Source organism: Ruditapes philippinarum, unplaced genomic scaffold (genome assembly GCF_026571515.1).
Source record: "Ruditapes philippinarum isolate M1 unplaced genomic scaffold, ASM2657151v2 ctg6163_1_1_1_1, whole genome shotgun sequence".
In the NCBI taxonomy this organism is placed as follows: Eukaryota; Metazoa; Mollusca; class Bivalvia; order Venerida; family Veneridae; genus Ruditapes; species Ruditapes philippinarum.
The window spans coordinates 32,457-104,545 of NW_026860810.1; the positions used below are offsets into that span (position 1 = coordinate 32,457).

A 72,089-nucleotide genomic window follows, 5' to 3' on the forward strand; every position below is an offset into this window, starting at 1 on the left:
TTACTACATGTATTTTAATATATCAAGTGGCATACAACTTCTTTACATACAATAACAATTAAGTATACGTTTGCTTTTAATTTTTTTAACTGAACAGTTTACATCAACAACTCATTCGTATAAAAGCAATGCTCAATATCTAAGAGTTTCAGTCAAATATTAATTCTATTTTACTTCAACAAACGTTTGATGAAACAAATATGACAATTTAAAAATCCCTAATGTTTTATATGGTCTTAAGACTTTGTAACATTTTTTCACAAAATCATTTTTTCTTCGTTTCAATCGAATGACAATTTTTTAACTAAGCATATTTTTTTTTCTTTTTAAAAATAGTTTTGGTAATGGATAATTTTCAGTTCAAAGGTTCAAATCACTTGATAATTAATTACAGGTAGTATTACCTTACGAGTTGGAAGTAGATGTACAAGAATTATTTTTAACGTAGAAACTTAGATTAATTTTGCTTTGCATGTTCCAATTACATAAGAAATTTTAGCATACGATTGAAAATGATTATGTTGACAAAAAGGTATAGACTGACACCCTGTTGATTTATGCAAAATAGCTGAGTATGTCAACAGGGTAGGCATTCTGTTTAATAAGTATTTGTTGTACAAATGACGTCTCTTATTCAACGCTAAATGGTGCATCTGAGACAACTCGGTCTCAGCTTTTAAACTTTTGTTATAGGGATATTATCAACTTTAACCCACCATATAGGCTTATACGTTTGGACGTACTGTTTTAAGAACACAAACGAGTGATGTAGGACTGAACACTTCTGCCATTTTAAAAGTGTTTTGTCTTTCTTTCTATATGACAGTTGGTATTGTTAACCACTCTGGACTGCATAATGCCGTGGACAGCAAAACCTTTGATATTTTTGTGATCGTTAAATGAAAGTGCAGAATTTTGAAATTATGAAAATTATGAAATTATGAATTATGAAATAAACATGATTAACCTAATTTAACATCAGTTATGAGTGGTAAAGTTATATGTGTAAATTTTATTCGAATCACTTAGCACCAGTACGGTAATTTGTCTGATATAGTTAAAGAAACACATTGTACAAAATGTAACAATGGCAGTAGTATGTTTCTATTTGATGAGTTGTGTTTGTAAGTTAAAAGTATAAACAATCTTATGCAAAACCTGATTGTCCGTATTTAATGGTAACATTGATCAATCAATCATATAATCAATCACATATCAAGTTATTAACAGCTGATACTTGTGAATATTGAAAGTTTGTATCAATTTATCCGATTTCCATGCTATCCGAATTTCATAACACAGCATGGTGCTTTGAATTTAGCTCAAGGGTTAAGAGTAGTTATTATTTCTTTTTAAGGTTTGAAACAGTTCAATAAAATATTAATCTATAGATAATTAGATAACATCTAAAGCAAAACACTTACATGTTATCGAGATATATAAAACGTAAAATGTCATTCCTGATACCTTGAAAAATCTGCCATTTTGTCGAAACAGCATCACGTGACTAGAATCTTAACAAACTATTGGTTCAGAAGTTACGATATTATGGACTGTATTTTTATCACAATTTTTGGACTTACAGCACTCTGACCCATTCAATATATTGTTACAGGCAAGAACCAGAGTGATGTTTTTCTTACCATTAGATAGAGAAAAAAATTACGAACATTTTGATACCAAACACTCATTTTTTTCAAAATTGGAGTTACGACACTCTGGAATTAGGGCGACGATTATTATTTCGTTTTCTAGGTGTTCTTTTCTTGTGAGGCATTTTGAAAATGAGCATGCAAGAGGTTGTGGACGGATATAATAGGTCCGTATCGATCCGTGGCAATTCGATCTTCTCCTCATCAATTCGTTCTTCTCCGTATCAGACCGTACTTATTCGTACTAACCCGTGCTTATACCGTAGCAGACATTTATTAAGCTTTAACTTCATCATCATGATATATTGTTACTGTGTGTATACCGTATGTATGTAGTTAATGCTTAATGAGGGTCCATCCGCCCTTTCGGGCACAAAATGCAGCTTTCGCTGTCGATTACGGACCCCGGACATGTCACAAGTCATGCCCTTAAAGTGTTAATTTTGAGGCACAAAGTGGTGATAATTTACCTCGGAGTATTAGCCAAAGATATGAATTTTGAGCCAAAAGTAGGTCACTGTACGGCGGTCACTGAGAACCTTAATGTACAGTAACCTGTGACAATAGGAAAGGTTAGCCCTGAAAAGGGCTGTTGGCGCCAGCAAAAGGCCTGCCTTACAAGCCGTCTATCTGTACTAGGGGCTCACGCACCCTAGCACACCGTCCTCGTCGTCTCAGCCTACTTTGTAGGGCCACTCCCCTCGGCATTTGTCAGGACACCGGCAGCTAACTTCATGCAGTCTATCTAGGTCGTGCGGCCTTAAACGTACCCCGAGTAGAAGAAAACATGCGAACTTGCCGTCTTAAACGTACACAATCATTCAATCATCTGCCGGTGCCCTGTGCCTTCTCAGCGACGTGCACGCTCCGAGGGGAAGTGAGAAGATCACAAAACATACAGGATCTTTAATGTATCACACAACTCATGAAATACCTTCTTTAAATCTGTTTCAGTAATAGAAATATAATTTGATATAGCTTACTTTTTAATGCCCGTGCTACTTGTAACAGGCATGTATTTGAAACTGAAGTAACATTATTATTTTACAAATCAATTTGGACGTTATTTAAAGAAACAGTTTTATTTTCATTTGTCACGCAATTCAGGGTCAGCAGGGTTTTTTGCATAGATTAACGGGTGCTCATAAGGAAATAGAAATATTTAGATAACCCTCGTAGTAAGATCTCTAATATTTCTCTTATCTTTTATTGTTTATTTTAAAGATTTATATGTATAGCACACTCTCATTTCAATTAATGTAAAGTATAAAAGTAAAAAGATGAAATTAAATTTTCAAATGCGCTCAAAAACAACACTATTCATTAACATTATTTTTATAAACATAGGTCGTAATTGTCATAAATTACATGTATTCAAATAGATAAATAACTCATTACTGCGGCTAAAGATACGTATCCGTTTTGTGGTGGGTTAAACAACAAACTATCAATTATATCATTAATTAAAAATCGGATAGAATTTTTTATTTCACTATGACATCATTTGAGGAATTACAACATGTTAAAATAAAACAATACATATAAAACACACAATGTAACTGCTGAAAGAAAAAAAAGTTATTTGCTAAAAATACACAATTCTTAAAACCGCTGCCTATGGCAATACATGAATTTCATAATCTTTATACTGCAACTTTTTATATAATGTTTACTTAATTTAGAATACCGTTTTGTTTTCATTTGTGAACGGTGCTTTCACAAAAAATGATCATATATATATTTTCACAAGCGTAGTAAAAGTAAGCTTATAGAAATATACTTCTTGACTTACATTCCTTGAACGTAAAACATGATAAGAAGTAAGAGGGACTCAGGACTACAATTTTTTAGAAGAAGCCAGAAAAAGGCTCATCAACATCACCTGTATCAAAGATGTTATAATTTCGATCATTGAGGATCGTCTGGGACGACATTGTTGTTGTATGTGCATGTTAATGGTGTTCTTTGTTAATATCTATTTTTTTCTTGTCGAGTGGCTCCAATATTCCTACTTCAATACTGTTGAATCACCGGCAAATATTATATATAATTTGGCTTTTTTTTCACTAGTGCACGAAACAATTATTTGATAAAATGTACTTCTGGTTTTATTAACCTTGAAAATGTAAACACAATGCGCATTAGGTTGTCCTTGATCTGGGACAGCATTTAATAAAGCTTCAACGTTCCGTTAATTTACCAATATGACCTGTGATAAGAATATACACATAATTGTGAAGAACGTACATTTACCATGATGGATCTTAATTCCCCGCCCAATTTTTAATCTGAATATGCTATTGTCATAAACGATTGACTTGGAATTTGATGGTAATGCGTCTTAATCAGTAAAACATATTAAAATATTTAATAAGTTAATTTCTTTTTATAATTACAGATTGCCGAAATTTCCAATCTTTTTGTTTTTGTTTTCTATGTTCACAAAGTTTAATTAAGGTGTCTGTGAAAAATTAAAGACATCAAAAGGGTTGGTCAAGACCATAAGTTATTGTTCTAAGCTTGAACTAAGTATATGGATATCGCCATGATATGCTAATGTTATCGGAGTTCATCTAGGTCTCTTTAAATATTTAATGACATTTTAAGACTTTGATAACCTAATGTTAATAAATAGCTACGTTACTGAGCACATCTGAAATTTGTATTATACTCGTATAATATATATACATATAATCTTCATTTAATTTGAGTTACAGTTAGTATACACTTAACACTTTACTTGTTAAGATGAGACTGTATTTCATTCTAGGTATAAGTTTGATTAACTTCGGCTACTTATCAGGTATGTCTATTTTTCTATATTTTTGATCATATCTTATAAAGAAACGTATATTCTGCGGCTAAAAGAACCTTTGAAGCCTTGTTATATGCTGAAAAACACTAACAGTTTCACTTGTTAAAATAGAACGTCCCAGTGAGCATTGTCGTTATAAGTTATAGACAAAAGATGTTTTGAGACAAATTTGATTTCCTTCGAGCTAAAACGGGAAACATCGGTTTTCTATTTTTCGTTTTTAATTAAATTTTTGTAATATTGTAAAATTGTAATATTTTTGTTGGAGTGGGGGAATCACAGGACTTTATTCGTTCGTTTAATTTGCAAGGCTTCGAAAAATATTTTATTTTTGTCACAATTTACTACCATGCTTAGATAAAAGATTCATTCTAAAATTAAATTGTATCGACTGTACTTATAATTGCATTTTTTATAAGTTTTATGCTATTTAAAATGTTGTCTTTTTAAACAGGCATTGAAATACGGTTATGGCCAGTAAATGCACGAGGAAATGAAGGTTTTGTCGAAGTATATCACGATAACACGTGGGGACTTATTGGCAGCCCTTCTTACAGATTTACAGACGTCACGTCTGCGTTACTTTGCAAGACTTTGGGGTTAAGGTATTTTACGAGAATGATAAATACTTACCTGGAATTAAGCTATAATTCAATATCTTTTATTAACACAATATTGTCGCCAGCAAAATAGCAATGTGCATACGGCACAGACTGAACGTTTTCGCAACGTCATAAACGGTGATAAAAAACATACCAAAATCTTCCAAAGTATTCGCCGCTGTACGCAATATTAGATTGATGTCTTATAACACGTGTCCATATTTTTAAAACGCTTTAATGACGCCGTTTTCGAAAAAAAGAAGAAAGAGAACAAGGCAAAAAAAAAACCTGTTACATTGAAGTATCGTAAGTTTAAATGACTTGAAATTAAGTATCAGGTTTTTCGATTTTTACACCAAGCTCCGGAAAATCTTTGATGAAATCCAATTTTCTTTAAAGCGTTTTGCTTTACCGCTCAGTCGCATTTTTGAGGTGCACCACTGTAGCGTTTTGGCGCCCTAAGAAACATCAAACTGTTCGAAGGTATAAATTAATCAATAAATGATTAAATTTATCAGAATTATATACAAATTCCGGGTAATACTTGATCATCCCTAGTATATTTTACCGCAGATGTGGACAGTATTTTATTTTTTCGTTATGTCTGGACGAAATATTTGATATGTGCTTTAGTTTGGTCGCAGGAAGAAATATATAGTATGTGCGAGATTGAATTTAAACAGAAAAGGCCTTATCAGTAATTACAGAAGGTAAAATAAATAGTTGAGGCACCTGATTCAGTATTTTTTAGGTTTTATGGAGAACCAACATAATATAGGTCACATGGCGCTGAAACAGGAAGGATGATTGTGGCTAGCCTCGGGTGTTACAAACTTAAAGCAACACTATGGGTCAAAACCACCTCATCTGCTGAAGCTAAGACATGCATATACTCCAGTAATTCGAACCCATTTAGTCGCATCTAAAAGGCAACACCTCAGTTACAAGAGGTGTACCTGATTCAGTTATGCAAGCTTAACATATAGTTTGTATCATAGTTTGGGAACCTTCTGTTGAAAATGTGTCACAGTTAAATCGTATACATATACATGCACAGTCCGTTAACTGGAGTGCAGGTATAAGTTACCCATACTCCAGAGCATGTCCATTGATTTGCTCATTTTTGCTGAGGTTAAAATATTGAGACGGCAGAGAAAGGGAAAGCGACAGAAATATCATATTCAGATGTTCTTTCATTGGTTGCCGGGGTTTCATATTGTGACAACAGGGACCATGTTTTTATGTTTGACTATGATACAAAAGAGAAAGAACATCAAAACACTCGGCAATATGATTAATACTCGGGGGCTACACCCCCTCGTACAAATCAGATAGCCTCGTGTTTCGGTGCTCTTTCTATTACTTAACATATGACTAATGTGCTATTACTTTTGATATGATCCTAAGCCAGAAAAAGTATATGAAATGCATGCAATTTTACAGCGACTTTGGATATAGCTCCGGATGGACTCCCATAGACAACTATGATGGGGTTGTATGGACAAACAATCTAGTGTGTGATGGTCACGAGTCTGTGATAGATCAATGCCATTTTCCTTACAAATGGAAACAAGACTACTACACTAACAAAACTGACTGGGCCTATAGACACGGTACAAGGTTGTTTTGCGTAGGTTAGTACATAATTACATATATATATATCTCATCATATCAATGTCCAACAACAAAGTTTGTCGTCACTAAAGTTTGTCGACAAAAGATAACCTTGTATTAAAATTACTTGCATTATCAAATTTTCAAACTATTGTGTACATTTGACTTACATATTAATTATTTGAATTTTTTATCGTAAGATCTTACGTAAGGCATATTTGAAGAACACAGTTAGAGAACAAACAAATCGTAGAATAGTCCAAGGATTTAGTTTCTTATCAATTATATTCAATTTGTTTATATTGGACAAATCAATTGTTGTCTAGAAGGTTCATTTTTGTTTTGTAGCATTTCAGTTCATTTATGAAGTTAAATATAAACCTAATGTTATAGAAAGAAAATAAAACATTAAAATATGTTACATTTTAATCAGATGCCCAGATAACTGGTGGTCCAACACAAAACAGTGGGCTTATAGAAGCATCGTTAGATGGTAACACGTACTCCCTGTGTTATGACAGCTTAGACATGAATGCTGCAAATGTTGTGTGTAACCACTTAGGATACGAGTAAGAACTTAAACCCTCTCACCTTCATCATTTTCCCCCACTCGGGATGATTCCCGAAACGCAGCGCTCCGTTTGGTATCGATAAAGATTCCTTTATTTGAAAAAATACCCGAACAATACTCGGTACATCAAAGCAGTCGGCATGCTTGGCTGTACAAAGTACATGCACATATATAAATAGGTATATTATACTATTTCAGTGATGCAATAAGTATATTATACTAATCCAATGATGCAATAAGTATATTATACTACTTAAGTGATACAATAAGTATATTATACTATTTTAGTGATGCAATAAGTATATTATACTAATCCAATGATGCAATAAGTATATTATACTATTTTAGTGATGCAATAAGTATATTATACTATTTTAGTGATGCAATAAGTATATTATACTATTTTAGTGATGCAATAAGTATATTATACTATTTTAGTGATGCAATAAGTATTTTATACTATTTCAATGATGTAATAAACAAATGTTACTATTTCAGGGATGCAATAAGTATATTATACTATTTCAATGATGCAATTAGTGTATTATACTATTTAAGTGATGCCATAAGTGTAAATTACTTTTTCAGTTGTGTATTATGTATTTCATAATATTTCAGTGGTGCAATAAGTATAGACAAAAGTGAGGCAGGTGTTAATCCTATATACAGTAAACAATTGTCGTGTACTGGCTGTGAATATTCGTTGTCCGAGTGTGACCGGTCTCAAAATTTGACCTCTAAGTGTCTGTTTGCAGCTTCTGTCACTTGCAAAGGTAATCTGACTTTACTATCTGTAAATCAAAAACAAACCACCAACGACAGAAACATCAAAAGAAAATAGTGTTTGACACCCAATTTTCTACAATTAAACCTAAGTGATTTAATTATATAACTTGCTTGGTGATGATAAATTATCGCTGATATCAGTGGTTTAGTAAGGTGGTCATTGACCGCTGTAATCACCACTTTGTGCTTCAAACTTAACTCTTTTAGTTCATGACTGGTGACACGTCCATGATCAGCAAAAACTGTGTTAGGTGCTTGACCTTCATTAAGTACAGGCCACATACATTTCTGGCGCCACACATCACTTTGTATCACTGCAAGTGTTTCTACCCTAAATATACCATTGAAAACTATGAAAATAAAAGAGGAAGAAAACCAACTGCCGACAAGCAACTGCCGACTTGATTCGACTGATCAGTTTAATAACATTTTCTTTTAATTTAGCTATTCGAATGGCAAAAATGAATCGGTATAAAGACGAAGGCCCCGTCGAAGTATTTCACGACGGATCTTGGGGAATGGTTGGAGATCCAGGATTCACTTTTGACGACAAAACATCCTCCTTTCTATGTGACAGATTTAATCTCGGGTAATTAGTATTATCATTGTGCAGATCTGAGGACAAAATGTTATACAGCAAAAGCTAGAAATATATGATGTCATTGTCAAAAAGTGTGAAATGCAGCAATTTTGCATCGATTCTGAGAAAATAAATTATTGTTATTATTTTATTTCTTCAATAATTTAAACGAATTATGACTTAACAGTTCACTGTTATAATTCTTTTGTAGTATGTTATGTATGTCGTCACATCCTGTCAATTTTAAACTGTTAAAGGCCGCGTTCTTTTCGCAAAAGTTAACATTATTTGACTGACCAACTAGTAGTTTTCCGTTCTTCCCTCCGGTTACGTCACACTTTGCTGTGTTGACTGACTTTTGTAGGACGCCGCTTCGAGGAGTTTAATTATGACTATAATATAATCATATTCCATTAAAACTGATGAACTGAAAAGACAATTTCAAAAAAGCACTTGGTTCAATTCACCTTCAACCGGAAATTCCTGCTTTATTTTATGGGTTACCATTTGTTGTTGTCATTTGCAGTTATTTTCAAAATTTTATGACAATAAATGCAGATACCTGATTTGTGTATACTTTGGTTGCATTTTTAGCAAAGCTGGATTCAGTACTACGGGGAACTCGTTGCAAACGTATGCGAGGAAGGCGTGGCTAGGTCTCATTTCTTGTGAAGGTGACGAGAAAGACGTAATGCAATGTAAGCATTCTAGTTTCTCAGCAGTGCCACCGTTACTACATACATACAGGCGAGGAACGTGGTTGTACTGCTTTGGTGGGTTTGTAAATGACACAAATTATAGATATAAATATTGCCGAACCTGTATAAAACGATCATCTGTATATAAACAGGTTGTCTAAATTGACATTCTTCCATTTTATGGCAACTCGGCATCATTTTTTTTTAGTAAAAGAGAATAAAGTATTCGTAACAGTTTTCTTAATCTACATCAATATATTACATGTATAAATATTGTAAAATCGCCGGGAAACATATCCCCAAAACGTTATGGATGAGCACGTATATAATCCATTGTATGTACAATTTTCATCACTTTCTACCAAACATTCTTCGATTGTTAACAAAACGTTGCTATCATTGCATAACGGGCACACTTTAGAAAGACTCGCCACCTCAATCAGTACTTTGATGTCCATCTAAAATACTTATTTCTGCTTTTTAGAGAAGTATTAGAAATAGAATATTGTGTATTATTCTAGGATTTAAACATTTTGAATTTAAACGTTTTCCTATAAAATACAAAGTCTAGAATAAAAGGAACTTTTAAGCAAATGACAATATATCTTTTGTACGATCCTTAATGTACTGGTGGCGACAACAAGGGGGCAAGGACGGTAACTTGCACTTTCCAGTACCTTCAATGAACAGGCTCAATCAAACCGAGTCTGCAACATTTTCAATTATGTTGTTTTGGGAGTTCTTTAGGGATGCGACCGTGTCGTCTAATCATGGACTGGACTGATCGCTACATATTTTGAAAATTCCCTTAAATGGTAAATGGTTTGGTTAAAATGATATAAGATGTACATATTACAGTTATCACGATTTTATATTTTAATTACTTTTTTGCCATGGTTGTAAATATATTCATTTTGACAGGATTCAATGTGACTCAGATGCGGCTGACTGGGGGTATAGACCAACATGAAGGGGGTGTCGAGCTCCTTATCAACGGCAGATGGGGTTACATAGCAACGCAAGGGATGACCCATAATGATACAGATAATGCTGCTAAGGTTATCTGTAAAGAGATGGGATTCAGGTACGAAAATTAGATAAAAAAATTGTAGCTATAGATGTAACGTTTTTATTGAGATGCATGGAGCACATTAAGTAACGCTATAAAATTATGCGGAGTATAATCGTAGAAAGAAGTAAAACATGGCAAAACTGAAAATGTCACAGGGACGGTTTGATTGAGTCAATTGATGTTCATGACGGACAGTAGAGGTGAATGTAAGCTACTGGCTACCCACCAACCCTCAACGCATATGAAAGATAATTGATGCACAAAATGTTTTAATATGTAAAGTTTAAAGTAGTTTAAGATGAAATGTACATAAGAATACGATGGTTTGTTATAACAAATTGACTAAATTGTACATTTAACGAGTCGACTTCATATTTACTTATTACACGTACATTCCCTACTTTCCCGCTCTTGTGTCTGTTTTCAGTTCTGATTCTTCTGTTTGCCCTGTTGCTATGGCTGGATTGTGTAGGGAGCTGCGTTCTATGAACGCCGCCTTGTCATGCTGATCTTTATCCTCATTTTCTTCACTCACGATTCAAACATCCATTAGATCATGTTATCCAGACCATGCCTAAAATTAGAAAGCCATTTTGAATGTACCCGAGTCGAGATATATCAGTACATATACAAAGAAACTAAATCCTTAAAAAAGACTCAAAGTTATTTAATTCATAGTTTAGTTCTTTCATTGTAGTGGCCATGGTGCAGTGCTTTCCGGTGGTAACTATGGGCGACATCATGATCTGTTTTGGATGTCTTTATTAAAATGCACAGGCAATGAAAGCAGTATACTGCAGTGCCACTATAACAAAGGGGCGACATATGCTGTGTATGATGTCCCCTTCTATCTTAGAGTGCGATGCAGTGGTAAGATTTTATATAATTAATCCAAGAGATCTGCTGAGAATTTATTTGAAAGTGCTGGACCCTGGGTCCAGTTGGTTCTGAAAATGATGGGCCATTTTGTACAAAGTATGGGACAATCATGTTACAACTGGACTTGTCAGTCTTTGACAATCCTGTCTTTTTCATTGTAAAAGGTTTGATATCAAAGTCCTTAAAGTTAAAAACCAGCTGTAGAGAGGAAGTAAGATTGCAAAATGATTAATTTCAATGTCTCAAAAACAACCGAAATACTCTTTAATTAATGTCAAAACATAATTAAATATATTTTTATTGTGATCAACCTAACAGAATCAAGTGCTAGCATTTCGTCATCTAATCAAATCTTACAATCAAACACTGAACCAACAATGAACAAACAAAATGAAAAAGAAAAGGTTTAATTTACACCTAAATCTTATTATTTTGATAAAAAGCGTTTAATAAAAGAAAAAAACATGTTTAAAGTTTGCTTTTTTGCCTTTAAGTTTTAAGATTTCTGCAGAATTGTAAGAACAGACATTTTGGATATGATGTCATGTTCTTTTTTTAACACATTTTACTACAAATACTAGCTAGATACATATGCTCAAGGAAGTGACAGATTAAGATTTCATGCTTTTATGATGAATAAACGATTTTTTTATTATTTGTCATCAGGTGGAAGTGGAAGCGGACTGGGTTCCCCGATTATAGGTCAGTACACAACTTAATTAACTATTATTTATTTATTTTCTCTAATGTTGAACAGATATTTGCTAATATTCATTTAAAGATGTTGAAAATGTAATCAATACATGTATTTGTTTTTAGAAAATGTAAATGTTAGTGTACGAAACTGGTACTAACCATTACTTTTATTTTTTGGCGTCAAATAGAAAATGTACTTTTATATGTTAGGACATGATCCAGATAGTTATTTTAAAAAGAAAATAGTCATTAATTCATTTATATTTTTAGGTTGATGTATAGCTGGCATAGCAAAGAGTGCTAAACAAAAGAGACACTTTACGCTTTTAAAAGAATTTTAATCGTTGTAGTTAATTTTTAACGTTAAAAATAAACCTGATATAATAAAATGTCTTTGCTTGTGGTTACTTGGTCCTTCCGGAAAAAAGTGAGATATTTCAAATGCGGTTCAAATAATTTTGTTGAACGAATATCACGGACAGGATATTACTGAGTCTATCAGTTAAAGACATAAAACGGGTCCACGATTGCCATCTCAAGATGGAGCCGTCCTGTGAGCTCAATACGTGTGTGAATCGGGCGACCCGGGCTTTGTCCCTTTCGTTGAGTTTGATCATGAAATCCTTTCTACAATCATTGGCACTGACTGTACCTCTGCTCTGGCATGAAAAGAAGGTATCAGTTCGTTGAGAAAATGAAGGCAACTAGTACTAGTGAACTGCTTGACAGCCTGCGGTTGCTGAACTGAGCTCCGGTAAATTCAATGTGGTTTACTGCCGTGATCCTGAGTGAAAACTATTAACACCACAACCAAGCTGTGTTTACCTATCAACGGTACACTACACACGTTTGTTTTAGCTATGGTTTATTCAAAAGGGCCTATTAAGCCTCGGAAATGCTATTACTGCGGTGGCTGAACTTGTCTCAAGTCCTTTATCAAGTACATTACTATCTATAGCAAATGACCCTCTACTTATGCTCAAATATATGAAAATATATAAAAAAACATAGATCAAACAAGGAAGGGTGACATTTATTGAAAGTGTCCAAAAGGGACAGTTGACCACCGGTCAAAAAACAAGAAAACATTTTACAAAAAGTATGAAACATTAAAATATGCCCCGAAATCAGCAAAATTTGGCTCTGAATTAGCATCTTTAAATTTTAACCCCATTGTTTCAGAAAAAGTTACCATAGAGTTAGATCTGTACACAATGTTTCGTTATGTTTCATCTCCTTTTTAGCGCGGTAGCCTTTAAAAACAAAAAAAGCAAAAGAAAGCTAGAACGACTTCTGCCCTTTAATCATAGCACAGAAGTACAGACCGGCGGACTATCTGTCACTATTTTTACACACCTCAGTACGACTATTTCAATGTCTTTAGACAAATATAACAGACTTCACAGAATGTGAAAACTATTGTGAAGAATGGCATCAGTAGGTACATGTATTTAAATGACCTATATGATACCTTCGTTTTCAGTTTAAACAATACATATACTAACATAAACTTCCTTGTCTTTGTAACTTTCGGAAAAAGAAATATGTGCACACCATAAAAGTAATTGTTGGCTGAATGGCATTTTTTATTATAAATAATTATTTAAGTATGTAATTACGGAAGGTTTTCTTACTGGAAAGCATAAGGTAAAATAATATCAACAAAACGTTTTGGGTACAAAAAAATGAAACAAAATAATCGACACAAGTAATGTATATATTTAATTTTATTAAAATTTAATGTATTCTAAAACAGTTAATATATTTCATAGACAGCTGACATTTTAATCATTAGTTGATCAATTTGTTTTGTATAATGTAACTAATGTATGTTGGCGCACTAAAATAAATAAATCTACAAATACTAGATAACTAAATCATTCCTTTAAAGCAATGGAAACCTCAATATTATATGAATATTGTATAATATGCTTAATTGAGTCTGTTTATAAGATTTAAGCTTCATTTTAGCGTTGTAGTCTTCTTCAAAAACAAATACAGCAACAATGAATTTAAACATCGAACTCAGACACCTAGTTTTTACTTTGATGCAAGAATGATTTCTGCACAAAACACAGAATAATATAAAGGTACACGTAGATTAGTTTGGCTGCAAGACCGACTGATATTTAACGACTGATATTACATAGATGTCTGTCTTTACGAAGAGCGGCCGTCGCATATAACAAAAAGCCCTAGCCCTACACAATTAAAAGCACCAATGAGCCTGAAAAAAAACTGAAAGTGTACATTTTTCGTAATTCAGGAGCTGTTGCGTGTTCACCATCAGTAACTGCGTCAATGAAATTTTATTTTCTTCCTCTGAGAGTAAATCCTGAAAGAATTCATTATCTCCTCCTGTTCGAATAAAATTTAATACGTCCGCAATGACCGGCCGAGGTTTCTTATGTACACCTTGTGACCCGAAAAGTATACATGTTAAGCTTTTCAGCCTGTTCAGTCTAATGTAATCGTCCGTTAGTGTATTTGCAGGTATTAGCCAATAGTCACACGTTTACATGGTCGACCTAAATTTTAATGACTGCCAACATCGTGTTTTGGGCATGGCGCATACGAAACGGATCGACAAAAATTGGCGGAGTGAACTATAAACCGGTTAACGCTCCATTACGCTTAATTTGTACATAATTCTTATATAAGAACTATAACCTTTACATAAATAATTAAATTTTAATACCGTTGTTTTTCGCATGAAGTCAATTCGTGCGTTATTTGTAAAATTCCTGCGTTACTGAATACACATGGTGCAAATCATGGAAACAAATATTTTTAATTGCTCCACTTAACAGTCATTAGCAAGGTGTACGTGGCACACAGATAAAATATTTCTTCACAGTGAATGTCCATACCGGTACCCTGTTTGCGAAATCTACGTCACTCTCTGCCGACAGAGACAATCCATTGAATGGTCATTCGAATTTTAAAAGAAGATATGTTTTGTGGTCTAAAATAAATGGATTGGTGTCTGTCTTTCGATTTGCTCTCGGCAGAGAGTGACGTAGATTTCGTAAAGAGGGTACCGATATAGAGAGTGACCTGTGCACGGGCAAAGAGGGTACAGATTTAGTAGATTTCGTAAAGAAGGTGCCGATATGGATATGCACAGTTTTTGGTTTGTAGATAAAAACAAACGCTGAGAAAAAAAGTTCTCTATACAAATTTGAAAAGTGTTTTTTTTTTTGGCTTTTGGTCACTCCACTCACCCGAGATACATTGCATGACAGCTTGTGGGTCGAAAGTTTGAAATTAGCGTGACATTTGTCGTGTGAAAACTTCTATTTGCCACCTTTGAAATATACCGCGAAAAGTAATTAGTACATGCTTAATGTTCAGTTTTCGCATGTTCGTTATGGCGAAAAGTTTAAATCTGTAGTATACTGCAATATTATGTAACATAGTTGACTCTTCACATTTGTAAACGATATCCTTGCAAAATATGAACTTTACTTAAAGCTGCACCGGTTCAAGGTAAGAAAATTCACGGGTAATTGTTATTATGTAATTTGAATTTGACATTTTATCCACAAGCGTACGAAACAATTATTTGATGAAATGTATTTCTGGACTTTAGAGAGTAGTTTTATGAACTTTGTCAATGTAGAGAAGTATAAACGGGGACTCGGGTCAGGTGGCTGAAATGGGTAATTCACTACTGTACTACTTGCTACTTTTTATTCTTGTAGACCTTTTACACATTTTGTATAAGTAGCAAAGGTGTGTGATGCACATCTTTTGACAGAATATGTACAAGCTTTAAAAACCTGAACCTACCCAAACAATGAACGCATTCAAGTTGTTTATGATCCACATACGCAACTCTTCAAATATCTTCATCCAAATCTAGAGCGGCATTTTTAAAATTCCGACGTTCAGTATTTATGTCAATGCGTCTTGTGACAAGATTATACACAACAGATATATTTACAAGGGTTTCTTTAATGTTGGCATATTAGTAATATGAAAATCCCAATCTAATGTCATAACAACTGACATTTACATTGATAATCAGTGTTCTTCAAAGACAAGATACAACAGTTAATCATAATAAAATTACTTAAGATAATTTCTTTTATTATTACAATATTACAGATTTGCCTGCCGAGTGAGAAAAAAATGCCCGTTTTCTGAGTTCATGAAATATTAGTCAAGAGGTATATTTCATCAAGCGTTTGTTAAAAGCGTCTGTTAAGAGACCAAGAAAGCAATAGGTTTGATAAGCATCGTAGGTTATTTCTGACCTTGAATGCTAAGCTAAAATATTTACCACCTATTCTTATCAGTAGTCAATCTAGATCTAATGAGAAACCTTGTATTGAATGACTTTTTAAGTCTTCTTTGATAAGATAATGTTAATAAATAGCTGGTCACTGAGCACAGTTGACAGTTATATTTGTCCTCATTACACTTGAGTTAAAGTCGATATAAAATTACATTTGTTAAAATGGTACTGTGTTATATTATATATATCATTTTGGTTAATTTTGCCTACATATCAGGTATGTTCTATTTTTTATGATTTATCATTTTTGATATATGTAAAGAATCGTTTATTTACTATTTTTGTTGTGCCAATTGTACGATCTTAACATACAGATAAAATGACTTTGTTGAAAGAAATAAGTGAGAATAGGTGATACAGAAGGTTTTTGTATGTTCGCGGGAAAACGGAATACAAAGTTTTTTTCTTATTTCGATTTTCATATCTGAAGAAATTGTTTTGAAATTTGGAATATGCAAGCAATGGGTTTTGGGGTCTTTCACAGGATTTAAATTGTAATTTTGATATTTTAGAAAATCTCGCGGATATATTTTTTACTGTTTTTTTTACACTAAATAGGCTACAAAATGCTTAATATATATTTAAGTCTCGCATCATTAGAATTCATTTGGTCAACCGTACTCATAATTCCACAATTACTGTATGTTTGTATTACTCTTTATTTGCAACAGGTCTTGAAGTACGATTATGGCCTGTTAATGCACGAGGAAATGAAGGTTTTGTAGAAGTATATCACGAGAACACGTGGGGACTTATTGGCAGTCCTGCTTACAGATTTTCAGACGAGACGTCTGCTTTGCTGTGCAAGACATTAGGTTTAAGGTAGTTTACATTAAAGCAAACATATGAATTATATTATGTTTCTTTGTTTAGTCTCATTAAATATAAATAAAATCTATTCTGCAGTTTGGCAATTAGAACATATATAACAAACATAAATTGACACCTCGAATTCAGTGCATGTCTAAAATAGAACAAAAAACATTTAGTTGGATTTATCGTCTTACGTAATTCAATAATGAAATGATCATTATGTCAATTGATTCAGCTACACAATGTTCAACACATGACCAATATACCACCGTGTATATGCCGTAATGCAGGGTCGAGAACATAACAAAAGTATTGTGCTAAAGTAACACCGAAAGTAACGTAAATTTATTACCGAAACGAAAGTAAATTGATCAAATTATTTCATAGTAAATCGAATTCAAAAGAAATTATTTAAATCATACGACCGTTAAAGCAACAAGTCTGTTTAATAACACAAATAATACTAATTGATTATTATAAATTACTGTTATTGCTATTTGGCAGGCCTGATATATTTACTTCCGTGTCATATTGCCTTGAAATTAGCGCATAGCAGATAAAGTGTGTCACGTTCTATGAGATAAAAGCCGAATCTCGAACTAAAGCACCAAGGTAACGCTGCTTACTTTGTAAAATATGTCTGGGTCACACAATTGGTCAAGTTCGTTTCAATATTTTATGACAGAAAATTTATCAGATATACAGAAAAGCAAAACTAATAATATTTTATATGTGCGTTATCATCGACTAACCTTAGACGTCTATAACCAATTCTTCGTTTTTGAGCAAGAAATTTCCTGTGAAAATGTTTAGTGAGGGCTAGAATGTTTCTTTTTGTGCTCTTATTCAATTCGTTTAATATTATTAAAAACGAAGTATATTGGACCACCTTTTACTAAGTGTCGAGCTCGTTTAGGAAATAAATTTGCATAAGGCTGCGCATCTGGTGCAGTATTTGCCATTTAGTTCATCAAGCACCAACTTATGAAATGTACTCAATTTCCACAGCGATTTTGGATACAGTTCCGGATGGACTTCTATTGACAACTATGGTGGAGTGGTATGGACATACGGTTTAGAGTGTCACGGTCAAGAAACTGTTTTAGATCAATGTCATTTTCCTAACAAATGGAAACTAGACTACTACAGCAACAAAACGGACTGGGCCTATAGACACGGTACACGGTTGTTTTGTGTAGGTTAGTACATTATTAACATATATGTTTTAACATATCAATGTCCAACATGTAAATGATATAACTTTTTATTTTAGCAACTTACGCTAGTAAATATGCAAACCAATGTTTACACCTGATTAACATAGTATTTTTATATTAGCTAAAATCCCGGTAAAGTTTTATTTTAAAAACAGTCATGGAAACAAATAAATGACGGAATAGTCCAAGGATTGGCTTTCTAAATATAATTAATTTGTATAATTTTGCACAAAGCTATTTAGTCTAGCAGGTTTATTTTTGAAGCATTTCAGTTCATTTTAAGAAGGTTAAATTGAAGCTGATACAGATAAAGAAAGAAGAACTCAGACAAATGATTTCTTTTTTCTCATTAGATGCCCAGATAACTGGTGGTCCGACGAATAATAGTGGGCTTATTGAGGCATCGTTAGATGGTAACAAGTATTCACTGTGTTATGACGGTGTAGACATGAATGCTGCAAATGTTGTGTGTAATCATTTAGGATACGAGTAAGAAAATAAATCCCATACCTTTCCTCCTCACCATTCCGCTGCCGAGTTGATTTTACGTAAAGTTCTAGCCCTGTTTTTAAATTTACATTATAATTGGATCAATTTAACAAAAATACTCCCGGGCCGTCATTGCATTAAGCTGGGTTTTTTTTAATCATGAATATCAAAAAATGTGCTCGCGAAAATGTGTCACGAGAATTTATTTGTTAAAGCACGTTTTTCTTATACGTTAATGTATACCTTCTTGCACAGTTTTTATGCAAGAATATGTGTAGTATAATACTTTAGTGGTGCAATAAGAATATTATACTATTACAGTGTTGTAATATGTATATTATAATATTTCAGTGGTGCAATAAGTATAGACAAAAGTGAGGCAGGTGTTTATCCTATATACAATAAGCAATTGTCGTGTACTGGTTGTGAATATTCGCTATCCGAGTGTGACCGGTCTCAAAATTTGACCTCTCAATGTATTTTTGCGGCATCTGTTACGTGCAAAGGTAACTTCACATTTGTATGATTAACCTTAAAAGTAGAGAAAAACAGGGGGCTCTAAATAAAGCTCAAACACGGCAAAATTGAAAATGTTGCAGGCTTAAGTCGAAAAGGAAACGACATAAACAACAACAAAAAACAACTTTGTTTTATACCTCATTTTCTACTCTTATTTTCAGTGATTGAATTGATATAATTTGCTCGGTGATGTGAAATACACACTGATACAAAATTGGGAGAGAGTAACACATCGTTGTAAAATCTTCTATCTTCTACTTCTACTTATCGTATTATACGATTGAAATGAATGAAAATAAGAGAGAAAAAGAATTGACGACTTGACTTGATTGAGCATTACAATTCTAAAACATTCTTTTAATTTAGCTATTCGACTGGCAAGAATGAATCAGTATAAAGACGAGGGCCCCGTCGAAGTTTTTTACCACGGATCTTGGGGAATGGTTGGAAATCCAGGATTTGTTTTTGACGACAAAACGTCCTCCTATCTGTGTGACAGATTTAATCTCGGGTAATAATTATGATCATTGTCTTGATCTGAGGACAAAATGTTTTAAACTAAAGGCAAGAAATGAATGATGTGATTTGAAACGTGTCAAATGCAAACATTTGTATATTATATTTCGTCATCAAACTAAATGGAATATCACTACTGTTGACCATTTCCTTTTCGCAGGTTGTGTTGGTTATATTTAGAATCTTGTAAAATATACACTGAAACTCCATAAGTCGCGCCCAGTAAACAACTTTTAAGATTCATTACATTGGTTAAGAAATAATTAAACTGTGACAGGTCTATAGGTAGCGAACAGTATGTCGTTAAGCATCAAATACGAAAAACAAGGTCAACAAAGAAATGTGGCAATTCGCACACGGTTACGTCTCTACTGAGCAAGGGAAGTAAACGCTTTAGCAAATACTGTGTGTTTAAAATTTAAAATCGAGGCGGTTGTGCTTTCCATTTAGCTACTTTCGGAACTTCTTTGCTAAATTTAACGTGTTTTACTCGAAAAATATTTGTTGTTGTTGTCATTTTCAGTTATTTTCAAAATGTTTAATTCATTTAATGGGTTAAATTCTTTATGACTTAAACAGCATTTGTACCTGCTATGAATGTACACTTTTTACGGAACATAGGGCAGACAACCAATACAAAACCCGGACCAGATTTTATTCTCTGTCTTCCATCAATTTTATAGGATGAGGAACCCATACATATATAAAATGTTCACTAGGAACACAGCATTATGTTTTCGTAAACTGAAACCCCATGAATATATGATTATTCAATCTCGCGGTTTTACTTTTCGTAAAAATACTGATTATTTACCTAAAACAGTCTATGTATGTGTCACTCTCTAGAATATGACGCTGATGAAATATTAAGAAAAAATATGGAAGAAAATAACATCTGGACCGTTTTTTGTATTTTTTGTTTTTGTTGCTTTTTTGCCCAACACAGATAGACAAATGTCACTTAGTTTAGGCATCTTTCATTTGCTGCATTTTTAGCAAAGTTGGATTCAGCACTACGGGCAACTCGTTACAAACGTACGGGAGAAAAGCGTGGTTAGGCCGCCTTGCTTGTGATGGCACCGAGAAAGACATTATGCAATGCAGTCATGGCCCTTTTGGGGAAGTGCCACCGTTACAGCATACATACCGGAAAGGAACATGGCTGTACTGCTTCGGTAAGTTTGTAAATGTAACAATTATTCCGAAGTTGTTTATAATGACCATCTGTATATACAAACTGTTTGTCTTTAAAGACATTTTTTTTTCTTTCTCAATGTTTATTCTCAGTCCCATAACTTTTCAAGTAAAAAAGAGTGAAATATGAATTACAGGTTATGAAACTGTAAGTTATATTTGTTTGATTGTCGCTGGGAAACATATCTACAAGGGCATGGAGAAGAACCATTAGGAACATCGATGTTCTTATCCGAAGTTTGACGGAAGGACCGAAAGGATGCGATTCGGAGAAGAACAGTATTAGTGATATAATTCACATTATACTCCGAATGTTTACGAACGTTGTTGGCTAGGGCTTCCGCAATATCAATGAGCTATATTAAAATGGAGCGGAAGCTATGGCATCATACACCTCAAATATGTATAAGGGATTAATTATCCCACAAGTTCACATTTTCGTGAGATTTCCCGAAACCATATTCCGCCTACTTGAATTTTCAAAGAAATTATCTCCTTTTTTTCTTTTAAATACGACTATAATTAAAGAATTTGCAAATATGCTATAATAAGATGGAATAATAATAAAATGAAGAATGATCGAGACAAAAAAGCTTTTGGTTACGTAAAAAAAGATGGCGGAAATCGACAAACTTCAAGGGCCAATGAATCTCGTACAAGGGATTGTGGGTCTGGACGGTAAAATGTTCTCTTTTAAGTCTGGCGATATAAAAATGTCCTTTCTATGTAATTCTAGGCCTGAAATTATTATTTTTGCAAAAAGCACTGTAATAATAATGTTCAGAAAAAAGGTATTTGAGTAAATGATTGTACAGGTTTTGGATTTTTTCCTAATCTCAAATCGTAAATCTTTTTATCAAAATAATAAATTGGTTTGTTAATATAGAAAAATGGACACGTAACATTTATAGATCTTTCCATTTTAATTGTTTACTTACATAGTTGTTTGTTCATTATTTTAACAGGATTCAATGTGACTCAAATGCGGCTGACAGGGGGTGTAGGCCAAACTGATGGGCGTGTTGAACTCCTTATCAACGGCAGATGGGGTTACATAGCAACGCAAGGCATGACCTATAATGAGACAGATAATGCTGCCAAGGTTGTCTGTAGAGAGATGGGATTCAGGTACGAAAATTAGATAAACATATACTGTTTAAAGATTAAACATGTTAACAAAATATTCAGTCACATTATACGATTTAAAATAAGATTATGCATTTTGAAAACATGATATGCAAAAACAAAAGGTCACTGAACATTGCTTAACTGAAAATGTTGCAGAGTCGGTTTGATTAAGCCAGTTCATTTTAATGGACGGTAGTTATAAACGGGAGCTACCGTCTATACCTCCCATTTACAACCTTACGAAGATGCAAGGTACAAAGAAAAGATGCTTGATACATCTTGGTGAGAAGGAGTAAAAATGGAAGTAAGGCAAAAAAGGAAGTGAATAAATTTATTCACAACATATTGTAAAGTGAACAGATAAGTAAAGTACTAACAGATGAAATGAAAACAAGAAAACAATTTGGTTGTTACAAAAAAATGATTAAAATATGCAGTCAATGAGTCCATTTCACTCATGACTTAAACATCCAAACTAAGACTTACAAAGATGTTTTGCGTAAGGCAGCTTTTTCAAGTGCATTAATATCTCTCGTGCCCAAGTCGACGTATATCAGTAATAAACTAAGGATATAAATTTCAAAATACTTACAGTGACTGAATTCATTGTATAGTTTGCTCGTGTGTATTTTTTCTTCATTGTAGTGGACATGGTACAGTGCTTACCGATGGTAACTATGGACGACACCACGATCCGTTCTGGATGTCTTTAGTAAAATGTACAGGTAATGAAAGCAGTATACAACAATGCCATTTCAAGAAAGGATCGTGGTATGCCGAATATGATCATCCTTACCATCTAAGAGTACGATGCGGCGGTAAGATTATTTCGATTAACATTTGCTGTGTTTTATTTTTGTAATTGGCCGTACTTTCCTTGATTTTTGAATATCTCACTTTTATCATAAACGATTTCGATATCAAAGTCATAAATTTTGTGTCAATTGTATGAAGTGAGTAATACTACAAAGTAATGTATGTATATATATACAATAAAACTAATAAGATTAAGCCGTCTCTGTACATCCGGCCAAGAAGTAAACTATCTTTTATTTTAATCGTGAACCAATGAAAACTAAACATAATCAACTACCTTATCATTACCCAATACCAGTAACATTTTATGTATAAAAATCTGACCATCAAATTATGGTAAAAAGACCACATGTAAGTAAAAGAATGTTAAACTTTTTGCACACCTAAAATCTTATCAGTCGATTTTAACAAAATTATTGTATTAGAATGCGTTAAAATGAAAAACAAAACTTGTTAAAAATTGCTACACTGCTAAGGTTACAAGATGTCTGCAATGTTAATAAAAGCACCCTTTCAAAAATGATATGCAATATAGCTGTTAGGCTTTTTATAAGTTCCTCAGACACTGAACATGTTGAAAAAAGGTTTCAACTCTAAAGTTACACTTAAGAATTTCTTACTTTTCTAGAATAAATAAATGCACTCTTTTTATTCGTTTTGTATCAGGTGGAAGTGGTAGCGGCTCCGTGATTGTAGGTCAGTACAGAACGCGAGTTACTTTGATTGACTTATCTTATAAAAACGGGCAAAAAGAAAAGGCTGATATTTATGTTAAAGAAGTAATAAATGTAATAAACTGTTTATATTTAGAAAATAACAATGTTAGTTTACAAAACCACAAGACTTTATAAAGTTTTTGTGTTGTCTTTCTCAGTCACACCTACGTCTTATTAACGTCAAAAGGTCAATTTAAATATATATTATGTATTGTTTGGACATGCTCTAGATGACATTATTAATTCTTTTAAAATAAAATAGGTACAGTAAAAACCCTCAATTAAGACCACCATCGGGACTGGACCAAAGTGATCTTAATTGCGGGGTGGTCTTAATTGTGAGTATTCTTATTGCTTACACACTTTACGACCATGTTCTATTTTAGTCATTTTGTGTAAATAAACAATATGTATCTTAACCTGCAAATATTCAAGTATGTTATAATGTTACATCTGATGGGAAGAAAACATTTCTGAAGCAATTTAATATCAAATTCTATTTGACCTGATTTCAATATTAATTATTATATGATGTACATAATACACCAATCAAATAAGAAATAAATTCATAGCAAAATCAATGTGCTTAAAGCAACATTAAACCACTCTAAAATCTACTTTCTCACCTTATTTCATACAATATCCCAATAATAAAAGGTGTTTTTGACACCTAGTGAAATGAAGTGTCATGCCTAAGAGCATTTAAGCAGAAAATAACAACATTACAATTCAGTTCTTATAAAAATGGTCTTAATAGCGGCGTGGTCTTAATTCCGGGGTGGTCTTAAGGAAGGATTCTACTGTATTGTATTTGTTGATATTTTCAGGCTGATGTAGAGGTGGCGTAGCAAAGAGTGCTGAAGAAAAGAGACACTTTATGATTGTAACAGAATATAAACCACTGTAGTTAATTTTAAATGTTAAAAATAAACCTGATTTCTCAAAATGTCTTCGCTTATTATTACTGTTTTAAACTCTTTTCCCAATGGATCGAGGTAACAATTTCAAATCTGTGAAATATAGGAACATCTCATCGCAGTAATAAATGCGATTTAATATCGCTTTAAAGAAATAAATGTCAATAATAGGTAATGTACTTTTTCATTTTTTTCTTTAATTATTTAAACACAAGAGTAATCATTGTATTATTGAAAGAAAGTACATTTCAATAATATAAAGTTAAAATTGATTAATCCTTAACATACTGAATATTTTAAATGGGCTTGTCCCACTTCACTTTTTGGGACTGTCTATTATTAATTTTAGGAATATCAATTTTAATATTAAAAATTTGTTAGCCAACAGTATAGAGCCTGGTCAGACTGCACGGATGTGCAGGCTGGCCTGGCTCTATACTAGTGGCAAAGGCTTAAAGCTGTCAGTTCCAGCACTTTAAGGGTTTACTATACTAAACTCAGATCAAGCCTAGTGATACTGGGCACATTGACAACAGTGTATCACTACTTATGCGGGATTGCAAGTTTAACGATCCCGTCACCGCTTCCAAAACGTTAACTACCACTTCGTATAAAACTTCAAAAACAGAGGTCTAGTGTACTAGTTCTTTTTTCTGAGCACGTTAAAAAGTAGCTGTTCCCTCTTAAATCAGAGATTGTCGATGCCAATATAATCCAACAGAATAAAGTTAAACGATAAAAATGTCGCCCACTTTGTTTTGTTTCTAATCCAGTCATAATAATAGCAGCGAGATATGTTGCAATATTTTTACTTTACTATCATCACTGGAAAAAAAACACATTAATTTTTGGTCTTTGTGTTATCCCAAGTAAAATCTGATTGACCGCAACATACAGTTTGTTTTAGACTATGCGTACACTATCTCTTTTTGCCGTTCGGTTGGGTCCAATCATGCCGAATATCTTAGGTTCTTTCATGTGCATACCGAACAGAACATACAGCTACATTAAGCTTTATGTTCATTAGTCAAGAACTCAAACGTTCAACGAATTTAAATTCTGGAAATGCTTACTAAAGAACGCATACCGAATTAGTGATTGAGATTATTTTTTACATGTATATACTTCCGATCTACTAGATCGATTAATAGGAGCTGATTTATCAAAGTAAACGTGATTCGGTAAATTTTAGAATAATGCAAAAATAATGTTTCACTAAATTAACAGATAAACACTAAATAAAGATTTGTATATTATACATCATCTTTAACATAATGATATAAACAATATATATATAACGGTGGGTAAAAAATCGTATAGAGATACCCGTGGTGTCCTTTTCATGAGATACGTGCATTTTATCATGCTTCCTCGATGTTTACCCCGTCTTATACGCTCGTCTGGGCGTAAATATCCGTTTATTTTAAAGCGTTCATTGATCGCAAACTTCTCACTCGAATGCTCGTGTAACCTTGATATTCTACTAAATACTTGTATTATCAGCCCTACTAGGAAGTCAAATTACTATATAAAGTAAGTCTTCATACATATATAACCGGATTTAAAAACAAGTATTGTTAAACACGTACGCGTCTCTTAGGGTATATATTCATCATTATTATAATATAAAGTTTGCAGTGACGGATATCTAATACAGCTCGCGTAATAAAGAAAACAGCTTATAAGTCTTTAAAGAGTTTAAAAGACAATATGTCTGTTAAACAGAGGATTGTGATAATTGGCTATATATGCACGCATTTATTTTACGTACTTGTTTCCCTGTTTGTGTACGGCGCGTATTTCACAGGTGATGTCTCTTTGTATAATGTTTACAAAGACAGCCGTGAGGAAAATGGAACTCTGTTGGTAAAGGAGGAAGTCACGGGATATATAAATAGAGCAGAGACCTTGAGATGTGTTGCAAATGCAAACAACAGTGCAATAAGTAACTGTTCATTACAAAAGAAAGGTCAGTAGTTTCAACTTTTTAAATATACTCAAAGTTTCATGTTATTGATGTTTTAACCCAGGTCTTAGACCCATGTTACAAAATATATTTGAATGAAAATATAGCAATAAGCATCCCAAATACAAGTATCAAATTATTCATCAATTGGTTTGTTAAACAATGTAATCACAATGGAAATGTTTTATTCAAGATGCACTTTGGTGGTTTAGAATAAAGAAAAATCCTGCGATACATTGAAGTAATTTCATTTGCATGCCCCCCAACATACCCCTGCCACCGACTCCCCCAACACACACCTTCTAAGCGTAAATCTACCATCAAAACAAACATTAGGGACATGTAGTTTTGATTTGGATTTAATAACGTATTAAAATATAGTTAAGCATGACAGATTTTGATCAAAAAAGCAATTTTACAACATACAGTTGCTTGGTTTCTTCAACCTTTATTAAACTCTTTATTCCGAGTTTACAGCGACAATAAACTATACGTATGTAAAATTAATACCACAAAAACATACCAATGTTGCATTGGGTCAACAACATTTTTTTTCTTTTTACAAGCATTTTTAAGCATTGTCTGCGTGTTTTGTTAGGTTGTTTTCCAGACTTTGAAAAGTAGTTTTTTTTGCAATGCAGAAAAATTTATCAATTGAACAATCATAAATTAAACAGTTGAACATCAGCCTGTCTTAAATAATTATATGATCAACGAGATATTGGACAGACATACGTACTTAGTAGTTTAACATAAAATATTAACACACCAAAATGTAATTTATTTATGATCATTAAGCATGACTTTATATGATGTACACATTGATTGGTTAACTATACTTCATGTTACAAAAAGAGATTGAACAAAATTGCAAAAAGATCTTATCCGTGTTAAAATTGGGGTTTACTGAGGGGAAAATGATAAAATATAAATAGAAGATATTTGTCTGTTTTGACTGAATATGATATGTAATTTTAAAGCTCACTGAGAAATGAGATAAATGCACGTGGAAAATGACATCAGAGGTGACACTAACAAAAATAGAGCATAATTCAAGATAAAAAATCTTGAAAAACTGTGATCCCTCCGAAGAATCAATCACATCAAAATTACATGAAACTTGAAGACTCGGTTTAATTGAGTTTGTACAAAGTTCAGAGTCATAATTGCAGTGTAACACATGGAATTAAAAGAACTATAAAGAACTTAAAACAAGGAATGTTTTAATGTTACACAATCATACAAATAAATTCCCACACCATTAAAAAGTTCGGCTAAGTTATGTAAGTCACAGTGTGGGGATAATCTATTGAGTGATATGGATTATATTTTTACCAATCAAATATAGTATTTCATCGGTGAGCATAAATTGAAAAGGTGTGTTTTGAATTAGCTAAAGTTAAACGTTATACCCATAGTTATGTTATATCATTCATCCAGAATGTTGCGGGTAAAACAGCTATGCGCCATTTTGACAGCAATAACTTACATGAATGAAAAAACTTTCCAAAGTACAAATCTTGTAAAAAAAAATAGTCCTGCAACCATTTGTTGCACTCGCAACCGTTGAACGGGGGTTCAAGTGTGTAGGAAATGACATGAGTGGTAACTTTTATGAAACGTGTTCATGAAAATGTAATTAAGCGACCCTTTGGTGGTGAGCTTTCTGACGAGTTTCATAGAATAGACGTTTTTAATATCAGCTGACAACAAATGTCGGGTCCTTTCTTTATCACATGTCTATTTACTCAAAACAATTCATTTCAACTTGTTTATTTCATTTATAACAGACGATTAACATAGAACAACAGTGCTGTTACATTACACGCGTGTAATATAAAGAAATACGCATTGGTTTTATAACACTAGAAAAAGGGGATTCAATATGCATATGGTTTCAACTTAAATACCTTTTTATTGATAATTTCCCATATATTTCATTATTCCAGTATAATGAAAAAAGTCTCTTTTTCAATACATGTGGCAAATCAGTAATTTGGGAAATCATCGATTTAAAGGCAAATGCGTTTAAACAAGTGTATTTGGGAGGTGTTAAGTCGCGTGATAAAAATACTTTTTACGCGTGTAATACCTACATGGTTTTCTGTTATTATTACTTACTAACATTTCAGCAAATCCCTCTGAGATGAAGTATATAGTTGTGACGTTGGTCCTGCTGTTTAGCTTTTATATATCAAGTATGGTTGGAATGGCGTATATACTTTGTCGGTCAACCAGACGACGGAAGTTACTTTTCAAGGCTGTATTTACATTTATAGTGACAATATGTTAGTTGTTTTTATTATTGTCATTTTTTATTTATTCATTTATTTTTTTATTATTTTCATTTTATTATTTTTTTTTTTTGGTGTGCGATTTATTTAATAAACAACCAAAATATTTCGCTAATGAAAATAATTCATAATAATCATATAACTGTGCTATTCTCGTTTGAAACTTTTTGTAAAAGCATTGCTTTGAATACATTAAATTTTGACAGTGTATTAGGCACAATATCTGGTTTGTATATCAGGCAACATCGTTTCGGTTGCTATACCAGGTACATTTATCTGATTGGTATACCAGCCATTATCGTCCAGTTAGTGTGCCATTTTCGATCGTTGGGTTGAAATACCAGGTACCATCATCAAGTTGATATACTAGGTTATATCATCATATTGATATACCAGGTACCATCATCAGGTTGATATACCAGGTACCATCATCAGGTTGATATACCAAGTACCATCATCAGGTTGATAACCAGGTACCATCATTAAGTTGATAACCAGGTACCATCATTAAGTTGATATACCAGGTACAATCATCAGGTTGATATATCAGGTGCCATCATTAAGTTGATATACCAGGTACAATCATCAGGTTGATATACCAGGTACCATCATCAAGTTGATATATCAGGTACCATCATCAGGTTGATATATCAGGTACCATCATCAGGTTGATATATCAGGTACCATCATCAAGTTGATATATCAGGTACCATCATCAGGTTGATATACCAGGTACCATCATCAGGTTGATATACCAGGTACCATCATCAGGTTGATATACCAGGTACCATCATCAGGTTGATAAACCAGGTACTATCATCAAGTTGATATACCAGGTACCATCATCAGGTTGATATATCAGGTACCATCATCAGGTTGAAGTATATCAGGTACCATCATCAAGTTGATACAACCAGGTACCATCATCAGGTTGGTATATCAGATCTTATATCTATCCATCATCAGGGATCATATACCAGGTACCATCATCAGGTTTGATATACCAGGTACCATCATCAGGTTGATATACCAAGGTATCATCATCAAGGCTTGATAAACCAGGTACTATCATCAAGTTGATATACCAGGTACCATCATCAGGTTGACCGTTATATCAGGTACCATCATCAGGGTTGATATACCAGGTATCATGATCAGGGTTGATATATCAGGTACCATCATCAGGTTGATATACCAAGTTACATCATTCAGGTTGATATACCAAGGTACCACTCATCAGGTTGATACACCAGGTACCATCATCAGGTTGATAACCAGGTATCATCATCAGGTTGATATACCGGGTACCATCATCAGGTTGAATTACCAGGTACCATCATCAGGTTGATATATCAGGTACCATGTTCAGGTTGATATACCAAGTACCATCATCAGGTTGATATATCAGGTACCATTATCAGGTTGATATACCAGGTATCATCATCAGGTTGATATATTAGGTACCATCATCAGGTTGGTATACTAGGTACCATCATCAGGTACCAACATTAGGTTGATATACCATTTAACATCATCAGGTTGATATTCCTGGTACCATCATCAGGTTGATATACCAGGTACCATCATCAGGTTGATATACCAGGTACCATCATCAGGTTGATATACCAGGTACCATCATCAGGTTGATATACCAGGTACCATCATCAGGTTGATATACCAGGTACCATCATCAGGTTGATATACCAGGTACCATCATCAGGTTGATATACCAGGTACCATCATCAGGTTGATATACCAGGTACCATCATCAGGTTGATATACCAGGAACAGCATCAGATTGATATACCGGGTACCATCATCAGATTGATATACCAGGTATCATCATCAGATTGATATACTAGATACTATCATCAGGTTGATGTACCAGGTACCATCATCAGGGTGATATACCAGGTACTATCATCAGGCTGATATACCAGGTACCATCATCAGGTTGATATACCAGGTACCATCATCAGGTTGATAACCAGGTACCATCATCAGGTTGATATACAGGTACCATCATCAGGTTGAATATACCAAGGTACCATCATCAGGTTGATATACAGGTAACATCATCAGGTTGATATACCAGGTACATCATCAGGTTGATAATACCAGGTACAATCATCATCAGGTTGATATACCAGGTACCATCATCAGGTTGATATACCAGGTACCATCATCAGGTTGATATACCAGGTACCGTCATCAGGTTGATATACCAGGTACCATCATCAGGTTGATATACCAGGTACCATCATCAGGTTGATATACCAGGTACCATCATCAGGTTGATATACCAAGGTACCATCATCAGGTTGATATACCAGGTACCATCATCAGGTTGATATACCAGGTACCATCAATCAGGTTGATATACCAGGTAACATCACCAGGTTGATATACCAGGTACCATCATCAGGTTGATATACCAGGTACCATCATCAGGTTGATATATCAGGTACCATCACCAGGTTGATATACCAGGTACCATCATCAGGTTGATATACCAGGTACCATCATCAGGTTGATATACCAGGTACCATCATCAGGTTGATATACCAGGTACCGTCATCAGGTTGATATACCAGGTACCATCACCAGGTTGATATACCAGGTACCATCATCAGGTTGATATACCAGGTACCATCATCAGGTTGATATACCAGGTAACATCACCAGGTTGATATACCAGGTACCATCATCAGGTTGATATACCAGGTACCATCATCAGGTTGATATACCAGGTACCATCATCAGGTTGATATACCAGGTAACATCATCTGGTTAGTATACAAGGTTCCATTGTCAGGTTAATAAACCAGATCATCAGGTTGATTTACGGCGTATCACCATTAGATAGATAACTTCAGGTTGATAAACAGGCATACCATCATCAAATTGGTTGAGTATGATCTCCAGGTCAGTATAAAAAACCATGAACACGTTGATATACTAGGCACTTTATTGTGTGATATAACGTTCAGATTTTGATTTGTAGTGTAATGGACATCAACCAATCAATGCTTTTCATTTCAGACATCCTTTTCGTCATTGCTCACGTGCTATATGCAGAACTTGCGGGAAAAGCTGACGGCTTCAGCTGGCATGACCTGTCACCGATTTTCTTCATAGGATTTGCCAATGTTCTGGTCACGCCATTCGTTTCAATTGTGTTCATTTTACTAGCTCACGAACGAGGTTGTTTTATAATTATTATATTATATCATTGAATTATCATCATCATGATGATGGCCCGCTCGTCAAATATCACAACACTGCATCATTCTCAACCAGTAGTTGAATGATGTTTCATAGATCATCATCTTTTAACTATCAAAAATCAAACTATAAAATATCAACATCAACTTATTATTTTAACCCTATGGGTTCAAATCCTGCCAAGGACTTTGGATTCTTTCATGTGAGGAAGTTATCCAGTCAGCTTACATGATTCTACTCAGGTGCCCGCTCGTGGCTGAAATATTGCACGAAGGGGCACCTGAGATCTTTCTCGACCAGTAAGTTAGGAAAGCTTTCATATGATTATGACAATGTCGGTTTAACTGAAAAACCTAACAAAAACAAACTATAAAATATAAGACGGGTATTAGCAACTGCTACGATATTTGTGTAAATAATACACCTTGAATGTTTTATATGACAAAAAATAAATATATCAAGACACGTTTTATTTATTTGCAATCTTGAAAGCTGTAATATGATCATGTCATGCCATAAACATGTTTCGACCAGGTATCTAAGTAAATAAAGCTATATATTTGGTGTCTGTGGTTTGAAAGTTTTCTGTTTATATATTGTGAAAATGATTACATAATACCAGGAATGAAAACGAACTATTTGTCAGTATAGTTTTTTAAAGCGAGTCAGACATGCTAAAATCATCGTCAAACCTACTAAAAAGCAGCAGAAATATTTTGTTCCGGAACATTTTATTATGTTATTGTACAAGAAAACATTAATATATAATGCATTAAATTACGAATCTTTCAACCAACGACCATTGGGTTGTGAAAACATCATTATTTACTGTTAATATTATATCAGATATAGCTTTATACGCTTTAAAGATAAATTTATTTACAATGTGGTCGATTTATTTACACTTTACAAATTTAATACAATTTATTGCACGTTCAACTTCATTTACATTGAAATATGATTATATTTTTAAAGGAACTCCACTATGGCCCAAAATTCTATAAAGATTTGAAATTCTTACATAGATTGGAGGGGACACTTGAAACCTAACAATTTTCCAAATATTATTGAGAAATATACCCAGAAATATATTGCAAATCGTATTTCTGAGTTAATCTTAGTCCGATTTGAGTATAGATCATTTTTTCACAATTTTAATAATCATTAAGGAAAAACCGGATCGAAGGAATTATCTGAAATTTTGCGTACAAGTAGTATAATAGACATTAATCTCGAAAAATTAGTTTCAGTTCCGTCATGTAAAAAAACAAAAATAAAACAAAAACGACAAGCCCAAAAAGTGCGCCTTTGCTAAAAATAATCTTTTCACTTTTGTTGTCTTCAAGAAGAAAATATTATTTCAACTCATATGCGCACTGTGCTTTTAAGAACATTTCAACAGTAAACCGATCAAGTATTTTTTTCTATTTTTTTCAGGGAAAAACATCGTGAAGACAAACGGCTTTATTTACGCAAAATTTGGCATTTCTCGGTTAGAAAGCATCGGGTCGGATGACGGAATAGCCAATGAAATAGATATGCAAGACGAAACATTGTCCATGCAAACTCTATCAATACAAGGAAGTGAAAACGTTGCTACTTGTGCTAGTAAAATACAACAAATGGTTAAACAAATTTGGAGACCGGAATTGGTCGGTTTTGGACGTGACGCAAAAGGATTACGTCATTCGGCAATTAACATAACCGAGACTAAACCAATCGGAAACGAGAACGCGTATCGGGCTTACTTAAAGAAAAAGATGGAGATCCAGAAAATGATTTGTAAATGCGGCTGTAAACTGACATCTCCCAGTGACTTTCCGAAAATAAAATCTGTTCTAACAGAAGCCTTTGTGAAAAGTAATTCTTGTTTACAATCAAGGCTAAACAGTGATGTCAATGAATTTTACTTATTTCACGGGATTCCTTTCGACCATCTTGAATCCATTGAACGAGAAGGACTTGATTTTGAAAAATATCGGTATTCTCAACTTGGAAAGGGGGTTTACTTTTCAGAGGACCCTGTTAAAGCCGACCAGTACACAGGTAAAGTATCACATCGTGTTTGAGAGATTCGTTTTACAAAAGATGTCAGAAAGATAATTTTCAGATATCTTTACCTCCCTATTTTGCATAGAATATATCCGATTGTTGGTTATGGTACATGTATATTTAGCTTTATTACCAATATGTTAAAATCGTCATAACAACAAGGGGAAATACATGTACATAGATCGTTATATTGTACCGGAAATATTTATGTGTCTTTGTACTATATCTAGGCAGAATAGGTCAATGGTAAAGTGTAACGTTCACACGCAAAAATGTTGTGGTTCGAGCTAATCGAGTTCCCTTTTTGTTCCATACAGCGTATTAAACATGCCATTCCTTTCCATTTTCCCACTTAGTTGAACCTAACTGACATGACATTTTAAAATAAATTTGCATTGATGTAATGTGTCAATATAAACATAGTAATTTAAGGGAACAAAATATGCATTAATAATACTTAAAATCCAAATAAACCTCCCAAACACAATTAACATGTTTTGTCGAGATAGACAAAAATCCCTGCCCTTAACAGGTTGACCAGCACAAGTTTCCGTCACCTAATCATTTAGTTAAATAAATGTGGGTGTAGGGGAGGAGCACCGACGTATTTCATAGGCGAATGGACAGCCCGTAAATAAATGCCCTTACCGATATGGTATGCATTTGTAATGGCTTCTTTAATGGGACAAAATAGACATTGACTTGTAAGGTAGTCCGTATGGGTAGGAAGAGCGCCATGTTGTAGAGGGGTACTTTTGGTTTTGGTTTTACACATACCAGACCTGATACATGATCAATATAACTAAATTTCAAATTTACTTATTTCTTGCATATAGATCTGATTGCCGCTTATATTGTGATTCGGATTTCCGGAGACAACTATTTTTAGCCATCAAACAAATCGTCCTTTACGGATAAGCATTAGACGAAGTATCAAAATATCGCTGTCTAAAGCTTTTATTTTTGTTATTTTATTTTTAATTAAGTTTTAACAAATAAACTGGAAATAATAGACTCAAATTTTAATGGGAAAGATTGTTTTGCCTGTCTTGCCGGCTTTATTGACAACGCCATGAAAACTACCTACTACTCAGTATTGGTTTCTCAGGGGTGAAAATTAGAAACCGCATCGCTAAGCTCGTCGGTGATTGTTTCAAAGATTACGAGGTGACAACCTATTGGTTGTAGTCAGATCCTTATGCGTAGCGTTATTTTAGAACTGATTTTAATCTGATTGGATACATGATACTCTTATAATAACTTCCTATATTTCAGGTAGGAGAAGAGAGAGTACTAGTGAACAATGTTGTATATTAGTATGTCGAGTGATGCTAGGAAACTTTGTCATTGTAAAACACAACAACAAAATCCCCACCAAAACATTATCTGCACCATGTAAAGGGTGTTTAACACCAGAGCCAAACTGTTGCTGCAAAGACTCGACAAAATTTGATTCTGTGATCTATGACGGAGTAATCTTTAGGGAATTCATCGTTTATGACACATCGTATTGCTTCCCAGAATTTGCAGTGTTGTATAAAAGAGTACTGTAGAATATCGCTTAAATTTTATTTGAGAATGCGACAACAACAAAAACAACGACAACCTAGCCTTGATTGGTTGTACAGCAGACGCTTGATTGTTCAAGTTGATCTCGTCTTATTATCAAGTTGCAATTCTTATTTCTAATTGCTTAAGTGACATGTGTAGGTTTTTTAAACTAAAATTTACATCTCTTATTACTTGCATGCAAACAGTATGCTGCGATGTGGTCGTGTTGGAAGTTTTCACTCCGGATCCGGTATTTTTTTCATATAATTATGTAAAATTTGTTTGAAAACCAGTTTCATTCGTGTTTTAATATTAAAATAGTTTTGATAGAGTGTTTACAAGGGCGTATCACGTTGGGGGCAGGATCTTACCCCCAAGGTTCTGTGTCCGGATCACGGTAGTAGGCCACATTGAATTCACTAGAGCACAGTGTCAAGCAGTTTACCTACCCGTACTAGTTGTCTTCATTTTCGCAAGGAACTGATAATTTCTTTTTATGCCAGAGCAGAGATACCAAGCGAATGACCGTAGAAATGATTTCATTATCACTAACAGCGAAAGTGACCTGCACTCACGATATGAAACATTACATTGAAGGTTACATGATAACCACCGTATGGACACATCTGCCCAAATTTCACCATTACCATGATATAATGTTATATTCTGCTGAAGCCGTGCTGGGGAGCGGGGTCGTGGACGGTAGCTCTTACTTTCTACTACCGTCCATGAATAGGCTCAATCAAACCGAGTCTGTGATATTTTCTCCTTTTTTTTTTTTTTTTTTTTTTTTTTTTTTTGGACGTTCTTTTCTCTACTCGAACGTTCAAAACTCGAATCTGAGTTCAGAAATATGGGAAAACTTATTGTGTTTTATTTAATCAGAGCTATGCGATTGTATATTATTTATGACTTATTCATGCCTTATAAATAAAAGAGTTGAAAGGTGTATCATCAATTAAAGGCACAGTATGCCTCAGAAATGAATATTTTTCCTATATTAGGAAGGGCAAATATACGTATTATGAGGTTTAAAAAATAATTTTAGAGCATTTCAGATACTTATAAGCAAAAACAATGTAACACAGAATGTGAAATTATTTGTCTTAAAGTTAGCAAAAGTGAACAGAGCAATATTTCGACTTCCATACAAAATACGAAATCACTATTACTGTACAAATTTCTAAAAAGCAAAATGCAACTAAATGACCAATGACTATCTTTTTGGAAACTATAATACGACAAAAAAAGCTTCGAGATATGTGAATAAAAGGATTTCTGGGGCATAATGGGCCTTTAAATAAATGCTTCAGCGAAACATTGTTTTTTGTTGAAATAGAATCTTTTTCACTGAAGTTTGAAATAGGATCTGAATTAGTTTTAACTTTAAGACTGAGTTCAGAAATATTAATTCTTATGGTGCTATATTTAATCAGAGCTATGTCATTCTTATTATCTATGGTTTATAAATGCTTGATAAAGTGTTGGAAGTATTATTATTATCAATGGAATAAATACTTTACCGCCATACATTACTTGTTGTTATAATTTTTAAAAAAATTACATTTTCTAGTCCACAGAATTTTGGAAAAGTTTGTTAATACTCGTACTTTTTTAAATAATTAATAGGTTTTATGTCACGGATATACGTGAGTTCTCACTCGGGAGGAAAGTCCGCTCGAAGAGGAACTTGCACACAATAAAATAGAAACAAGGGTTCAATGAAGAACACAACAGCTCTCGCTGTAAGATTCTCCTTTCTTATTAGCGCATGCGTTAAAGTTAGCGTGACCGAAGTTGAAAATGAATTGAATGAGGCCCGTCAACGTGTTACTGATAAAATGAAGTTATTAGTATAAAGATGAATAATGCTATGAATGATTGAAAAAGAGACGATAGGGGAATGATATAGAGTATGGGTATGAAATACAGAGTATTCACAAAATGACCCTGTGACATGTATACAAAAATAGTCGTTACATGAAGTCATGAATAAATAACGAGGGAATATTAAAAAAATATCTAAAAATATATTTTTCTTAAAATTTAATTTGAGATTTACTTGCGCTCAAATTTCGGATATAAAATATTTATTATATGTGAATGTAGAAGTCTGATATAATATTTCTCTGATCTGAATACAGGGTGGGCAATCACGTGACATTCGTTTGTTAGAACTAATAGGGTTTTTTTTTTGGGGGGGGGGGGGGTGTTTTGCATTTTTTCGTTATATATTTTTTCTGTTTGAATAATAAACTTACATTGCGTTCCAGGATCCAATAATACATATTTTCTAATGTAGTTCTTGTAAGTTTCCTGATATGCTAGCAAAAATTGTGACATATTTTCATCAAAATAGTTCTGCATAACAGATAAAGTAAAAGATCTACAATATAAGATTTTCTGAATCAGCGGTAAGTGGGAATGGCCATTAGATTCAAGTCTCAAGGTCCGAGAACAATTTGTCACAGAGAAATTTTGCCCCGCCCAAGGATCGTACCAGCGACCGCTTACCAATTAAAAAAATTAATGTAATGAAAAAGGTTGTTTAAAGATCCTGTAACTCATTTTTTATAGTTTTATATCATAGATATAATGCTCAAATGAAGATTTATCAATATTGTAAGTTCCAAAAAGCATTATTTGTAAAGATATTACCGACTTTACATTTCATGTTAATAAAGGGAGATTATTAGAAATTTATTGTCTATAAAGTCTAAGTCAAATTTTTTCAATAAGTTCAATAAGAAATGAGTGCATATATTTTATTGATTACATATAATGTGGCCAAATATTCGCAGTACATATTTAAAATATTCTTCGACGTTTGGAAATTGTTTTAGAAGCATAATTATGTACATATATAAAATTTCACTTAAGTGTGGTAACAACCTTAATCACAACATACAGGATCTTTCATGAATGTTATTAAATGTATCATTATGAACTCATTCGTTTTATAATTACGTGCATAAATCAAAAGCTCCAATTTATACTCTCATCCTTTATGCTAATTTGTAATTGTATACTTGTATATTAAAAATTTCCTTACACTTAAATGTATGTATTCGTTACTAATGATTTACTGTTGATTAAATACCCTCACAAAAATCTACGAAGAAATCTTAGTCAGTTGAACATACACAGCATACACTTGTATACTACTATTCTGGTCACGTGACATAATAGGAGCAGAAGAAGTACATACAAACTGACTCAAGTTAAGGCAATCCATGTTAGAAAATGTATTATTACTAAGCCTTCTATCCGCGATAACTTCCTCTTTGCCATCAATATCGAAAATCTGACAAGATTAATCATATTTATTGTTTGCTAAATAGCGTGGCCGAATGTTTAACGGTTGAAATAGTAATGTAAGGATAGCTTACCGCGTGGGTTTGGGGGCAAACCGTTGTTTCCTTGAGCAAGGTCCTTACACTCATTGCTAACAACTGGCTAGTTCCAGGCACGGATTCGAGTGTTTCAAAAAGCTTATAGCTTCCAACTCAGTCGAACTAAATAAATTTGTACAAACTTAACATGTATATTTTAAAGATTGTAATTGAAGCTTAGAACTTATTCGAAGCATTTTCAGGTTCATTTCCTCGAACAAACCAGTACTGGTGCCATGTAAGGAAACATGGTCGTGGTCCTAGTCGGGCTCGAGCCAACAATTTCTCGATTGAAAGGCAGACAAATCATAAGCAATTTTCTTATATTTGAAAATATCATTTTGGTAATGACCTCTCCCTCTCATATGATCATTAACAATTCCAAATACAAAGAAGGGAGAGTCCATTATACTTTATAGATAGAATACAAAATGATAATCATTTGCACCCTATATCATGTTTGTTTGTTTGTTTGTTGTCATAAAATTAGTGTATACGTAAAATGTGATATCCATGTACAATAGATTTGACTACATGTATAATGAATGTATTGTAGATTATCTACTTTGGACACGTCGTTATAAATTTCTGTTTTGTTCTGTTCTTTGAAAAAAAAAAAAAAAAAAAACGAGAAAAAAATAACTGCCATGAGATTAAAATTCTTATTTTGTATGACTTATTTATGCTGTTGAATATCGTCATCGTCGTTAATCATAATTTCAAACGAAATATAATATTTTTCCGCAAAATGCATCTCAATTAATTATGTTAATAGATGGGGCATTTTAAACAGTATTTCTCTTATCTGTTAATATCTATTATTAAAACCATACAGAAGCATAGGGTAGCCTGTCATTTTGAAAAATAGCACAGCCGTTATAAAAAATTAATAATGTTCCTTTGTGTCAGCGTATGAATAAAAGCAAATGCAGGACTATTTTTATGGCGTATGTTTACACGGCGTGTTATTACTTCCGACATCCGAATGTATATCATTACAGTTTTGTGAATATCATTATATTAATGCTGTATTAATACGCATAGTAGGTGACTTTCTTTAAAATAAATTAACTTGTCAGTGTGTGCGAGATATATTTGTCCTATTTTTGAACCTGTAGCGTTATAATTAGATCTAACATATAAATATATAGTTACAAAAAAGGATGCTATAAATCATGCAAATTAGATAGTGCTCGATTAAAATATCTAAAAATAGCAGGAAGAAATTTACGACAAATAAACCGCCACATTTAGAATGTCAGTATCAAACGAGAAGAGACGTTTATGTATATGTTATTTTTTGTTTATATTTTGTTACACGTTATTGTCTCTATTATTATTTGATATATATGGCGGATTCCATTATAAGGACGGTGTCCCTTCCAGTAGACCATACGAGGCGGAAATAGGAATGTTTTCCATCTCTGACGAACTATATGACGAATATGGAAAATTACATATACGCAGGGAAATAACTGGATATATCATGGAAATACGAATATTGTCGTGTAATATTAAAATTAATAATGGAACTTGTTTAGTTTCGTATACAGGTAAGTTTTTTTTCTATTTTTATTCAAAATTCTAACTTCCTATTTAAGTTTAAATTACTCTTGTAACTGCATTTGTTACTAAGATAATTTTTTTCTATGCAGAAATTGCGCTAAAGATGATTGTCATTACCAAAGCAAGAATGCCGAATTTGTATAGGTTTTCTTATGATTTAAATGCTATACAAATGTACATATTTTGATTAGCATTAATATTTATACAGTTCATATATAAACAACGTCCTTCAAAAATGACAATATATTTACAGAACGCTATGAATATATATGTAGCTAAATCTTAGCTGCTGTGCACATAGAAAATATAAAGTTTTATTAAACATATATTATTTTGAAAATATAAACTTTGATGCGACATTTTCTGTTTGGTTATAAAATATTACTTTTAATTTAGGCGAATAACGAGTTTGAAGAGAAAAAAACAACAACATTATATATAATTGATCGCCGAAACTATATGTCCGTTTGCTTGCAGATTATCCGTCGGTCATGGCGTTCGTTTATGTTGCCCTGTTCTGGCATTTACTTCTCACATTGTTCATTTATACACCTGTAACCATCTTGCCTCTTTTCTCAACAAAGAGGCTGTGTAATTTGAGGGAACGAGCACTGGATAGGGTTGCAGTTACAGCGTTTATTTTCAAATGTAAGTAAACTTTTAACGTAACACAATACCATATACTTTAACGCTTGCCTTCAACATCTGATATGACTTAATACAAAATTTATATTTTGTTAAATGTATACACGCTTTTGTTGTCGGCTGCTGTACTTTTGTTCAATAGTAGTTTGCTCGGTTAAAAACACCTTTGTGTAAGAAGATAGATTATGCTAAAACCCTTTGCATGAGTGTATACATTTTAGAAAAAAACTTTAGAAAGGTAGATGTAACTTTAAAAAATGATCTATATTTACAAAAAATGGATATTTTGCATGTTTTATGCAATTTTGATTAAAAATATTTGCTTCATTTAATGTCTAAGCGGTAACAAACAACAACAGGGCGACTTTTCGTCTTTTACTTATGTGGAGAAATCTGGTAATCATAAAAGGGTATATCAATCCTTGTTTCATTGAAGTAGAGAATTTAAAACTACACCTTCCCATTCTGAAGTCGACTGTTAGTCATATACATGTAGTATGTACTAACAATGACAAATGATTCTGTAACATATGCCGTTAAAAACCGGGACTACTTTTCCCCTTTATTTTGCAATGTCATTAGCGAAACTAGGGCGCGTGCTATAACACGGAGCAACATGTTTTTACCCGACTATAACTTGAAATTAGCATAATATTGATCTAGATATAATATCATTGCTATTATGTCAGTTATATTTTATATTTTACGAGATTCTTTGTGGTAAATGAAAAATGGAGGGGAAAAACGGTGTTATTTGATAGCCGTTATTTCACTCAATCTGTCCTAGTTAAAAACGTACATGTTTTAATCATCCTTTTTTTATTAATATAACTTGCATTGTGAATTTGTACATCAACTTAATCTGGAGTTTTGTTTTTTTTACAAATTCAAATGCGAAAAATGCCTTAAAATAATAGGTTTTGTTTAGTTTGTTAAGAAAACGTTAGGACTGTTAATATTACGAAATGTTGAATTTAAAACAGAAATTAAATAATACATTCAGTAAATAGATATTCTATATTAGTACTGTATACAAATGTACAATAAACATGTATAATATAATTATGTACTACAAATGTAATCAATAAAAATAAATATCTTTATACTCAGAGAATTCCAGGCACAATAACCTTGAAACTATCAACTCACCAGTAAAATTACCGCCCTGCATTAACATTCAGACCAGAAAAACCCGCACTTATTGCTCCCTGCACTACGAGTTAGACATTTTCGCTTAACTTTGGCGCAAATAACAAAACCACCGAATTGGCCCGGAATTTTGGGAGAAACGGCAGGATTGTCCCATCGCACTGTTCTGTATGAACCGTAATTATCATTGAATGGTCCATTAATTGTATTTATTGCATTTCAGGTGGGGTCCACGTTATGGGATACGTCATATATGTGTTGATGGTAGGACAAGACGTTGGGTTCTCCTGGAATAATTTGACATATGTTGTTAAAATTGGTATTGCCAATGCATCCATTAGTCCTATAATATTTGTGACTCTTATTATAGTGTATATCAAGAAACGTAAGTAAAAAAAGTACTTAACTTTAAAAATTACTAAATTAAAAATGTACATGCATATTAAAAATATTTTTGAAAAAAAAATCAACTTTAACAGAACCAATGAACATTCATTGTGATGTAATTTAATCGTCCACAAATAATAGAGAATAATCCAATATTATGTTCTTACAGATATGCATACGAGGGAAGAGGGATTGCTTTACATGAAATATACGAAGATACGATTAAAAACAATACGTTCTAGTCATAACTCAGACACTGTATTACACAAAACTAATGCTCAAAGAATCATGAAATCCAAGAGTACAGAAACTATCTATCGCCCATTAGAAGATCTTAGTGTTGCCAATGAAATTAAGAAAATGATTGAACAGCTCTGGAAACCTGCAAAAGTTGGTATCGGACGTGATGCCAAAGGTCTATATCACTCATCAATTAAAATCGTTGACATCAAGTTAATTGGTAACAAAGAGGTGTTTCATTTATACTCACAACGTAAAAGAATGATACAAAAATTTGCTTCAACCATTGGAGGTAAACTTATTCCACCTGAGAAATATTCAGCCGAGATTGGTCCAATTCAAACAGCTAAACTTTTAAAAAGTGTCCCGTTCTTAGTAAGGAACTTAAACAATGATATAAATGAACATTACTTATTCCATGGAACGCCAGTGTCGAATATTGCATCAATCCAGAAGTATGGTTTCTTCATGGAAAAATACAAGCATTCAATGTTAGGGAAAGGAATTTATTTCACGGAAGATCCAGTTAAAGCCGACCAATATACAGGTGTTTATTTATTTTAAATTATTATTTATTTATTGGTTTTACGTCTTTACGTCACTCCATCACAGTAGAGGTCATATGATGGCTTTCCAACTTTACTGGTGGAGGAATACCTCAGGTGGCCTCCGTGCGATATTGCAGACACGGTAGGACACCTGAGTAGAACCACCGATGTTCCATAAGCTAGCTGGATAGCTTTCTCACATTAATGAATCCAAAGTTCTTGTCGGGATTTGAACATACAGCGGTGAGGGGCTAATGATTTAAATTTACTACCTTAACCACCAGGCCACGGATGTTCCATTCCATTTATCTTTTCTTCAACACTAGACTATTATTATTTAAAATATGGTACCTGCTATGAAAAGTTAAGTTCATAAACATGTTACAACTTTAATGACAGAGATGACAGATGTTCTTTGTAAGCTTAAACTTTTGTGATCTTTCACAATAGTACATTTAAACAAAATGTTTTAAGGTAAATTGTTTAAAAGGTATTTATGGTAATCTAGCTACGTGATATATTAACCGTATTTAGAAACAAACTATTCCAAATATTAATAATCATAAGTCTCCCTTTCTCTCTTTAATGATTTGTTTCTTTTAGGAAAAGAAAATGACGTCATCGATGACGCCACCAATCCATTGTGTTGTATGATACTGTGCAGGGTGTTGCTAGGCGATAGTGTGATACAAAAGCGTCACGTGAAAAATCCTACAATCACTTCTACAGCTACCTCAGCGCCGTGTAAAACATGTTTTAAACCAAACCCACATTGCAAGTGTAGAAGGTCTATTAAATTTGATTCTGTGATTTTTGAAGGATTGCTATTCCGGGAGTTCGTAGTTTATGAAACGTGTTTATGTTTCCCGGAGTTTGCTATCTTATACAACAGAGTCAAAAGCAATGCATATACTTTGCAATTAGGTTGACAAGTTTTAAAGCAGCAGGCCTCCAGAAGATAACAGAAATACGAATGTTTCAAAATCCCTCCTCAAAAACATTATATAGTTTAAAGAAATAGAAGTGACACTTCAAAATGTTTATATTTTAACATTCTTGCTCTGAAAACCAACAGTTTGCTTTTCCGCCAACGGAAAACACCTTCAGTTTTTCTCCCACGGAATTCCTTCATCCGGGTTTTTTTTCTAGTATAGACAGTATCGCGACCAGTGATCCGGAACCCACAGAATGCGGGATCGTATCAAACTTAGAGGGGAACGAATAAACTGCTTTGGTTTTGATATTTGTAATATTCTATGGCACTAAAATTATAATTGATTAATTTCATAATATAAATGATGACCAATATATCGATTTAAACTTAAACTTATTGCATACACAAAGTGGCACCAGCGTTCGTACCACAAAAATCAGTTTGTCTCTGTCCTTATCATAGTTAAGAAACGGAAATGTGTTGTCAGTGTCTCTTAGAAATGTTTAATAAATTTTGATTAAACTTTCATTCATTGATATTATTTCACTTGAAAAGGTATCTTGAATTGATATTTGTGTTTATAATTTAAACATTAATTGTTGGCACGTTTTGTGAATTGTAAATAAAAGACCACCCGTTAGTTACCAACAAATGATATCAAGTTACATGTCAGTAGATCAACTTTAATAACATCAGCAATAAATACCATAGGTACTACAGTGAGGACACAAAAATTGGCAAAAATAAGGTCGGCAGATGGTGGAGATAGGTCTGAAGTCGACTTGGTGGCAACTGGAACAAATGCCCTACGCTACAAAAAAGAAATACACAAAGAACAAATCGATGGTCAAGAAAACGACCATGCCACGCGGAAATTTCACGGACATATTGATTGGGTTTGGGCTTAATAATGTGCAAGACAGACCCTCTAAACTTGTAGAAAATCGAATTTGCAAAGAAATCAGACTAACTGTCTATTAACGGCTCGTTCTAGAATATTGGCTTTATAAAAGTAAATTTCTGAAACTTTATATATTGAACTTATTCATCGCCGGTCCAACAAGAGTCCATTTTACGCGAGCATCCTTGCGTTAAGCCTTTGAGCTTTATATTGCTGTGAAGAGGGTCTTGCAAACTGAAACAATCTTCTTGATCAATAGATTTGATTGATTTTTTTAACGCTAAGTACCTCCCGGTGAAGTGTCCAAACGCAAGCGTTAAGGGGGAGGGGGAATATAAAAGCCTTAGATAACCAGGAAATTATCAACCTGGTAAGTATAGTCTGATCTTTCAGAAAAAGTGCAAAAGTGCAAGCATACTAATAACCATGCCATCTGTAGAATGCTTTCTCTGCGAACAAGCAATCAAATGCGCAGTCCGGAAATTCAACTAGAACTCCGCGAGTCGGATGTGTCACTTTGTGAACAGTATAGGTGTCATTTTGGTATTTTCCTATTTATTAACACCGCTAAAGGGCGATAACTAAAAAAAATTTAAAAAATGCAGAGTACCAGTTCTTGTACACTGCAGTTAATCTCAATGAGATCTATCATCCTATGAAGTTTCATGTCCAACGCTTTTATAGTTTAGCAGAAATGGCCTGGACAAAAATAAAGTATGAAAATTAACAAAGGGCAGTAACTCAAACAATCAGAAATGCAGAGTACCAGTTCTTGTACACTGCAGTTAATCTCAATGAAATCTATCATCCTATGAAGGTTCAAGTCCATAGCTTTTAAAGTTTATGAGAAATGGCCCGGACAAAATAAAGTATGAAAATTAACAAAGGGAGATAACTCAAAAAGTAAGAAGTGCAGAGTACCGGTTTTGTGCACTGCACGTTTTCTACATGAGATCTATCATCCTTTGAAGTTTCAAGATTTTCAAGATAAACAACCATCCAAAGCAGAAACGTGAGCGAAATAAACCATCCCCTTGTGAAGCTTATAAGAAGCAAAAACCTTATTTATTCATCTCTCCTTGTGAAGGTAGTTTTATAACTGAAGAAAGCGAAGTAGAATATTGAGAAAAAAGTTCTGTTTACGTACCCCCACACACCATTAAATAATGGTCTCCACATTATCAAAAGACGATTTCAAAGAACTTGTTACTCTTTTAGGAAAAGAGTTTAAAAAGACCTCGTAAAAGATATTACTGCTGAACTTTAAAAAGAAATAATTAAAGAGGTCAAAGAAGCAGTACATATCGCAACAAAAGCTCTGTGTGAAGAAAATGGAATCTCAAGAAAGAAAATCACGAACTGAAAGAAATAATTCTTAGCAACTTTTTATATACTGATGAGTGTGAGCAATACACACGTAAAATGTGCCTCAACGTCTCTGGCATTCCTGGTGACACCAACGACCCGAGAGAAGACGTGACTCAGAAAATTATTGACCACATGAGGACGAAAGGCATTGACCTTGACCGTTCTGAGATAGACAAGTTCCATAGCAAGGGTAAATTTAAGGAAGGTCTACTCGTTAATCGGAAGGTGATCGTGAAATTCAATAACTCATCTGCACGTCAACGTATCTATGACGCTCGAAGAATCTCGGCGACGGAATTTTCGTCCAAGAAAACCTTACTCCGTATCGGGAAAACTTTCATTCGAGGCCAGGAAATTAGTGCGTGACAAGATTCTCGACAAAACGTGGATATCTGGCTGCAAGGCTGCAGATGGAAAATCTGAGTATGGTGAACAGATTCATATCTGCAGCATGGACTCTATCAACGCGATCAGAAAAGGGAGTTCATAAGAGAACTATCCATTCACCGAAAAATGCATGTTATTCTGTCAAATATGATTGTAGATCTTCTCCTTTTATTGTAACAACTTATATATTGTTAGACAGATATATAAGGAAGAATATTCAAATCGATAAAGGTCTGATACCATAAACAAATTGACAAAAATTGTCCATCAGGGACGCATCATTATAGTAAAATATATTATATTTTTAATTGTATTTATTTGTTGTTGTTTTTTTTTTGTTTTTCTCGTTATCTTTTTTTCCCCTTTTTTCTTTTGCCTTTGTCTCGTTTTTTCTTGTCTTTTTTCTTCTTACCTATTCTCGCCTTTGAGTATGGTTCTCCTTGCTGCAGTGAATGGAGTCATTGGTCTTCGTCAGCCATTTATTATGATGTTGTCAATCGTCTTGTCGGAGCGTTGATTCGCAGCGGCACGTCGCAGCGTCGCATTCATTTATACTAAATTACTTGACTTTATCACATAATATTTAACAATGTATGCGCGCCGTGGCACGAGGTGACATATCACTTAGCACTTCTGATTATTTACTTCCTCAAACATTATATTTATTCTTATAAACTCATACAAAACTCGGATAATAAAGTATTTTCGCAATTCACTTTACAGAGTGTCAACACGTAAATCTTGCATACCTTTTATTGCTTTACTTCTTTCGGGCAACATTCATCCGCATCTGGGACCAGTTGAACTAACTTTATGCATCAAACTATATAAGATCCTACACACTTTACAGAGACATCATGCTCCATCATTGATCTTTTCTTAGTAAAGTTTATAACCCATGTTTTTACAAGCTTTGTTGCTGACCCCTTTATTCCTGATTTTGTTAGATATCACTGTCGTAGAGTAATCGTTCTAAAACACACACAAAAAATACACTCATCTTTTAAAAGACATATCTGGAACTATGATCAAGACGACTTTGATCATTTCAGAAATATCTTAAGAAACGAAACTAACTGGGAACACGTATTATCTTGTAATGACCCCGATCTTCTTACCAAACAAATAACAGATACAATCTTCAATGCCAAAAAAGAAACGAAAACAAGGATGTAACTATCCGTCCGTGTGATGTAAACTTATTTGTATTCGAGCTCGTCTCCACAAAATTGCAAAATAAAAAATACAAACTATCACTGGTCAAAATTAAGAAACAAAACGAAATGAAGTAACGAAAGAGATAAGAAAGGCCAAGGAAGACCACCAACAGAAAATGAAAACAAAAGGTTGAAAAAAACTGGTTTAAGATATCAAAAAAAATCCTTAAACTCTCTAAAACCGATAACCTTATACGAACACCCTACACACGATCGTCCCAAGCGGACACAGACGAAGGCAAGGCCAATCTTCTTAATTATTTCTTCAGCCCACAAACTTCTTGACAAGACAGTAAAAAAGAACCATCATCATTCAATACTACGCCATCTGCATTCGTTAATAATATCACTATATCACCACAAGACGTGTTAGACTCAATCGTAAATATCAATCCCACTAAAGCATCTGGACCAGATTTTGTCAGTCCCTGGCTTTTAAAAGAAACGTCAAGTGCACTTGCTAACCCACTCTCTGTTTTCTTCAATAACCTCTTGTCTATGTCTTACTTTCCGGATGAATGGAAAAAAGCACACGTCACACCTGTTTCAAAAAGTCTGACCCTTCTAATCCTGCTTACTATAGACCTATCTCTCTTCTTCTCTTCTTAGCTGAATTAGATAACTAAAGGAACGATGTGTTCATAAATATGTCTACAACTTTATAATTCAAAATAATATACTCTCTCTATCAATCTGGTTTTATAAAAGGTGACTCAACAACCAATCAACCATTATATATCTACAATGCCATTTGTAAAGCCCTTGATGAAGGCAAAGAAATAAGAATGGTCGTCTGTGACATCTCAAAGGCGTTTGACCGAGTCAAGGGTCTTATGAAAAAAAATTTATCAATTGGAATCAATGGTCCTCTATATCAGTGGTTTCAGTCGAATATATTTCAAATAGAAATAGAATACTCTTTTCTTTTTTGGTACTTTTAATCTTTTTGGTGTTTGGTTTATATTTGGGTAGAATAATGCAGGGGGCACGAGATCTTCATGAGCTTTTTCGCGGTTTAAATCATTCGAGGTTTACTACACAGTACGCAAGGTTCACCAAATTTGTATTGCAATTAACTCGATGAACGAGGAAGAGGATTCACTTCCCAGAGGGGACACCATAAGCGATGAAAATAACTCCGGTGAGAAACGACATTTCGTCTCAAATAGAACAGGCTTTGTATAAACAGAGAGGCTTAATTTTAGACGAGTTAGAATTAAGGTTTTGGAATTTCGGCGGTCATTAAACCGGCTAAGGCAGGTACTTTTGAATTCAAAACAGATTCTTGTAAAAGACAATTTAATTTCAATTTTGAACGCCTTAACAATTTGAATAGAATAGAGGCTTTGTGTGATTTGAAAAACGTTTCTGCCATCAAAGATATTGCTCATAACGAAGCCTTGGAGATTCGTAGACGAAATAAGCTGTTAAAATTGCCGACAAACATGGCTGGGATACAATCAGGGAATATGACGCTGACCCGCTTGCTGATAATGACGACGATGCTTCTAAGCTACGAGGCGCTATTGCAAGGGCAAATAGGTCACGCAGATATAGTCCATATGGAAGTAGTCAGACTTTACCATCACCACGTGCTCGACACCAGCCAAGGCCACTTTTTCAACAACGGGTGCCCTTTCGTGGGTATTCGCCAAGATATGAAAGTTATTTCCAAACAAATTTCCCGGAAAATGTGCAAAGGAATCAGGGATTTACAGGCCATTGCTTCTCCTGCAATCTGCCCGGACATTTTGCCAGAGACTGTCCGTACACCCAGAGATTCATGGCCAGTAAGCTGCAACCCTCAATCACAACAGAAAAACCAGACGCCAGTAACGGAAAGTAGAGTTAAGTATTTCAATTCATATGTTTCCAAAAAATTCGAGAAAAAGAATGATATAATTTCAGTTAAGGACAGTATCAATAGACACATTGATTTTTGGGTAAAAAATCTCAAAGTAAATACATTTATAGAAGACGTTATAAGAAACGGATTTAAGATTCCGTTTGAGACATTGCCTAGTTCTATTTATTTAAGAAACAATCTTTCTTCTGTTAAACATCATAAATTCGTTTTTTTTTCCAGCTATTTCTGAACTTTTAGAAAAGCAATGCGTTATTGAAGTTAAAAGTAAGCCTTTTTGGGTTAATTCGTTGACTGTTTCAGTAAACTCAAATGATAAAGAGAGGCTTATTTTAGATTTACGTCATATTAATAAGCACGTATTAAAAAGGAAAGTCAGAAAGAAGCCTTAGATTTTTGTCAAAAGGGTAATCTAATGTTTAAGCTTGATTTAAAATCTGGCTATCATCACGTATCCATAAGTAAAGAATATCAAACTTATTTAGGATTTTCTTGGGTAGAGAACGTTATTCATAAATATTTTGTTTTTAAAGGTTCTCCCTTTTGGAATAGCTATAGCTCCATGGTTGTTTACTAAACTTTTAAGGTCATTGGTTAAATACTGCCGAGGAATGGGGATTAAGATAATTGTATATCTGGATGACGGTTGGGATACAGATAGTCCAGAATTATGCTATAAAGTAAGTTCACAGGTTAGGGAGGATTTAATTAGAGCAGGTTTAATAGCGGATGAAGAAAAAAGTCATTGGGAACCTTGATCCGTCCTAGAATGGTTGGGAAGTTTGTGGGATTTATCTAAAGGTCTTGTAGAAGTTCCAATTAGGAAAATTGAAAAGCTTAAGCACATGATTTTAAGTTGTATGCAGAATCAAGGGAAATGTACAGCACGTCCATTGGCAAGAATAGTAGGAACAATAATATCAATGTCATTTTGTTTTGTGAATGTATGTCACATTATGACACGAAATCTTCATGTTCCCATAAGTAACAGCGTTTCTTGGGATGCAATTGTTTCGCTAGATTCCCCGTCCTTGGCAGAGTTACATTTTGGGTTAAGAATTTAGAGTTACTTCCCTTTAGGTCGTTAGTGTCTCTCGGTAGAATGCCAGAGAGAATTTTGTTTGTCGACGCCAGCAATCAGGCGGCGGCGGGAGTTTTATTAAGCTCAATTAACAATGTTTCTAGAGTCACATTTACAGAAATAGAGGTTAAACAGACTTCAGCATTAAGGGAGTTACGTTCCTTAGAGTTCGCATTACAGCCCTTTGTGGTAAATTTGTAAAGGCTTATACTGATAATCAGAATATAGTTAGAAATTGTAGTCGTGGAAGCACAAAAAAGTTATGTTGCAGGCTATTGCAAAAAGAATATTTGACTTCTGTATACAACACAAAATCCCCCTGGAATCATCTTGGGTTTCGGTTTCAAGAGATATGAATGTAGAAGCTGACGCTGACAGTAAGATTTTGGACTTCGATGATTTGGCAGTTTCACTTTTAGTGCTTCAATATTTTAATAATTTGTGGGGTCCGTTTCTTATTGACAGATTTGCAGATAATAGAAACAAACATGTTGAAATATTTAATTGTCATTTTTGGCGCCCTGGGACATCAGGAGTAGATGCATTTGCGTTTGATTGGTCAGGAAAGAATAATTGGTTAGTACCTCCTGTTCACTTTGTAAACAAGGTCATTCAATATATGATTAAATGTTGGGCAGAGGGAACTTTAGTAGTTCCTAAGTGAAAGTCTTCCACGTTTCGGCCCGCTATTGTCAACACGTTAGGGAATTTGTAGTTGATTTTGTGGAATATGAGAAACCAAAATCATTTTTTGTTCCAGGTTCGTGTTTTAACAGTGTCTTTGCAGTATCTCCTTTTAACGGGAGTGTTTTAGTGTTAAAAATAAAATTATGAGTGGAAGCTTACTTAACCTTTTTCTATATACTTCAAATATTTTTAAGATTTTTTATTTAAAACTGAGCGTGTCATTCTGGAATTGTTACAAAACGATAGACTTTTCTTTTCATATTACGCAGCAAGTTTCAAGTATATATATTGTTATCTATATTTACACAATATGTGCTGAGTCAAAATTATTTAGAGCATGTGCGATAATTATAAATTAGATTATCATTTTATTGAAGATAATGTTATTAAACAAGATTTTTTTTATTGACTTTGTTGATTTTGTTAGAAATGGTAGGGCTTTTTTTACAATAATAAGGTTAAATAGTTAAATTAAAAAAACACATATGTAAATTAGTGATTCCAAGTACGAAAGAATTTAATTTTATCATAGAAAAGAGTAATTATTATTAAAGGATCTACAGTTGCCCTTTTAACGAGTTTGTCATTAAGTAAAGGTGTTTATTATTGAAATATTTACAGTTATCCTAGTAATTAGTTCTTATTATTGAAAAGATTAACAGTTATCCGGGTAAAGTTTATTTATTTTTGAAGTATTATTATTGAAAGGATCTACAGTTATCCTAGAAATGAGAATTATTTATTGAGAGGATTTACAGTTATCCTAGAGATGAGAATTATTTATTGAGAGGATTTACAGTTATCCTAGAAATGAGAATTATTTATTGAAAGGATCTACAGTTATCCTAGAATGAGAATTATTTATTGAGAGGATCTACAGTTATCCTAGTAAATATAAATTATTATTGAAGGATTCATGGTTATTCTAGTAAAGAGTATTTATTATTGAAGAAAATTAGTTATCCTAGAAATAATCATTACTTTTATAGATTTTTTCAGTATTTTCTTAGTAAAGATTATCATTCAAGGATTTACAGTTATCATAAGAGAAATTTTGAATAATTTTCAGTTTTTGTTGTTGTTGTCTTTAGGAAGAATTTTGAGAAAAATTTATAGTAAACCAGAGATTATTTTCAGAATTACTGTGTATAAAATATTTCATGTTTATATTATAGCTTTATTATTTCACTGATTTTGAGAAGTGCTAAAAAATTGTGTACGAATGTTTTCTTTGGGTTACCGACAGTTCTTTATAACATCTTTTTGTATTTGCAGGAACGTAATAATCATGCAATATGGGAAGAGATTTCAAAGTTTTCAAATCATGTTTCTCTTGGGGCAGCAGCAAGTATGATACCGAACATAGTCATGGCTTCTAAATCCAAGAATACCAATCAGAAATACATCGGATACTTCAACAAATTTGATGTTTGGTGCGGCGAACATGGTTTTAACAGTTTACCAGCTAAAGTAACTACGAATTGTCTTTTTCTGAGAAATTTAACAGTGAAGTGTCTAATTCTGTTCTGGAAGGTTATTTTTATGCAATAAACTGGAAGCACGAATTATCACTCTTTGATTATCCGTGTGCGCACAAATTAACCAAACTGATTTTGATGGAAGCAGACGTATCTTGTGCCAACCAAAACGAAAGAAACAACCAGTTACAGCAGACATTTTGAATCGTATTGTAAATTTTTATAGTAATGGAGGAAAAATGAACTTTAAAGATTATAGATGTGTATTCTTGGATTTTCAGGTTTTTTTGAGATTTAGTGAGCTAAGTTCGTTACAAATGAAAGATGTCAAAATTTATGAAAATCATATGTCATTGTTTATTAAGAAAAGTAAAACTGACCAATTGCAAAAAGGTTCAGAAATAGTCATTGCTAAGACGGGAAATAAACAATGTCCGGTATCGTGGTTAAAAAGCTATTTAGCTGTCGCAGGTTTAACCGTTTCCTCAGACGAATATATATTTACAAAGGTCAAATTTCTTAAAAGTAAAAACAAATACGTACCAGTTAACACTTTTAGTCCTTTGTCGTACACGACATCCAGGGAAATAGTTTTGCAAGCCATAGTAGCAATTAGGGAAGACAAAAATAAATTTGGTCTACATAGTTTTCGTAGTTGCGGAGCTTCGGCTTGTGCAAATAGTACTCTCAATTTAGATACCAGTTTGTTAAATAAGCATGGTAGATGGAAATCAAGTACTTCTTCAGATGGTTATATCCATTACAATTTGAACTAGAACTGTGTCAAAAGGACACGGATGCCCCAACTGTGCAGATGTGCTCGTAAACAAGAGCATGCATATCTGTAAGATATTTAAGATTTTTATGTGGAACTTTTAATTAAAATCTGCCATCCGGTTTAAGAGGAGTTTCGTTCACAAAATTTCTAGATGGTATATAGTGAAAAAATCAACAAAGGGCCATAATTCTGTTAAATTTGGTCGATGCAAAAATTCTTTCCTTTACTGCCATCTACACATTAAGGTTGTTCATCCTTGGAATTTTAAGCAAAATCTGCCATCCGGTTAAAGAGGAGTTGCGTTCACAAAATTTCTATATGGTATATAGTGAAAAAATCAACAAAGGGCCATAATTCTGTTAAATTTGGTCGCAGCAAAAATTCCTTCATTTACTTCCATCTTCCACATTAAGGTTGTTCATCCCTGGAAGTTTAAGCAAAATCTGCCATCCGGTTTAAGAGGAGTTGCATTCACAAGATTTCGGGACGTACGGACAGACGTACGGACGGACAGACGTACGGACAAGTGCAACGCTATATGCTCCCTACTTTGTTGGGGCATAATAAAAGGCTTCAGATTTCTCAACATTTAGGCATTTAATACATTTTACAATATAATAACACCAGACATCTTTGTTTATTCGAGCTTTAGTAAACCCACATCTATTGAACCTTATCTGAGTTTTCTTATTTCTTGGTTTGTATTATATGGTTTAGGAAAGAAATAATCTATTTTCGGACGAACGAAGTGAGGGAGAAAATAATTTGTAATTCATTATCCGACTGGTGTTCTGTTTCAGCTGGTGTGCCACAATACCCGGTCCTTTGCTCTTCCTAATTTACATAAATGACATAGATTCAATCGTCAATTCTAATATTTGTCTCTTTGCTGACGACACTTGCTCATATCTAATTGTTAAATACACCAAACACCACGGCAACAACACTTAACAATGACTTACAAAGCATTTACTCGTGGGCAACATCATGGTTAACAGACTTCAATTCAAATAAAACAGAAACTATTATATTCTCTCGCAAAAGAAAAAAAAAACCCAAACATCCTGCACTGACAATGAATTATACAACGATACAAAATTTCAAACAACATAAACATCTTGGCTTAACTTTCGACCACGAAGGCAAATGGCATCACATACATGTATAACTTTTAACTGTGTCGAAAGCATGGAAACGCATTGGAGTTCTATGATCACTAAAATTTACGCTAAATAGGAAATCTTTGGAAACTTTACATTTTACTCTTATTATTATTATATACCACATTTCTATAGCACTCTTTTCATAAATAATAAATGTTCAGGAGTGCTTTACATAAATCCGATAAAACATAATCATATATATATATATATAAGACATAATGTACAACATTAATTAAGTAAACCTATTAAACAATAATGATAATCTAAAACCAGTAAAGGATGGTAAGAAATACAGACACATTTAGTTTAAAATCAAGGCTCAATTAAAATTAACACTGATAATATAGCAAAAGTAGTACATGTATGATGATTTATGAACTAACGTCCATAGAACTTTATGAAATAATGTGTTTTGAGAGCTCTCTTAAAACATGGCAAGGTATTACAGTCTCTAATGTCAGGTGGTAACGCGTTCCATAATTTCGCTGCGGCTGTCTGGAAGCACCTGTCACCATATCGTACTGTCCGAGATTTAGGCACAACTAATGTCATTGAGTTATTCTGGGACCTCAGATTTCTGACTGGGATGTACACGTCTATCATGTTTTTTATATAGGCTGGTGATTGATCGATGAGGGATTTAAATGTATAAGTCAAAATTTTATATTCGACCCGATACTCTACCGGAAGCCAGTGAAGTTCACGTAAGATAGGTGTTATGTGGTCATATTTGAGTGTTTTGGTCACAATTCTAGCTGCTGTATTTTGAACATGTTGTAACTTGGTCATTGACTGCTTAGAGACTTCATATAACACAAATAAGACCTTTATTAGAATAAAGTAACACATAGCTACATCTTATACGCAATCGAGTGTGCATTATTTGGGCCTGTCTGTTACCAGAAAAATAGTATGATGAATTTAGTGTTTAGGGATTCTTATTTTTGAAATGGGATCAGAGGTTATAAAGCCTGCATATCGCAGATAAGACGCACAAAAGACAAAGTTAAAAAGCAGGCAACATACCCTTTTGTTCACGCCTTCGAATCACTTATATGAGAGCCCAGTTTTCATGCTGATAAGCGACAAACGCCTAGTTATAGATTCAATCAAGGATTGGTTGAAAATGCTTTCGAGGGATCACTTTCTTTCCAGACTAGGCGTTTGTCGCTTATTAGCATGAAAACTGGGCTCTCAGATAAGTGATTCGAACGCGTGGAGGCATGAACAGTAGCTTGCACTTTTCATAAACAGACTCAATTTTTTTTTGAATGTGAAAAACAAGATCAACAAGGAAAGGCGGCGTTCAATGAACGCAACCCCAATATGATCCAACACAAACGGCAAGGAGCTCAGCAGGACACATTAACAGAAAAAGCACAGACGGGTGATTACTAAATAATACATAATAGTAAATAAAAGAATATGATATTCAAGATCATAGGGACCCGGCACAGTGTTGGGATAGTGTAAAAAAGTAATTCTAGAGAAAAATGTATAGTTTACATGTTATATATAGACAAGGGGTTGAACTCGCCAAAAAGGCAGAATGCCACTAGTCCAGTATCAGTCAAAATTGCAAAGTCATTTTTACGTAAATCATATTAGGTTATATATCAATTTGCAGCTAAATGACATCACTAGACGTTGACAATAACATTACTGTTCAAACTTAAACCGTTTTTGAACAACAAACAAATATTTTTCGGATGGAACATTATGGAACGCCATGACTGACTGACTGTTTCTCGTCTACGGTAAGTATCTTCCCCTTTGCCCCTAGTTTTTATTTATTTTATTTATTCCCCCCTTCCCCGGGTCTCATGTCCCCTTCCCCTGTGCCTTTTGACTTTATGGGCCTCATATTCAATCATTTATTTGTTTTCTTTTAGTTCCTTATCAGTTACTAATTATTTATTCTTATGTCGTGGTTTGCCTGCCCGTGCTTTGCCTTATGCCCTATCCTATTTTTGTTTGGGATCCTCCTGGGCTCCTTGCCACTGACGCTTGTTACTGGGTCGGGTGGGGGCTGCGTCCATTGAACGCCGCCTTTCCTTGTCGATCTTGTTTATCATATTTAACATGAGTACAATTTTTCATAGCTGTGAACATATCGTAAACTGATGCACAAACATCATCATATGATGTTTAAATTCCATTATACGATGCTATTTTGCTATTATACGATGCTATTTTGCTATTATTTTATGGTAATGCGCCATCTTATTATGTTTGCTCTTTTTAGTATGATGTCCATTTGCTATTTCATGATACTAGTTCGTAGTTATGTGATGCAAATAGATCATTATATGGTGTTAACTTTCCATTATATGATGTCAGTTCATTTGTATCCGTAGCTTATATAGGATACCATGAGCATACATTTGAATATGCTATATATAAAAAGTAAATTGAAGTACAAATCTTTAAATATATATATCATTTTTCCATACATGTTCGAAAGTTATCCTTTTGTGCTGTAAACAAGTTATTATAAAATGCCAATAGTTTACTTTTTGGAGCTCATATTCGTTAGATTATGTGTTTTTGTCTTTAAACTATTATCAATTCACACTATAACACAAGTGTTTGATGTCACACACTGTTCATTTTGCATTGTGCTATGTCAATTTGTCATTATACTTAGTATTTTGTTTGCGAAATTGATTTTATTAGTAATTATACGATGGTTATTTGATGTTATACTATGTCTTAGGTGTTGTATGAAAGATAATTTTAGACTGGATACGACATTACTTTGTCAATATATGATGCTCATTTGATACTCATTTTGTGAGTTTGCTTTAATATGACATTCACATGGATCAATATATCTGGATTCACCGGTATATTTTGTTGATATCTTATTATTTAATCTGAGATATTTGAATGGGTATGTGGTTATATATCTTGATAATTTTTCTTTGAACGTTCTTTCTTTGCAATTATATGGTGACTAATTGTCGTATATTATTATAATACTTATGCTTAGATGCCGAGACATTGTTTTATAATGTGCATATTTTAATATACGATGGTCGAAATCAGTTTTAGTCCCCTTCACCTGTGCCCTTTGACTTTGTGGGCCTCTTATTCAATCATTTATTTGTTTTCTTTGAATTCCTATTCAGCTACAGATTATTTATCATTAAGTGATTGGCATGTCCGTGCTCTGTCTTGTGCCCCGTCCTGTTTTTTGTTTGGGGTCCGCCTGGGCTCCTTGCCACTGGTTCTTGTTCCTAGGTCGTATGTGGGTTGCGTTCATTGAACGCCGCCTTTCCTTGATGATCTTGTTTATCATATTTTAGTTTCTCTTGGTTATGCTTTGCATTTGCAACTTGTCACATTGAAGGTTATATGATAACCGCTATATGAACACATCTGCGGATGTTTCAAAATTCAAAATTGTACCAGTTCATGATGAATTCTGCTTAAGCCGGTGCTAGGGGGCGGGGACGGTGGTTTGCACTTGACAGTACCATGAAAAGGCTCAATCAAACCGTGCCTGCAACATTTTCAATTTTGCCATGTTGGGCTTTCTTTAGGGATTCTTATTTTCTCTATTTTAACTAAATAGTCTTAATCGAGGGTATCAGTCTCAGAAAATGGCTACTCAGAAAAGCGTGGAAGTTGTGCTTCAAGAAGTTGGCCTCCACGCTCTTTTTGACAATTTCAAGACGCAACGGGTAGAATTCGAGACATAACTGTCTTTATCAGACACTGAATTATGTCGTCTTGGAGTAACAACCATAGGGGACAGGATCGGATTGAGAGTAAAAGTGAGAGACCCAAGACCACGTGCAAGACAACCCAATCAGCAGGTAGGTTCAATAGTAAAAAGCATTGAAGAGATAATGATAATGATAATGATCTTACAAGAATTTTCTAGAACTTGATAATTAAATTTTGCCCGCCGCGTAACTTGCTTAAATATCACCAATTACTGTGCGAAAGTAGCCTGATACCTATGATAATAACATAGTTGTTTCCCTTTGTTTAGAAACTATTTTGCAACAGACATATTATAGACGAAGGTAAATGCCATAGGAACTCGAGAACGGGACCGCAGATTGCGGCGTATATTTTCGATCTTGTAACGGTTTTTAAAAACGTTTCTGCTACATCTAAATATCTTTTAGTATTATCCGAGTGTATGGACTCAAAAAATATATTATCAATTGAACCCAATCTGTCTCTTTTAAAACTGGTCAAATTTTACGGCATTATAAAAAAAAGACAAGGAGTGACATCCACCATTTGCCGCAACGTTTTCGGCATGAGTTTTTCCCCTTTGGCTACAATTGATTACTATTTTTTCAGAACTTTGTTCCCGTTATTTTTGTCAACTATCTACTGGTATCGTTCGGATATAACGTTAACGGTTTATTGTTTACACGTGTTGACATGTATAAGGCGGCATTTAATAACGGGCGTATTCGTGTATTGATTTGTTAAAATGGAGAAAACAGACACTTAAGTAATATGGTCCAACTGATTTTGCCTAACTAAAAAAATATTAAAACATGATCTATAGATAAATATTTTAGGCACTCATCTCGTATTCATTACTAGAAAAATTAAAACAAAAAACAAGCATATCAAGGGGGATAACTTACACCGAACGTTTCGGTAAATGGCGGATGTCACTCCTTTACTTTTTTCAATATACCGTATATTTGAGTGATTTTTTAATTAGCAGATTATATTTAATTGAGATTAGATAATTAAAGACCATCCGCTCGCATAATATGAAAAGATATTCAAAGGTCGGACAAACAATATGTAAAGCCGGTACGGATTCGGATTTATGCGCCGCAATATGCGGTCCTGTTCCAGAGTTCCTATGGTAAATGCTTTTCTTTTGGGATTTTGTAATTTGTATATCTTCAAAAGACTGTAGAAAAAAACTGTCTAATTACCCTTAGGATATGTTGCCTGCTTTTTAAATTGTCGTTTGACGTCTTATATGTGATATGCAGGCTTCATTACCTCAGATCCCCTTTCAAAATTCCATCTTATTGGTTCCGCCCATTGCTTTCTTGTTAAGGAAAACACGTATTTTTTTAATTGGGGACCATATATGTACGCCGCTTTTCATGGAATGGCACTACTGTGTCACATTGAAGGTTTCATGATAGCCGCCGTATGAACATATCTGCGGATGTTTCTAGATTCAAACTTTCGCCTTTTTCGTGTTTAAATGTTGAATTCTGCTTAAGCCGGTGCTAGGGGGCATAGACGGTAACTTGCACTTTCCAGTACCGTTCATGAACAGGCTCAATCAAACCGAGTCTGCAACATTTTCAATTTTGGCGTGTTGGGCTTTCTTTAGGGATTTTGTTTTTCTCTAATTTAAGTGAGTTATTATATTGATAATAGTTTATATACCGAAGCAACCATTTTTCAATCACAACGGTCAACCTAAATTCAAACACATTCTTGATTCTAAAGTTCAACACATGCAGAAATGCAATACTTGATTAATTGTCAGATGTTATCTTTTTTCGATTTTTACTTTTGTTTGTTAGGTGTTTTAATTCTTTTTCTTGTTGCCCCATTGGGGGGTCCTTTTATTGGGAGTCTTAAATACCAATAAAAAATGAAAAATTTAAAATCCCCCTATATAAAAATTTTTATAAAAATATAGGGTTATTTTTTGGATTTTACGGGGGGAGCCTTTTTTTTAAATTGTTTTTTGTGGGTAGCCCCTGGGCCTGTCCCGGGCCAAATTTAACGTGTTAAACCAATTAAACCCCATGTTTTGAACCAAACCCCGCAAAAAATCGATAAAACAAAACCCTACACCAAAACACCAAAAAATCACTGTGTGGGTCCCTTTGTGGAGGGCGGCGTTAAAAAGAAGGGAAAGCAAAAAGACCCCGGCAAGGAGCCCCAAAAGGGGCCCAAAATTAAAAAAGGAATTTTCAGAAAAGGCAAAGCACTGGGGTAATTTCACTTTCCCCGTCCAGTCCCCTGAAAAAGGCTCAAACAAACGGCCTCACATTTTTTTTTTGCCGTGTTGGGCATTCTATTAAATTCTTATTTTCTTTTTTATTTGATTCAAATAAAAATTAAAGTGCAAAAAAATTTAAAAGAAGATTTTAAATTTAAATTAAAACCCTTCACATGTAAGGGTTATTAAATTTTTTCTTTCCTGTGTTTGCGGGGTATTTTGGGGGGTTGCGCTAAAATTAGAAGCCGCCACCCCCAGACAAAAATCAAAGCCGGAGGGTTTCCCCAAAAAGGCCCCAAACCCAAAAAACCGGGAGGGCCCCGGGGTAAAAGGGTGTGTGGGGGGGGGGGAAAAAAAAGTAAAAAAAACTAACGGGGGGCCGATATTTAGAACAAAAGGGATAAGGGGTGTCAGGATAAAAGGGGAAGATGTATGGTGGTTGCGCCCGTTTTAACCCCCAAAACCCCCAGAAAAAATCAAAAAAAACGGGGGCCCAAAAAATAGGGGAAAAATGGAATCCCTAAAGACCCCCAAAAAGGACAAAATTAAAAATGTTAATCGTTTTTTTTTGCCTGTTTTATGGAAGAAAAGGGAACAAGGGTGTTGTGAAAAAAAAGGTGGAAAAGGAAAGGTTTACTTTTGGGTTTTTGGGGGAAAATTATTGGGGGAAAAAAAAGAACCCCAAAAGAAAAATCCCCAAAATCTTAACTTTGTTCCCAAAAAAGGAAAGGGGCGGCTTTCTTTTTAAACCCCAGGGAACCCCCAAAAGGAAACCCCGGAAAAATTAAAAATGTTGGGCTGGTTTTTTTGTTTAGAGCCTGTTTTTAGACGGTTTTCCCCGTTAAACGCAACTAGCCCCGACTTTCGAAAGAATTAAACATAGTCAATTCTATAAAGGGCAACAGGGGGGCCCCCAACGGTTTAAAGACCCCAGGGGGGAAAAACCAGGAAAAGGAAACAAAGGGGTTTGGGGTTTGTTTTTATTAAAGTTTTTTTAATTTTTCAGTTTCCCTTTTGTTTTTTGAGTTTTTTTGTTTTTTTTAAATTTGGAAATTTAAAATTTGAAAGAAAAAGGAAATAAAGAAAAAAAAAACCCCAAACAAAAAGAGGGAATAAAAGATAAAAAGGCAACGTTCCCCGGGAAACCCCCAAGAAACTAAAAAATTTACCAACAATTTGGCCCTTATTATTACCCCAAAAAAATGTTAATTTTAGGGGGGGGCCTGAAGGTTTGGATGTGGTTTAGTGGGGAATTTTTTTTTTTTTATTTTTTTTTCTTTTTTCATTAAAAAATTAAAAATTTTGGTATGTTTAATTAGTTTCCCAAACCAATTGGGGCCCGGGAAAAAGGTTGCCTATTTTTATTGTTCCATTAAGTGGGTTCAAACCCCAAGGAAACATTGATTCTTAAAAAAATAAAAGGAAAATATCCATTTTTGGGTTAGGGGTTTCGTGGCCCTCAGGGGGCCTTTTGTTTTTCATGGGCCCCCGAGGTTTTTTTTTTTCCCCCACAAAGGCGGCAATAGTGTATATGACATCGGTTGTTCCGCCGGTTTAATGGCTTTAAAATTCAAAAATTTGCTTTTTTTTTGGCCCCCTTAGGGGGTGACTTTTGGGTTTTTGGGGTCAGGGGGGGTTTGGGTTTTAAACGCCCTTTCCTTGGGGATCTTTTTTATTTTTTTACCCCGTTTTTCGCCCGCCCCGTTTTAAATTTTTTAAAAAGGTAGCTTTTTTAAATAGATTTCAGGGAAACCTTTGGAAATGTTGGGTTCAGCAGGTTTAGTTGTACACGGCGTACTTTTTTGTGGAATTTCTTTTTTTGAAAGGGGTAATTGCCCTTAAACTTAGCAAAAATTTTTGGAAAAAGGGGTTCTCTTTTATTTGTGCCCCGGGGGTTTTCGCTGGGATTTTTCTTTTTTCCCAAAAACTATTACATTTTTACTTAGAAAAAATTTGAAAATTTTCAATTTGTGTCGCACAGGGGGCTCAAAAAAGGTTTAAAGCAGGGCCTTTAAAATTCAGGAATTTTGATTGCATTTTGTTTGTTTTGCACCGGGGTTTTTTGCTTTGGATTTATTTTTGTTTTGGGGGTTAATTCCCCCTTTAATTTAATTTAAATTTTTTTTTGAAATTTTTCAATTGGGTTTTCGCACATAGTAAAACAGTATGTGATCTGGGTCATGAAACTGTACAGAAATTTGCAAATTTAATGTAAAGGGTTGGGTTCACCGGGGGGTTTAAATTGTGGATTGATCTAGTAATCAAAAGAAATTTCCCCTTTTTGATTTAGTAAAAACCTTTCCCCTTATTTTTTGTTTTTATGATTTTTTTAAAAGTGCTCGATTTTAAAAATCAACAAAATTTTTCCATGTAAAATTGTTTCCAAACATCACTGCGCTGGGGCACCGGGGGGTTTTTCGCATGTTGGATTTTTTTTTTTTTTAGAGCAAAATTTTGGGATTTAAAATTTTTTTCACTTTTTTCAAAAAATGGGCTAAATAATTTTTAAACCTGTGGCTGAAATTTTAAAGGGGGTTTAAACATTTGTATTTATGCCCTTAAAATTGGGTTTTTTTTGGAAAGTATTCAGATTTTAAAAAATTTCTTCTTTTTTATTATTTTAAAAGATTTTTATTTTCAACATTGTGGCATTTTTGTGCAAAAAAAAATTTTTGGACCTGGTCATTAGTGTGAAAAAACAGGGAGGGGTGTGGGCACCCCGTGCCCCTTAGGGTAATTTTTTTTCTCAAAGAAATTTTTCTTTTTCCATTTATTTGGAAAATTAAATTACTAGTCCCCTAAACGATTTTGCTCTGTTCCCCTTTGGCAATTGGTAAATTTAATTTTTTTTGGAAATAAAAATTTTTTTTAATTTTAAACTTTTTGTGTGGGGCGTGAGCATGCAACTTACTTTTAATTTACCCAGGTAGCGCGGGAAAATGTGAAAATAAAAATTAAATCATGCAATTAAAATTTTTCTTTTTGTCCAAAAGGGGCCTTTTAAAAAAAATTTTTTAAAAGTTTTAAGGGGTTTATTACTTAATAAGATAATAAAAAATTTCCCTCCAAACAAAAACTGCTTCTTTCAGCGGGTGTTCCTATTTTTTTCCGCATGTTGTTTTTTTTTGGGGGGTCTTATATTTTAAAATATAACATTATGGGGAACCGGTTATGTAAAAAATTTAAATTTTTGATTTGTCTAGCGGGCGTTTTAAAACAGGGTTTTGAAAACCGCCCCTTGTAAAAATAAATTTTTGCAAAAGGCGTATAAAAAAGGGGGAAAATCATTTTTTTCCCCCAAAAAAATTAAAAATTTTTTTTTTTCCTTAAAATTCTGATGTTCAATGAAAAAGGTAAAAATATAAAACCCTTTTCTCCAAAATTTTTTTCCGGGAAACACGGGTTTTTATTTAAATTGATTTTTTCGTCCCGTACTTTTTTAAAATTGCGCGTCCCCGGTTCAAAAGCAAAATTTTCCATCGGGGGTTTGATCGTGGTAACGTACGGCTTTCTCTCTCAAAATTCACTTTTCTTTTTAAATATATGAAATATTAACTAAAACCAACCGGACTTTAAAAATTTGGGAAAATTTTGTCAAGTTATGCAATCAATGCCCATTCTGGATAGAATTTTAAATGCTGTAAATATTAATATCGGGGCATTTTCCGAGAAATGGAATAACGTATGGCAGCACAAAAAAAATCAAATGATAAAGTACGGCGCATTTTTAATAAACTTGGGTGGATTTCCATTTGTCCAATCAGCTGATAATGAATTGTTTTTCTGTTGGAAATCATATCTGAAAAAAATGTTGGTCAGGTCAGAAATAATTAATTGAACAATGCTGTACCATCGGAAATAAATATCTTTCTAGCTGGTGGCATACATTGATATCCGTTGTTATTATACCAATTAAAACACAAGTGTATAGTTTGAGAATATTTTTTATAAAATGCAGAATGGAAAGAAAAGCCTCCACTTTACATTATTGTAGTGTTGTCTTCACATTAAATTTCGCCAGTGTTGTGCGATAATTATGGTCTTATCCCCTTATTTATACCCCGGTCACATATTCACGGAATACGCCCACGGAAGAGCCACGGATTAATTCCGGCATCGTCCGTAGCTACCCGTACTGGTCAGTAGCTCTCCGTATTGTAACCGTAATCAATCGTAGTAGTCCTTGTAATATCCGTAGCGATCCTTGACAATTTTTTGAACATGCACAAAAATTTGCTACGGAAAAATCAACCGTAGCGGTATCCTACTAGTCCCGTATTAGATCCGTACTGATACGTACTGGTCCGTACGAAAAAACCGTACTAGTTCCGGGTCCCCTGATTCGTAGTCCCACCAACTTGTCAAGGATTTCCATGGTTTTGTAGGCGGAGAACTACGTATTTGTACGGTTACCCCTAGACGTATAAGCTACGGTTTTAATACGGATTAATACGGCATTGTCACGGAAAACAACGATCGTAATACGTTGTACTACGGAGAGGCAAGGACGGTCTTTATACGGGTTTTATTGCGTTGCAAACACGAAAACGGTACGGAATGGTACGGTCCACCACTGTTTAGTACGGATGAATTAAGTATCATGTACTTTTTCAAGGGGTATAAATACTACCTTCTTGTTAAAAACAGATATATTTGCGGAAACATTTTAATAAATGATAATTGCCATTTACTGGCTGCAACTTTTTAGATTGAATTGGCTCAGAATGCGGAGGCAGTGGTCGAGCTGCTTGATGAACATACATAGAAGTAAATTTATATTACTATCGTACCTAACAATTCATAAGTAATAGAATAACATTTAATGTTACATATTTTACAAACATTGGATCGTGAAATTGGAGTAAATATGTACATAAACATAAGCCTCGGAGGCTGGCTTTGAGTGATAATAAAGATTAATTAACAAGCTTTTTTACATATTTTTAAATCATAAACATCACGATAATTAATGTAATTGTAAGATGAACAGCAAAATCTTAAAATTAAAAGAAAAGCAGTATTTGATCAATATTTTTCATTAATGATTACTAGTCCATATCTAATCAAGGTAAGAGAAAGAAAAGACGAGAATGGTGGATCTAAGAGATGGGCTTTTACGAAGACCGTTTCAAGTTTTAAAAGTATGAGGCTTTCATGGTCGAACTTGGTGAGGATCCAGCGACCCTTTAAGAAATTCACTTTAAATCGGACCTGATGTGCTCGGGGGTGCGGACGCGGATTAGGCCAGAGTCCTTCCGCCAAAAATCAATTGGAAACCTCTGCAATTCGTTTTTCTATGTGTTCTTTTCTTTTGAGGCGCATTTTGAAAAATAAGCCATAGCAAGAGGTTGTTGGACGGATGTATTAGGTCCGTATAGATCCGTGGCCATAATTCGTTCTTCTCCGTATCAAATACGTTCTTCTCCGTAATCAGACCGTACTTTATTCGTACTAACCCGTGCTTATACCGTAGCAAGAACCCCGTAAAGTGTATCCGTACTGCGATTCGTCCTGATTCGTGTCGCTCCGTAATAAACCGTGTCGGTCCCGTAACAATCTGTGTCTTTCCGGGGGCTTTTGTTGGTAAATCCGTCGGACTCCGTAACTCCATACCGTTGTGTGTCCGTACTGGAACCGTAGCGGACTACGAAAAATTTCAACATTTCCGTAGTAACCGTGAACGATTAGACCGTAGCTCTTCCGTGGCATTATCCGTGAATATGTGACCGGGGCATATCAGAAAGAAGAAACGCATTCAGCAGAAAGGTACGGACGGCTTGATATATTTTATTTTCCAAAGAAAAAGTCTAAAATCATTCCTAACAAATTTCTGATGAGGAAATCTTAATATTTGAACCCGTCAAAAATTTACAAAACGAAAATTGATTGCGACTAGCTTACACCCAGATGAGATGAGCCTGTGTTTATTCAATCTGGTCGCTCTGACATTGAAAGAAAAATACATAACAGAGAAAAATGAATGAGTGTAGGTTCTGTAATGATTTTATTGAATGAGTTAGAAAATAATGTTATGCGAAAACCTTCAATGAATTTATTAAATAAGAAATTTTCTGTTTATTTGACGGGCGGTTAATATTGAAACGCTACCATTTAGCGTGACGTTGTGCCACTATGACGCCAGATATACGAGGGGTGTCCCAGAATAACGTGGACTTTTGCTATAACTTTTTTTATTTTTTAATGCAATTAGTAAATTTGTACACAATACCTTTAACATATCCTTAATGAATATGTACATTATTTTTAAATTTCTAACATTGCTTCTCTATATTTTACGTCGCTATAGTAACGCAGTATGCGAAGGGCGGGGCAGTCCAATATTTTGTATTAATAAGTTGTCTTTACTTTCGTATATCTTGCGTATTTATACGTAAAAAATGGCGCGACGTCGTAAGCATATGCAGTGACGTCATATGAACGTTCCTTTGAAATTTTGACGTCATAGCTGTTTCCGTTATTGTTTACTAGCGGACAACTGACAACCGTTGCTCTTGGATATTTAACAAAAAATTACGTCCACGGATTACGCGGAACATCGGACTACCATCAAGTTTTGTGTTAATCTTGGGAAGACGCCAACACAGACGCAGGAAATGTTGGAGACTGCAAAAGTGAGACCTCCTGTTTGTCGATCACTCGTTTTCAAGTGGCATAAGCGTTTTCGAGACGGCCGAGTGGACATTGAAGGGGAGAAAGTCAACGTTGACTGCGGCGTCAATTAAGGAAGTCAAGGACGTCATAGATCGATCGGGACAGGCGTTACACCAAGGTCAATGCTGAGTACTATTCAAGGGTAAGCAATAATTTTGTGTTTAAAAAAATGATTTTTAAAAATTAAGCTAATCACCATTTATTATTTTAAACGCAATTTATCCGCTTCAGCTTTAGTAAGCAGTGCGCATGATAGGTTATTTCCCTTGTTAACGCACATTGTCTTTGCGTACAAAATAAACTCCACAATAATAATAATAATAATAAGAATAATAATAATTATAAAAATAGTAATGATAAATAATTATAATAGTAATAATAATAATACGGCGTCAGCATTATCACCGTCGTCTTTAACACTATTATCGTAACAAAAGTTAATAGTATGCTTTATTATTATTATACAGGGCGGTGTACGACCTATACAGGGCGGTGTACGACCAGTGGATATATCGACACCATAGGTGTATTGAGTTAGGCGGCGACTATGTTGAGAAAAACAGACATTCGACGCAACGCATTTATTAACAACAAGCGACGCCACCGGAATGACGTCGTAACGTCGGAATGGACTGCCCAGCACCCGCTACCCCTTGTCTCATTACCCTGCCCACAGACAATGATCCAGTTGCCTGACAACTTTGAAATTTTTATACCCCCGCACAACAAAGTTGTAGGGGGGTATACTGGAATCAGCTTGTCCGGCCGTCTGTCCGGCCGTCCGCCCGGCTGTCCGTCGGTTTTTTCTTGTCCGCCCAATAACTTAAGATTCCTTTGACCCTTAGTCTTCATATTTGGCATGGAGGTTAGTCATGATTAGTAGATGACCCCTATTGATTTTGAGGTCACTAGGTCAAAGGTCACAGGGGCCTTGACTTCAAAAAGCTTTTCCGCCCAATAACTTAAGATTCCTTTGACCCACAGTCTTCATATTTGGCATGAAGGTTAGTCATGATTAGTAGATGACCCCTATTGATTTTGAGGTCAAAGGTCAAGGTCACAGGGGCCTTGACTTCAAAAAGCTTGTCCGCCCAATAACTTAAGATTCCTTTGACCTACAGTCGTCATATTTGGCATGAAGGTTAGTCATGATTAGTAGATGACCCCTGTTGATTTTGAGGTCACTAGGTCAAAGGTCAAGGTCACAGGGAATTGACTTCAAAAAGCTTGTCCGTCCAATAATTTAAGATTCCTTTGATTTACAGTCGACATATTCGGCATGGAGGTTAGTCATGATTAGTAGATGACCCCTATTGATTTTGAGGTCACCAAGTCAAAGGTCAAGGTCACAGGGGCCTTGACTTCAAAAAGCTTGTCCGCCCAATAACTTAAGATTCCTTTGACCTACAGTCTTCATATTTGGCATGAAGGTTAGTCATGATTAGTAGATGACCCCTATTGATTTTGAGGTCACTAGGTCAAGGTCAAGGTCACAGGGGCCTTGACTTCAAAAAGCTTGTCCGCCCAATAACTTAAGATTCCTTTGACCCTTAGTCTTCATATTTGGCTTGGAGGTTAGTCATGATTAGTAGATGACCCCTATTGATTTTGAGGTCACCAGGTTAAAGGTCAAGGTCACAGGGGCCTTGACTTTAAAAAGCTTGTCCGCCCAATAACTTAAGATTCCTTTGACCCACAGTCTTCATATTTGGAATGGAGGTTAGTCATGATTAGTAGATGACCCCTATTGATTTTGAGGTCACCATGTCAAAGGTCAAGGTCACAGGGACTTTGACTTCAAAAAGTTTGTCTGCCCAATAACTAGATTCCTTTGACCCACAGTCTTCATATTTGGCATGGATGTTGGTCATGACTATAAGGTGACCCCTATTGATTTTGAGGTCACTGGGTCAAAGGTCAAGGTCACAGGGACCTTGACAAAAAAAGCTTTTCTTCTCAATTGCTAAAGTATGTCCTGTCCGCAATGTATTGATTTTGACATTTTCACATTTGAAGCATGTAGAATACATAATTTAGCAATGCACTGGCTTAGTAACCTCAGATTTGGCAGGGAGGTTGTCCTTGAGCTCTAAATGGCCACTGTTGATTCTGACAAAGTGGTATGCGGGGGTATTCAAGCCTTGATAGTGGCAGTTCTAGTTTGTACTATGGCAATAAAGTTGCATTTTTTTCATGTTAATTTTGTTTGTTTTTATTTTCAGTAGTTTTTGAGTTACAGCAAAAGTCCACGTAATTCTGGGACACCCCTCGTATTTACGCGACATAGCCTTACAGTTTTTATGCATCTGCGATGCGGTGGCATATAGCGATTCACCTGTGTGTGTGTGTGTTTGTGTGTGTGTTATATAGATTATATAAGAAACTTAAAAAATCTTCTTGTGAAAAACCACTAGTCCAATTTCAACCAAACTTGGCAGGATTGATCCTTGGGTGCAGGGCTTCCAAAGTTGTTCAAAGAATTTTAATCTGGTTGCCATGGTAACCAAAAGGAATTATAAGAATAAATTTTAAAAATCTTCTTGTAAAGACCCAAAAGGCCTAGAGCTTAGATATTTTGCATAAGGCATTGTCTGGTAGACCTTTAACAAGATTGTTCAAATTATAGCCCTGGGGTCAAAATTGGCCCCGCCCCGGGGGTCTTTGATTTTCACTATATGTACATATAGTAAAAACTTAAAATACCTTCTCGTAAAGACCCAAAAGGCCTAGAGCTTAGATATTTTGCATAAGGCATTGTCTGGTAGACCTCCACCCAGATTGTTCAAATTATAGCCCTGGGGTCAAAATCAGCCCCGCCCCGGGGGTCATTGGTTTTCCTTATATGTATATAGTAAAAACTTATAGTAAAAACTTTTTAAAAAAATTCTTCTAGCAAATGACAAATGCTAGAGGTTAGATATTTTGCATGAAACATTGTGTAGTAAACCTCTAGCAAGATTGTTCAAATTATAGCCCAGGGGTCAAAATCAGCCCCGCCCTGGGGGTCATTGATTTTAATATAGTAAAAATTCAAAAAATCTTATTGTCTGAAGGTACAAGGCGTAGAGCTTTAATATTTGTTAAATAATATCATCTATAGGTACTCTACCAAAGTTGTTCAAATTTTGCCTCTACTGTCAAAATTAGCCCAACCCCGGGGGCCATAGGTTTTCCTTATATGTATATAGTAAAAACTTAAAAGATCATCTTCCCTAAATTTATAAAGGCTAGAGTTAAGATATTTTGCATGAAACATTGTGTAGTGAACCTCTAGCAAGATTGTACAAATTATAGCCCTGGGGTCAAAATTGGCCCCACCCCCAGGGGTCATTGATTTTCACTATGTACATATAGTAAAAAATTAAAAAAAAATTCTCTTGTCTAAAGGTACAAGGCTTAGAGCTTTGATATTTGGTATAAAATATCATCTATGGCTCCTCTACTAACATGACTAAAGTTGTTTTAATTATGCCTAGTGTAAAAATTGCCCTGCCCTAGAGGCAATAGTTTAAGTAAAAACTTGAAAAATCTTTTTCTCTAAATTGACAAAGGCTAGAGGTTAAATATATGGCATGAGTTTTTGCCAAGTGAACCTCTACCAAGATTGTTCAAATTATAGCCCTGGGGTCAAAATTGGTTCCGCCCCGGGGGTCATTGATTTTCATTATGTACATATAGTGAAAAAATAAAAAATATTTTTGTCTGTAGGTACAAGGCATAGAGCTTTGATGTTTGATATATAATATCATTTATAGGTCCTCTACCAAAGTTGTTCAAATTTTTCCCCTGGTTTCAAAATAATGGCCCTGCCCGGGGCAGTGATTCTCATTATGTACACATTATAAAATCAGAAAATAAAACAAATGTTTTATGAATGGGAGAAAGCTACAGCTTTGATATTTGACTTGAAATGTTATTTGGTAGACCTGTATCAAGATTGTTTTGAATTAAACCCTTTGGTTAAAATTTTGCCTTGCCCAAGGGGACAATGATCTACTTTC

General features: G+C 34.2%; 4 protein-coding genes across 4 annotated transcripts; all 4 read left to right on the plus strand.

Moving 5' to 3' along the window:
• Window positions 1-4,304: 4,304 nt before the first annotated feature.
• LOC132713451 (scavenger receptor cysteine-rich domain superfamily protein-like) lies at window positions 4,305-12,354 on the plus strand. Its single transcript, XM_060696061.1, has 11 exons — window positions 4,305-4,455; window positions 4,922-5,072; window positions 6,513-6,703; window positions 7,117-7,252; window positions 7,873-8,027; window positions 8,485-8,629; window positions 9,215-9,393; window positions 10,240-10,402; window positions 11,088-11,260; window positions 11,936-11,971; window positions 12,236-12,354. The coding sequence occupies exons 1-11, from the start codon at window positions 4,401-4,403 to the stop codon at window positions 12,238-12,240; spliced, it is 1,389 nt and encodes a 462-aa protein (XP_060552044.1). The 5' UTR covers window positions 4,305-4,400; the 3' UTR covers window positions 12,241-12,354.
• Window positions 12,355-16,380: 4,026 nt separating this feature from the next.
• Window positions 16,381-24,620, plus strand: LOC132713452 (neurotrypsin-like). The gene is made up of 11 exons (XM_060696062.1): window positions 16,381-16,482; window positions 16,937-17,087; window positions 18,087-18,277; window positions 18,649-18,784; window positions 19,136-19,290; window positions 19,670-19,814; window positions 20,816-20,994; window positions 21,979-22,141; window positions 22,787-22,959; window positions 23,624-23,653; window positions 24,501-24,620. The coding sequence occupies exons 1-11, from the start codon at window positions 16,428-16,430 to the stop codon at window positions 24,503-24,505; spliced, it is 1,383 nt and encodes a 460-aa protein (XP_060552045.1). The 5' UTR covers window positions 16,381-16,427; the 3' UTR covers window positions 24,506-24,620.
• A 1,596-nt stretch (window positions 24,621-26,216) lies between these two features.
• On the plus strand, window positions 26,217-34,159 carry LOC132713453 (uncharacterized). The gene is made up of 4 exons (XM_060696063.1): window positions 26,217-26,559; window positions 28,689-28,844; window positions 31,893-32,054; window positions 33,513-34,159. Exons 1-4 carry the CDS (start codon window positions 26,301-26,303, stop codon window positions 34,142-34,144), a joined length of 1,209 nt encoding a protein of 402 aa, XP_060552046.1. The 5' UTR covers window positions 26,217-26,300; the 3' UTR covers window positions 34,145-34,159.
• A 5,796-nt stretch (window positions 34,160-39,955) lies between these two features.
• LOC132713455 (uncharacterized) lies at window positions 39,956-45,570 on the plus strand. The gene is made up of 5 exons (XM_060696064.1): window positions 39,956-40,623; window positions 41,114-41,284; window positions 42,654-42,815; window positions 42,987-43,604; window positions 44,209-45,570. Exons 1-5 carry the CDS (start codon window positions 40,326-40,328, stop codon window positions 44,532-44,534), a joined length of 1,575 nt encoding a protein of 524 aa, XP_060552047.1. The 5' UTR covers window positions 39,956-40,325; the 3' UTR covers window positions 44,535-45,570.
• Window positions 45,571-72,089: the final 26,519 nt, after the last annotated feature.

Bases quoted from the DNA above. Each gene is read 5' to 3' on its own strand.
- LOC132713451 (XM_060696061.1), top strand. From the start codon at position 4,401: ATGAGACTGTATTTCATTCTAGGTATAAGTTTGATTAACTTCGGCTAC. The intron at 8,028-8,484 runs GTAATCTGACTT...CTTTTAATTTAG, and splicing joins AGCTTCTGTCACTTGCAAAG to CTATTCGAATGGCAAAAATG. The intron at 10,403-11,087 runs GTACGAAAATTA...CTTTCATTGTAG, and splicing joins TGTAAAGAGATGGGATTCAG to TGGCCATGGTGCAGTGCTTT.
- LOC132713452 (XM_060696062.1), top strand. From the start codon at position 16,428: ATGGTACTGTGTTATATTATATATATCATTTTGGTTAATTTTGCCTAC. The intron at 16,483-16,936 runs GTATGTTCTATT...TATTTGCAACAG, and splicing joins TAATTTTGCCTACATATCAG to GTCTTGAAGTACGATTATGG. The intron at 20,995-21,978 runs GTAAGTTTGTAA...TTATTTTAACAG, and splicing joins AACATGGCTGTACTGCTTCG to GATTCAATGTGACTCAAATG.
- LOC132713453 (XM_060696063.1), top strand. From the start codon at position 26,301: ATGTCTGTTAAACAGAGGATTGTGATAATTGGCTATATATGCACGCAT. The intron at 26,560-28,688 runs GTCAGTAGTTTC...CTAACATTTCAG, and splicing joins CTGTTCATTACAAAAGAAAG to CAAATCCCTCTGAGATGAAG. The intron at 28,845-31,892 runs GTTAGTTGTTTT...TTTTCATTTCAG, and splicing joins TACATTTATAGTGACAATAT to ACATCCTTTTCGTCATTGCT.
- LOC132713455 (XM_060696064.1), top strand. From the start codon at position 40,326: ATGTCAGTATCAAACGAGAAGAGACGTTTATGTATATGTTATTTTTTG. The intron at 40,624-41,113 runs GTAAGTTTTTTT...GTTTGCTTGCAG, and splicing joins TTGTTTAGTTTCGTATACAG to ATTATCCGTCGGTCATGGCG. The intron at 41,285-42,653 runs GTAAGTAAACTT...ATTGCATTTCAG, and splicing joins TACAGCGTTTATTTTCAAAT to GTGGGGTCCACGTTATGGGA.